This window comes from Prosopis cineraria, unplaced genomic scaffold (genome assembly GCF_029017545.1).
Source record: "Prosopis cineraria cultivar Desert tree isolate PC_DT_omini unplaced genomic scaffold, ASM2901754v1 PC1, whole genome shotgun sequence".
Classification (NCBI taxonomy): domain Eukaryota; kingdom Viridiplantae; phylum Streptophyta; class Magnoliopsida; order Fabales; family Fabaceae; genus Prosopis; species Prosopis cineraria.
Window position 1 is genome coordinate 55,584,080 of NW_026555332.1, and position 68,625 is coordinate 55,652,704.

At 34.8% G+C, this 68,625-nt stretch overlaps 9 protein-coding genes across 17 annotated transcripts; 6 read left to right on the forward strand and 3 right to left on the reverse strand.

Moving 5' to 3' along the window:
- Positions 1-4,207: 4,207 nt before the first annotated feature.
- Positions 4,208-7,282, forward strand: LOC129287943 (mitochondrial zinc maintenance protein 1, mitochondrial). 2 transcript variants are annotated; one of them, XM_054924235.1, is made up of 3 exons: positions 4,208-4,580; positions 4,743-4,828; positions 6,800-7,282. In XM_054924235.1, exons 1-3 carry the CDS (start codon positions 4,337-4,339, stop codon positions 6,800-6,802), a joined length of 333 nt encoding a protein of 110 aa, XP_054780210.1. In that variant the 5' UTR covers positions 4,208-4,336; the 3' UTR covers positions 6,803-7,282. The 2 variants fall into 2 exon arrangements, with proteins under 2 accessions (XP_054780210.1, XP_054780216.1); XM_054924241.1 differs by lacking the exon at positions 4,743-4,828 and having other exon boundaries at positions 4,220-4,580.
- Positions 7,283-20,223: 12,941 nt separating this feature from the next.
- Positions 20,224-23,555, forward strand: LOC129306334 (UDP-glucuronic acid decarboxylase 2). The gene is made up of 7 exons (XM_054946875.1): positions 20,224-20,897; positions 21,023-21,170; positions 21,805-21,884; positions 21,970-22,053; positions 22,171-22,245; positions 22,859-22,951; positions 23,037-23,555. Exons 1-7 carry the CDS (start codon positions 20,292-20,294, stop codon positions 23,247-23,249), a joined length of 1,299 nt encoding a protein of 432 aa, XP_054802850.1. The 5' UTR covers positions 20,224-20,291; the 3' UTR covers positions 23,250-23,555.
- A 960-nt stretch (positions 23,556-24,515) lies between these two features.
- Positions 24,516-27,339, reverse strand: LOC129306324 (outer envelope pore protein 16-4, chloroplastic). 2 transcript variants are annotated; one of them, XM_054946863.1, is made up of 6 exons: positions 27,179-27,339; positions 27,020-27,071; positions 26,896-26,932; positions 26,770-26,803; positions 26,611-26,678; positions 24,516-24,950 (listed from the first exon to the last, which is right to left on the reverse strand). In XM_054946863.1, the coding sequence occupies exons 1-6, from the start codon at positions 27,248-27,250 to the stop codon at positions 24,866-24,868; spliced, it is 348 nt and encodes a 115-aa protein (XP_054802838.1). In that variant the 5' UTR covers positions 27,251-27,339; the 3' UTR covers positions 24,516-24,865. The 2 variants fall into 2 exon arrangements, with proteins under 2 accessions (XP_054802838.1, XP_054802829.1); XM_054946854.1 differs by having other exon boundaries at positions 24,516-24,981; positions 26,901-26,932; positions 27,179-27,338.
- Positions 27,340-28,061: 722 nt separating this feature from the next.
- LOC129322892 (60S ribosomal protein L22-2) lies at positions 28,062-29,637 on the forward strand. Its single transcript, XM_054969352.1, has 2 exons — positions 28,062-28,343; positions 29,257-29,637. The coding sequence occupies exons 1-2, from the start codon at positions 28,114-28,116 to the stop codon at positions 29,399-29,401; spliced, it is 375 nt and encodes a 124-aa protein (XP_054825327.1). The 5' UTR covers positions 28,062-28,113; the 3' UTR covers positions 29,402-29,637.
- A 1,785-nt stretch (positions 29,638-31,422) lies between these two features.
- On the forward strand, positions 31,423-33,803 carry LOC129315467 (pentatricopeptide repeat-containing protein At3g62890). The gene is given in 3 exon segments (XM_054959154.1): positions 31,423-32,394; positions 32,397-33,119; positions 33,122-33,803. Coding segments are annotated over 3 exon segments (1,704 nt in total). The 5' UTR covers positions 31,423-31,493; the 3' UTR covers positions 33,202-33,803.
- Positions 33,804-42,435: 8,632 nt separating this feature from the next.
- LOC129315474 (magnesium/proton exchanger) lies at positions 42,436-48,927 on the forward strand. 2 transcript variants are annotated; one of them, XM_054959167.1, is made up of 9 exons: positions 42,436-42,725; positions 43,383-43,809; positions 44,715-44,890; positions 45,304-45,422; positions 45,518-45,609; positions 45,744-45,871; positions 46,387-46,600; positions 46,730-46,859; positions 48,515-48,927. In XM_054959167.1, exons 2-9 carry the CDS (start codon positions 43,449-43,451, stop codon positions 48,810-48,812), a joined length of 1,518 nt encoding a protein of 505 aa, XP_054815142.1. In that variant the 5' UTR covers positions 42,436-42,725; positions 43,383-43,448; the 3' UTR covers positions 48,813-48,927. The 2 variants fall into 2 exon arrangements, with proteins under 2 accessions (XP_054815142.1, XP_054815153.1); XM_054959178.1 differs by lacking the exon at positions 42,436-42,725 and having other exon boundaries at positions 43,200-43,809.
- Positions 48,928-50,350: 1,423 nt separating this feature from the next.
- On the reverse strand, positions 50,351-53,328 carry LOC129295842 (blue-light photoreceptor PHR2). Of its 2 annotated transcripts, none has more exons than XM_054934437.1 (4): positions 52,137-53,328; positions 51,415-51,610; positions 51,205-51,309; positions 50,351-50,722 (listed from the first exon to the last, which is right to left on the reverse strand). In XM_054934437.1, the coding sequence occupies exons 1-3, from the start codon at positions 53,124-53,126 to the stop codon at positions 51,236-51,238; spliced, it is 1,260 nt and encodes a 419-aa protein (XP_054790412.1). In that variant the 5' UTR covers positions 53,127-53,328; the 3' UTR covers positions 50,351-50,722; positions 51,205-51,235. The 2 variants fall into 2 exon arrangements, with proteins under 2 accessions (XP_054790412.1, XP_054790403.1); XM_054934428.1 differs by having other exon boundaries at positions 51,415-51,644; positions 52,137-53,322.
- Positions 53,329-55,329: 2,001 nt separating this feature from the next.
- Positions 55,330-58,046, forward strand: LOC129288339 (O-methyltransferase 1, chloroplastic). Of its 2 annotated transcripts, XM_054924861.1 has the most exons (7): positions 55,330-55,728; positions 56,098-56,249; positions 56,319-56,439; positions 56,990-57,114; positions 57,212-57,340; positions 57,433-57,603; positions 57,707-58,046. In XM_054924861.1, the coding sequence occupies exons 1-7, from the start codon at positions 55,542-55,544 to the stop codon at positions 57,776-57,778; spliced, it is 957 nt and encodes a 318-aa protein (XP_054780836.1). In that variant the 5' UTR covers positions 55,330-55,541; the 3' UTR covers positions 57,779-58,046. The 2 variants fall into 2 exon arrangements, with proteins under 2 accessions (XP_054780836.1, XP_054780842.1); XM_054924867.1 differs by lacking the exon at positions 56,098-56,249 and having other exon boundaries at positions 55,331-55,728; positions 57,707-58,044.
- A 1,282-nt stretch (positions 58,047-59,328) lies between these two features.
- On the reverse strand, positions 59,329-67,431 carry LOC129318761 (gamma-tubulin complex component 4 homolog). 4 transcript variants are annotated; one of them, XM_054963700.1, is made up of 16 exons: positions 67,207-67,429; positions 66,756-67,047; positions 66,537-66,673; positions 66,099-66,197; positions 65,709-65,829; positions 65,252-65,518; positions 64,995-65,075; positions 64,818-64,901; positions 64,330-64,416; positions 64,188-64,243; positions 63,897-64,094; positions 63,239-63,464; positions 62,171-62,259; positions 60,904-61,057; positions 59,955-60,077; positions 59,329-59,862 (listed from the first exon to the last, which is right to left on the reverse strand). In XM_054963700.1, exons 1-16 carry the CDS (start codon positions 67,353-67,355, stop codon positions 59,794-59,796), a joined length of 2,232 nt encoding a protein of 743 aa, XP_054819675.1. In that variant the 5' UTR covers positions 67,356-67,429; the 3' UTR covers positions 59,329-59,793. The 4 variants fall into 4 exon arrangements, 3 of the variants coding, with proteins under 3 accessions (XP_054819675.1, XP_054819694.1, XP_054819685.1); XR_008595303.1 differs by lacking the exon at positions 59,329-59,862 and adding an exon at positions 60,692-60,821 and having other exon boundaries at positions 67,207-67,431; XM_054963719.1 differs by lacking the exon at positions 67,207-67,429 and having other exon boundaries at positions 66,099-66,175; positions 66,537-66,633; positions 66,756-66,877.
- Positions 67,432-68,625: the final 1,194 nt, after the last annotated feature.

A 68,625-nucleotide genomic window follows, 5' to 3' on the forward strand; every position in this document is an offset into this window, starting at 1 on the left:
ATGAGAGATTTTTTTGCCATTGCCATTTTTATTGGGTTCTTAGTCATACCACACCAAAATGCCTCTATGCTATCAATGATGCTTTAGCTAGCTTCAACTATGTTCATGGTAGGTTGGAAGAGCTTTATGGTGGTTAAATTTGGGGAAGTTTTAAACATAACCCCACTATAAATACTTGGTATAACTGGATTTGAAGAAACAGAACCCAAGGAACCATTAGAATTGCATACCTTAGGGGTCCTTCAGAATATAGAATATTTGAAACAAGATCAGAGCAATTGTACTCCGTGAAGAAGACAGGCCTGCATTTGTCTTCAACTTTTTTAACCCTAACTCCTCAAGTATTAACTTAGATGATGGCCCACTTAACTCAAACCATAATAAGAATAACCCTCCAGCTTTTTTTATTGCTCAACCACCTCCTCATAATTTTAATGTAAATCACCTTGTCAATAACTTCCTCGTTCACACTAACCAAGTACTTCCCTCCACACTCTTCCCAAATCTACTGGATATCCCTCCTTTTTTCTCACCTACTTTATATTTTTCACCCATATAGAAAAATCCCTCTCCATCGCCTGGTTTTCAACCACTTAAAATTTATGAACCTGGTACCCCACGCTCAAGCTCCCTATCTCTTCCCTCTTCGAGCCATAACAAGAAATGCCTTCTTAATATTTTTCCTTATCCCCCCAAATCAAGACATCTTCAATCATCTGCCTACGTATGAGTTATCAAGCTTTTTTTCTAATACTACCTCAACACTTCCCCCTCAAAGAGACAGTGCTTGGGAAACTCAATGGATAGTTTGGACTTTAAAGTTGATCAATTCCTGAAGTCCTATTTTCATGCTCTTGGCAAGTAACCTGATGGAGGAGATAACTGTACTCAAATCACTCTCGTAGATGCGAATACTATTTTGCATAAATATAAATGGTCTGTTGCTCCCTATAAGCCTTCTCTCCTGAGTCAACTTATCCATAAATGGATTTCTTTTTGTGAAAGTCATGACTAGCCTCTTGATGGTTTCTGCCTGTTCATTAAGATTTACAACCAGTGTATATATCCTTCATCCTTATTGTCTCTTGAACTAGTAATCCAAAACAGCAGTAGCCTCTACTTCTCAACTTTTGAAAAAGGCACCTTTACTTCTACCTTCTCTACTAGGGTTGCACAAAAGACTGACCCTATAGGATTTCGGCCTAACCCAAAGTCTGGTCCTTTTCATAAAAAGAGTTGAGTTTGACAATTCATAATTCAGTATGGTCCCAATATAACTCGAAGTCGAACAAGACCAGAATGATGTAGTAGGACTAAGAGACTAGTCCTAGTCTTGTTAAGTATCTTACTTTGTTTTTTCCCTTTTCATTTATGAGAGGTAGTAATTTATTTCAACACAGTAAACTCAATTAACATAATAAAATTACTAGTATTTATATAAAATTTATCACAATAACAACAATTATAAATCCATAATAATCTTCAACAACAATAAAAAATATTTCAGTTATCACACAAATGATTCAAAATAAACAACGTTCAGCAACATTAAACAACCTTTAGCATGTCTAAACTCTATTATACCAAGTTAACAATAAATTTAGCCAATAAAAGGATAAGAGTGTGGTTGGTTAATGCTAGAATTTTGCTCAATATTCGTGAATTTACAAGCATAAAACATGAAAAATTACTAATTATCATTATAAATTAATTTATTGTAATAATAATTAATAAATTAATTATAATTATATTAAATAAATTTACAAGATTAGATTAGACCAAATAGTCCAAATGCTCAATCTCTTATCTAATCCATCCTGAAGAAAGAGTCTAGTCTTTTTGCTTTTTTTGCTCTTTAAAGATAAGTTTTTATCTAAACCAAGTTTGTCTTGGGTTAGACCGAACCATGCTAAAGGACTTTTGCACAACCCTAGTCTTTACCCCAACAATTAACCCTCATTGGTGCATTTTTTTCCTTTGCTGAAAGCCCCTTTGCAAGCCTCCACTTATCCATTAACTCTTCGATGCCTCATTCCTCATTTATAGCATGTATCTAATAAGGGAAAACTTCTTCTCATTCAGGTCAACATTCCCCTCCAACATCATATTCTCCTTCACCGTCACCCCCCTGATCTCAATATTGCCAATAACAACTTTGGTTTGTTGAATCATACTTGGCCTATTTTAGTAGACCCCCCATTTTTAGCCAAATTCAACTACCCTCTCTTATTGCTCAAAATCTCTACCACTCCCATTTTAAGCTCTTCAGCCTTTAAGATTGATTTAGTTAAGAAAACTTTTGCCCTTAAGAAGCCAAGATCTTCTTTAGAGAAGTCTCATCCTGACTCTACTAATAAAAGAAAGACTTGCCTATTGATCAACTCAAATCTCTTACAGCTAGAAAAAGGCAACTTTTGACTATTTGGATTGTGAATTTTGGTACACAAAAGCTTAAAGCTCTACATTTACCTCCTCCGAGTTCAAAAAATAGGAGCTTAAAGGCTAGGGAAGTGGCCTCCGAAAAGCTTCCCAAGAAGCCATGATCATCCTAAGTTGGAATTGTTATGGCCTGGTTCACCTTATGTAGTTGCTCATAAAGTCTCATTGCCTTGATTTTATTTTCCTTTCAAATACCAAATCAACTTTATAGCTGCCTCTTCTATAGTTTCCTCATTAGGATATTTGTTTTCTTTTAGTTTATATGCTTGTAACAAGAGAGGAGGATTACTAGTTGCTTGGAACAAAAACTGTAATGTTTCTATTACAAATTCCTCTCCCCTTTCATCTATTGTCATATTTTGAACCAATAACACTATAATTGAATCTATCTATCTTTTATCTACGAACCACCCTCTCTTCTTCATAGACACATCCTATGGTCATGGATTACTTTAATTTTGCCAATCTTATTTCTACCTCGGCTGCTTATTGGTGACTTTAATTAAATTATTTATAGCCCGAATAAGTTTAGTTCTAACCCTTGCACTAGTAGTCTGGAGGAATTTCACAATTGTTTTAACTCTAATCAACTTGTCTTAATTCCTTAATCTAGTCTTAAATTCACTTAGACAAACAACAAAAAAGTTTCCTTTAATGTTAGAGAAAAACTTGACATGGCATTTCGCAACCTCATATGGGTAGAGTCTTTTCCTTTTTCTACTGTTCTAAACCTACCCCTTACAGCTTCTGATCACTCGTCCATTATCTTCTCAACTTCTACTCCTCCTGTGAGGAAAGCCATCCTCAAGAGATTTGAACCTCTTTGGTGCGGCTACAAAGACTACTCATCCATTACAAAAAGCAGTCGGTCATCTTCATGCTCAAGATCTTATATTTCAACCATACATCCAAAATTTCTTGCACTCTAACCTCCCTTGCCTCTTGAAGTCGTTCTGTTATTGATCATCTTCCCTCAAATAAAAATTTTAGAACAAGAAATTCACAAATGTTCTGAGGCTCTCTCCCTGTCAAATGACTATAATCTAATTAATGAATTCTTAGAGAAGAAACATCCACTTGATTTCCTATATGATTGCTAACATAGTTACTGGAGACAGAGGTTAAGACTAAAATGGAACCTAGCAGGTGAGAGAAATACTAAATTTTTCCAATCCATGGTATCTAGAAGGAAGGCAAGAGATTTTGTCCAGTGCATCTAAAGATTCGATCATTCCTGGACAAACAATCAAGAGGAAATTCAATCTCTCGCTTGGCACCATTTCAATGACATTTTTTCCTCATCAAAACACTTCCTAAGCTATTTACAAATACTTCACCAGCTTCATCCAATTGTCTTACCCCGTCTCACTTAGGATGATCAAAATCTTCTCTCTTTACCCATCTTTGATGAAGAAATTAAAATTGCCACTTTCAACCTCCTTAAAGACAATGCCCCAGGTCCAAGTGGTTTCCATGCTTGTCCTTTCCAAAAACTTGTGACACGATTAGTTAAAATATTGTTAAAATGGTGAAAAACCTTTGGAATTCTAAACACATGTTAGGAGCCCTCAATAAAATTCACATTAACCTCATCCTAAAAAATAAATGCTCCACCTCCTTCAAAGACTTGAGGCCAATTAGCATATGCAATACTGCTTATAAAATTATTTCCAAGACTCTCTGCCACATGTTCGAACTGAAATTGAAGGAAAAACAGGAAACTAAAATAAAATCAAGGCCTTCATAGAACCTGTGAGTTATGATGGACACTTCAGAAGGGGAAAGGGGGCCAAACGACGTCGCATAACCTTTTCCGCCCATTTGACATCATCCTGCTTCCCGTACAAGGTTCCTTTGCGGAGAAGCAGCACTAAGCTGGAGCACGGGGAAATCCGAAATGGCGAGAGGGGAAGTGTTGAGTGCGTATCGAGCTCTTCTGAGAGCTACTCGGAAAACGTTCGCTGGTGACGCACTGATGCTGAAGGAATCGGCTGGGGAGGTGCGTAAAAAATTCGAGGAGAACAGGAACGTGACCTCTGACTCCGAGATCCAGAGGCTACTTCAAGACGCTAGTGAGGCCTCCCATTTTATTACCCACATGATTGTCCAGGCAAAGCTTAATCCTGGCTCCGGCAGTTACGGTAATAGATCCTCTTTCTTTCATCCACTCCATCAAATTCTTTCATTTTTCTATGCTGCTACTTCATGCACTCCATCTGTTTGATAGATTGATTTCCATATAATTTTTTAAGTTATTGATTCGTCTCTATTGCTTTATGTCGGTTTTCTTTCCTTTCGCGGAGCTGTATACGTGGCACCCATTTCAATACATACATACTTCAAAATGAAATCTTTGTCCTCTTCTTCTCGTGACAACTTTTCATGGAAGGTCAAGACGTAATTTCTATCTCACAGCTGTTAGTTGTTGCTACGAACATTGAATGTGCATTTGCCGTAGTCCTCCTCATCTAAGCCCATTCAAAAGTGTTTTGACATAGCTTTTTCATTCTGCTTTTGGCATCAAATATGTTGTTATACAGTACAAAACTTTGAGATTAGAATAATACATATATTTTTATCCGCATGTCGGCATTGGTTCTTTGCTGCTGCTTGAACTTTACATTTCACTGCGTCTTATACAAGTGTTGACGGTCGGAGCAGAATTACTCTCATCTTTTTATTCATAAAAATGTCTTACTGTATGATATTTTAACATGAAAACCTATATTGCTATATCAGAGAGCTCAATGGAGTGCTTTAGACAATACCTTGAGGTTTCCATTCTGTTGGGGAGACTACTTTTGAAATATTGAACATGTTAAGGAACCGTTGTTATATTGTGGAGGAATTAAAATAACATCATGTAATGACTTATTTGAATTTAATTATGTGGACTGAGGTAGAAGTAAGTGAAATCTTTTTTTTATTGAATGAAGAGTTCAAAATCTAAGTAGACTGCTGTTCTGTACTTAACACGTCTGAAGTGAATGGCACTATTCATGGTTTATAAATTTTTTAGATTTTATATGTATAGATGCTACTTAGGTATTTTTTGGTTGGGAGGGAGGGGAGGGAAAATTTTAAAATTTCCCCTCCCCCTCCACCTTACCAAACAAGGGGAGGGAGCCCCCCTCCGTTTGCCTTGTCCCATCCAAACAAGGGATCCCCTCCCCTTGTTTGGTTAGATGGATGGGAGGGGAAATTTTTCCAAAACCTCCCCCCCAAATTGGGAGGGAGCCCCCCTCCCCTCCCCTCCCCTCCCCCTCCTCTCTCTTCCTCCTCCCCTCCCCTCCCCTTGAACCAAACATAGCCTTAGGGCCTCTTTGGTTGGAGGGGAGGGGAGGAAAAATTTTAAAAAACCTCCCCTCCCGTCCACCTTACCAAACAAGGAGAGGGGAGCTTGTGTCATCCAAATAAGGGGAGGGGAGGGGAGGGGAGCTTCCCCCCAATTTGGAGGGGAGGCTTTGGAGGGGAGGGGAGAGGAGGGAAAATTTTAAAAATTTCCCCTCCCCTCCTCCTAACCAAATGAGGGGAGTCCCTCCCCTCCCCTCCCCCCCTCAACCAAACACACCCTAAGGCTTTGTTTGGTTCAAGGGGAGGGGATGGAGGGAGGAGGAGGGGAGGGGAGGGGAGGAGGGCATCCCCCAATTTGGAGAGGAAGGTTTTGGAGGGGAGGGGAGGGGAAATTTCCCCCCCAACCAAACATAGGGCTAGTGCAGCAGCCGCTGGATATCTGATTCACTGGACCATGGGATTTCCAAATTTGACAAACCCTCGTCCCACCTGAAACAAAATGATGTATGGAATAATTCACCGAAAGAAAAATTGCATCCATGAATCAGTCTTGAATCACTGTCTGCCTTCCAATGTCAATTGAGTAGTTAATGCTACCTTTCATGCAAGTGTTAACAAATGCCCTTGAATGTTGTCACCAGTTTCAATTCTTGGCTAATTTATCTGGGATCAACTGTCAATAATCTTTTTCTATACGGGTCTTAAGTTAGTCATGTTTTGAGGTGAAAGGCTTATATAGAGTGCTATATTTTTTTCCTATCATGTCATGTTCCACGAAATTTAAAATTGCCTTGTCTATGTATTCTAAGTCATCTATTTTGGCTGTTCATACCCAAACCCACATGGATGACTAGTGCTATTTCACGCGTTGACTAGTGCAGGTGAATCGCTAAAAAAAAGTGAGAGTAGTTTTTCATTTTTTGTTATAATTTTGAATACAAATAATTTGTCATCTCCTATCTAGTTTCTTCTTTTCTTTCCTGTTTCTAGAGTCAAGTGATTTGTTCAATAAAAGTTGTAGATCATGCATTTCTTTCCCGCCTATTAACAAATTGAGTTGCTGCAGTAGTGAAGCCAGGACAAGAGCATGCAGGGGCAATGCTTGAACTTCCTTCAGAGGAAAGCATTCAGGAGTCCAAGTAGCCATGGATGGGAGGGAAGAGCTTAACTCAGTGCTCTGACATTTTGACCTCTTCCAGACCTTTTTTTTTTGGTTAGAATCACATAATACTGTTGATAGTGCTTTTAAGAGAATGGCTTAAAATTTTCAGCTCAGATATGGTAATAATGCATTCTTTTCAACATCTTTGTTGCACATCTGGCATTTCAAAATTCTTGTAGGTGGAATGGACATGAAATTACGTTGATGGGGAAGATGACGATCTGTCCTGCCCCATAAGATATATTTGTTGTATGATTGCATGGAAAAGAGTCATCATTAGGTAACAAACGATGTTGTAGCCGACCGATATTCCAGAATCGGTTTATTCCAGCTTTAGAAATTGAGAATATATGCTGCAACAGGAGGCTGCTGAGAGTTTGCATAGAAGTACTTGTGTTGCTAGTTGTTACTATAGTTGATACTCGTCCTGTGTTAGTCGGTATGAATGCGGAGCGACAGATTTGCCCTCCACATCTATGCGTTTATAATATTAACCTTGGCCTTAGGGCTCACCCAAGCCTTGAAACATCAGTTCATAGACCTTCACTTCACACTTGAGAAACTGTAGAAAAATAAATTTATTTGGAACGAATTCAACTAATAAATGAATGATTCATGATCCAAATTAGCAGCCCTATCGTAAATACCGTAATTCTAATATTGTCTATTGGCTGACGATAGAGGCTTGTTTTTATCTCTTTGGCGTGCCATAAATAGATTTTTTTCATTGGTTTGTTTCTGCCTCTCATTACGTTTGTCCAAAGCAGGAAGCAGGGAGGGTTTGTTGCCATTATTGGGCAGAACGAAATGCTGTCAATGCAAATGAAGTAATTATCTCATTGTCTACTCCTTACTATTATCATTTATCCGGCATTTACAAGACTCGTCTTCCATTCCATCGTACTTGCTTTTCTTACGTATTTTAGGACATCATGCACATCAATTTTTTATTGCACTGAGCAACCTCTTGCCTAGGCAATAAAATAAACCCTCTTTGAAGAAGTCCCATAAAGTGATCAGATTTACTTTGCAAGGGCCCAGCCCTCGCTCCATTTGTCATGGTGCGAAGCTGTGTTACAATCCTCCGTTTCATCATCCTGTGCCGTCTTGTTGGGTCTTTCTATAGGACGTTACTTCTTGCCTTGTTTTTGGGCCTTTCGTTCCTCACGAGTCAAATGCTTTGTATGCAAAAGGGAACGATTGTTTTTATCCAAAAAGAAAAAAAAAAAACAAAAACAAAGAAGGGAACTATTATGCTAGAGATGCGTGCAGAGTGACTAATCCAGACCTTTGTATTAAGTCACTAGCTCCATATTAATTCCTAGCTGTGCAAGAAGAAGCCACGACGAGTTGGCTCGTGCAGGAGTTTCAGTGATTACGGGTGAGGTTAAGAATGCTCAAGCATATCTGGGTAAACTAAGAAACTGGGTCATCGGAGGTAGAAACAGAATTCAGATTGTATTGAGTCTTCCGCGCAGATACCCTTTATGAGTCTCTTAGATCACTGGGTGTAACCAAGGTCGGATCCATCGTCTTCCCTGGACAGGTGCATTTAGAACATGGAAAATTTGTTTAAAGGAAGAGAAAATGCATTAAAAAGGTCTTTTGGGATATTTCTTTCTCGTTTTCATTCCTATTATCAAACAGGCCACATTAACGTTCACGTCTACTTAATATTTTGGAGACATGGACGTGACAATACTTTGAGGCATGCCTTCACATTGTCCAGGGAGTATAGATAGAGCCCATAATTTGAACGGGTGGGCTCAATTCAAATTAAGTTTATTTGAGAATAATATTAATATTTTTTATTTTTCTTAAGTAAATATCTAAAATAATATACTCAAATATATAATTTTTAAGTATAAAATGAAATAAAACTTATAGGATTAATTAACATTTAATATGTTATATATTTTTTAAAAAAATATAAAGTGTTATTTAGGTATTTGGGCTGCTTGAATGGTTACCGAACATTAAAAATGTATTATTTATTTAAGTCTAGCTTTGAATTTTTCTGGGTTTATTTGGATTGATTTGGCACGAATTACTAACTTTAGGATAGGTGCCTCATATGAATCAATGCATAGTGAATTGAATTGTGACATTGACACATTGTTGCCACCTTCGTTGACGTCAGGCTAGCCAGTCGTAAGTCTGAATCAAGTTATCACAAGTGTTTGCGAAGCTCATTCGCACTATTTAGATAATGTTTACACAATCATGATCAATAATGATTTGGATTATTAAATTTGATGATAATAATTATAGAAATAATACCTTTTAGGTAATTATATATCCAAACGTGATTTTGATGAATACAATTCAAACAAGAATAACTTTTTCATAATCACGTTTAAAAAAAAAATATCCATACAAAAATTATAATTTATCAACATCACCTTTAATTAATATCACTTTTAAAAATCATAATTATCTATAATAGTGTTCACTTAACTCTAACTCAAACGGGTTAAGTTGAAAGTGAATGCATGGTCTAAATGGTTCAATGCATTAACCATCCAAGCTGGGGGACGACCTACAGTCGTTGCTGCTTACATGCTCCGAAGACCGAAAGCCAGAAATTACCAGAGTGGGGCTGAGAGCCTGAGACTACGTAGGCAAGTCAAGCGCTCTTTGATTATTCCTATCATCACGGACCACACTGCGCCGCCTGCTATGCCTAAAATGTTTGCAAGTGAGTCACGCCTAAGTTTGGTGTGTGCAAATTGACTGAGCGCTATTTATTTAGCATCTAATTTTTTATAAATTTTTTATAAACTCTCTTCTTTCACGGACATTCTTTTCGATTCTTCCACCAAACCATGCATATATATGGACTAGATAAAACTGTCATTTCCCCCTGCTTAGTAAGAGATCAACTAAAACTATTTTCGTGTTCGCCATTTGCATTCAAATTTACAATTCTTTTGTTTGTTGGCGTTATTCTTTTATTTAGTAGAGTCGTGCATAAAATTTAAAACATAGTTTAGAGAGACATAAAAAATAATTTCTAATTATCCTTTTGAAACACACGCTGGTGATAATATTTAAATTGGGAGAATAATAATGAAATATCTCTGATGAAATATGCGAATGGCAAATAGATTCCGCAAATTGCATTTGACGATTATTTTCTAGTTCCTTGGGACTTGGATGACAGTTTAAATTTCTGTGAAAGGACATATTCGCCCTTATCATTTTCTAGCTCCCCTCTACTTGTGGAGCACTCGGTCGGAGAGAGGGATGGTGATAGCGACTATTGTGAGCATGTCATCTCCGAGGACCTTGATGAGGGGAGGAATCAATAATGGTGGCAGAAGCATCAGTGCAAGAAGTTCACGGACACAAGCGGAACATCACAGGCCTCAAGTTTTAGAAGGCCCTTTGCTGCTCTCCTGAATACCCCATTCACATCTCCCGCTGATGCCCCCTGGCCTTCTTCTCCATGTTCACCACCAAGTCCACCATTGATACATTTGGCATCGACACACTCTCAGTGCTGTTCCATTCAGCTTCCCTTGGCCTTGAGCTCTGGCAACACCAACAACACTGCCTCCACTACTCTTGTGCTCGTCGGCAATATGTTTAGTGCCATCGCTCTTGCTCTTCTCAGGTCCTTGTGCAATGCATCTTGTAGCCTTTAGCTATTTGAAGGCTTTTCCTTTGGACAACCACCATGTCGTCGCCGACTGCAGTGGGATAGAATGCTAGGGACCATCTTTCTGGGTTCAAGATTTGTTCCTCTTCCATGCTTGTTCCATGCTCTTCCCTTTCTTTTTGGTAGAAGCCTTTGCCTTGGATGACCAGCATATCACCTTCTTTGATGCTTCTTGTTCCATCATTTTCCCTTGCAGGTTTTCACCGTTGTAGGCAGCAATGGGATTGATGGGTTTCTAGATTTGTAGCTTTCATCTCCAGTTTTGATTGGATTTATGATTATTAGAGCTTGTATTTTTTGTTTATATTTTTCAATCTGAATCCTAGAGCTGAAAGGACGATGAAGATGATAGGAAGGGTTTATGAAATTTGTACAGGGGTGACGCATTCAATAGCCTTCGATCTTGAGCCTGATGATGATAGGCGAGTACTCAGCAAATGGAGAGATCTAGAAAATAACAAGGACAAATATGACATTTCACAAAAAATTAAAACGCCATCAAAGTCCCAGAGATTATAGAATAATTATTATTTTTACAGTACCTATCTGGCATTTGCATATTTCGAAGGTATTTCATTATCATTCTTCCTTTTAAGATTTAATTTAACACACATTGACAAGAAACGTTTTTTTACTACATGTATACACATTTTTGTTGCACCCCTTCCTATGTTACAGGTGAATCACATTTTTAAAAAGAGTTGGTAGAATTTTTTAGAAGCCACTTTACGTAAAAAGGCAAATGATTAATTATTTTATTTCAATTTCACTCTTTCATAATTTTCCATGTGTTGTATACAAGAAAGAAAAAGTAATTTTAAAAACAATACATTCAATAAAAGCAAATTGAGAAATATTTTGTCAAACGGTGTCAATAATTTAATTAATTTTTTAAATTTTAGTAAAATAAGTGTAAATGACTCGTACCTAAGAGTCGAGAAAGTAATGTGAAAGTGATATGAATTAAAGGGTAAAGTGGGTAACGGTCAGTCGAGCATGAAATAACACGCTGGCAAAGAAAAAGGCACGAAATAAGGGGAGTGGGCCAGACGTGGGAAATGGGGAAGCGCCACGTGGACGGAGGAAGAATCAGTCAATGTTGCTTAAGAATCAAAGCTGTTTGGTCTTGGCTGATGGTGGTGGCGACGTGCACATCAAGCTCTCCCTCACACTCACTCATTCTCGCTCTCTCATCAGAGTCTAAAGTAGGTGGGTCCCCTTTCTTCCTCTTTCCTCGACGATTGCCCATCTTATCAGGCCTCTCCTTCAACGGCTCAACGTCACACTTTGATTTTTGATATCCAAACCACATCATTTCCTTTCCTTTTCAGTCCCTTGAGTCTGATATCTTTGCCTATGTCCCCTGATCGCAACATCTAAGCATGATCTACCCATATCAAATATATTTAATGGCGTTACGCACCACCATTACTAACTAACAAACAAATTGCCACTCCACCCCTCGTCTATTAATTCTCTTATCAAAAATACTTGGGCTTTAATAATGTTTTTCATTCGTTGTTTTGGGAAATTACATGAAGTGCTTGCTTTTTTCAAGAGGGCGTTAGAGTGTCATGTGTTGCTGTGCAGGAGCAGCGCTCTGATCACGGTGCCGACAACCGACAAGAAAATTACAAACACGCAACAATATATGGCAACAGAATGGGGGGTCACGTACATGTGTCTCAGAGTACCTAAACACGTGTAGCGTTCTGATTGGCTATTCATTTTTCACCGTCCCATTCCACCGTGCTCTGCCTTTCCCATGGCCTCGCACATTCGTATCATACGAGTCTCCGTATGTCACTTTCCTGGTCAGGGCTGTTGCGCCTGAACCACCAAAAGTATAAAGACTTGACTGTTCAAACTTTCACTTCCTTCACTACTCACGCACGGATTCTCATCAAATCCATTCCATTTCCAATCACTCTCTCACAACTTCGTCCCATTTTCTCTTCACATTTCACATTCTCAGCACGTGCCCAATTGGAATGAATTTATGTTATGTTTGGAACCCATGAGGGTTAAGTACAATAAAAATGATTAGTTTCTCTTAATGTGACGGATGTTCAAATTTTCATTGAAAGTGTTACTTGCATTTAGTTTTTAATTGTATTTCAAATAAAATTATTTTTAATAGAATGATGACATGTGTGTGAAATACAAATGTTACCTTTAAATTGATGAGAATTTAAATTTAAATCAAATATTTTATTATTTTGATTCATAAAATTTTATAGATTTAGATAATCTAAATCCAAGCAAAAATTACAATAATTTCTTAGAATTTCATATACATAATATACACTAATTATTTCAAATTCCCGCCATCATATTTCAAATACTAGCTGAATATGTGGACTAGTCATACAAATAGGACAATTCATTCTTGTTGATGTGCATTTCTATACCACTCGAATAAAAAAAAACATGCATTTTAAATTTTTGACTTTAAGTTTTAAATTTTTATTTAAAATTTAAAATTCAAATTCACACACACATATTTAAAGAGATAATTTTTATATCATCAAAAGAGGATTATTCACATTTGAAACAATTAATTAGGATATATTATATGTTGAAATTCAAAAGGAACTGCAATAAAAAAAAATTGCCTGAGTTTTTATAAAAAATTGTCTATATATCTAGATAATGAATTTGGTCTAAATTTAAATTTAAATTCAAATTCTCGCTGACCCAAACGGAACATAAATTAAATCATGTTTGCTTTTTTGAAAACTATAAGGATGGCGTGTGATCAGTGATGATGAGTGGGGTGTAAGGGAAGGTGATGGTGATTTAACTAACATGTTAAAAGGGTAAAGCATGGGAAAGTAATGCTTTTATCGTGACAAATCATTCTTTTTCTTGAATCATGTGCACCCTCACGAGTCATGACCTCCGCTATCTTTTCTTGATTCACCAATTAATTAATATCAATCCCCTCTCATTATATTTATATATGTATTAGTATTATTTTCTTCTTCCTCCCATTGCCACATTATCATAATTATTGTCACCGCGTAAAGGGGCTTTCAAATTAATTAACTAAAAGGACGTGATCTCTTTAAAGGTACTGTCCCGAGCCAGAAAAAGAACAAATCACACACCAAGTTTCACCGAATAATTAAAATTTTTACATTTATAAGAAGATACATATAGCGTCTGAACCACCCCAAACTTTAAATCAAATTGCTCCGTTGGCTTTCCTTTTTCTTGACCAAACGAAAACAATACATATTATATTGGGTGGCCCTAGCTAGCCAGTGAAATGGATTTTCTTTTTTCCTTCACAAGAGATACCCCGAAAAAGGAAGGATCTTGGCTCCGACAAACATTAATTATGTACTGTGGATTCAGAAAGAACGCAGTAACAACCATGTGTCGCGTTTTGACAGAGAACGGAAAGGTTTAGTTTTGTTGGAAGGTTGGTGAGTTGACAAGCCTCGTGATGCAAAGTTTGATTTACGGCCTTCAATTCAGTTTAATTTCAGCGGGCAAAAACCGAAACAGGGAAACTAGAAATGAATCACACCCACTGGGGGTTGCAGTGATCGGTATATAGCATCTTCTTCAATTTATCGGCATCTAATTGCATCGCCTGTGATGCTTTGGATTTGCTTTAGTTAACGCAAACTCTCGACACGGTATATAAGACATTTCGTAACTGTCGTGCTTCATTTATTATTTAAAAAAAACTGATCCATTAAAATTTCAATTATTATTATCAAAATACTTGTACAAAGTATTTAATAACGGTGTAACTATAAAAATATGCAATTTAATCTTTTAAGGAACCAACACTGTTATAAAATGTGACTTTTAACATTCATTAGATAATCGCTGTTGAAAATAAATTTTTAATAACAGTTCTAAATCCACTATTAAAAGTTGTCCATTGTTAAAAATTTTGAAAAAAAATCTGTAACTTTTAACAGTAGGTATGGTAATAATTACTGTTAAAACTTTTAACAGTGATTATGATTACAACCATTGTTAAAAATTATTTTTTAAAAAATTGAATCTGTTTTTATTTATTCCTCCCAATTCTTACAAATCAAAACATGTCATACAATTTATCTCTAGACAACCAATTTCAATACATTTAAACAATCCAAATTTTAATACAAATTTTTATGAAGTCTATACAATTTCTTAAAAAACTACCTAAATCTTGTATATTATTCACAAAATATTATACCTGACATGTAAAGATGTTATCAACCTCTTTTTCAAATAATGGATCCATCACGTCAAACATTTAAATTAAATCTCCATGAAAGCTATTGAATAATATCTACTATAACCTTTAATTAACTATGTACAAATAGAGACAGAATTTAATTTTATACTCATTCATGTAAAATCAAAAAGAAAAAAGAAAAAAGATGCTGCAGCTATGGAAAGGTTAATATTGTTAGAGTAAGGAAGTAAATATCAGCACAGGAGCCTTGTGGAGCATCTGATGCAAGCATGAATCATGACATAGACAGAAGCCAACTTACAGTCAATTTGGATAAAAAACATAGAAAATTTTAGCAAATGAAAGTGAGAGATGCTATTTCAATCTGGAATACTTAACAAGAATGCCAAATGAAACGTGTTTTTTCTGTTTTGGGACTATCTTGGTGAACATCATCACGTCCAAGCTATAAAAAAAAAAAAAAACTAAATCTCACAGAATCTGGAAAGATAAATAAAACATGCACGTTGTTCAAAAATCATATGATTAAATGCCACCGAGTGAGACAAATGAAGTATTTTAAATCTCAATTTTGAGTGTTAGCTCAAAGAGAGGTGGTGGATAGAGTAAAAAATTCAAACAATAACTAAATCTATTAAAGTAGCCATTATAGCCAGCATATGTGAAAGAAAATAAAAAATTTATAAGGGATATATCAGTCAATGAAGAATTTAACATGTACATGTCCAAAGCATTCATCATGTGAAAACCTTCAGAATAAGCAAATTGCAAGAATAATCGGTAACTACCAGACAGACGGTGGCAATGGCTCGGCCTCTTTAATGGACTCAGTGGTGGAACAATTCAACGTCTACTCAGCTTCTTTGATCTACTCCACGAGGCACAGATCTGCAACAATGGTAGAGAATGACGATGGAGGGAGGAAGAATGATTTATTTTAAACCTAATGTTGAAAGTTCTACTGTTACAACTAATATTACCAAAACACCACCGCCTCTACTTTTAATAGTAGGTACCTGTTAATTGATGTAAAAAATCTTTTGTAAAAACCAAAATCTGTACTAATGCAAGGTTTCAACTAGTTTTTTTTTTTTTTTAGAATTATGAAATAATTATCAATAATTTACATTACAATCTGTAGAGGGTATGTATTTACACGAGCAAATGATCAATGAAGAGTACAACGCAACATTTTGAGAAAATGACTGTGCATGCTTCTAAGCGTACATACTCTCTCTAATTTATTTATAAAGCATAAAAAGTAGATTTTTTGGACATTATTTATGAGATATCTCATTGACTTTTACCACAAGTTTTTCTCTTTGTCATTCATTAAACGTTGGTGGAAGAAAAATATTTATATTTAACATAAAAATATTTGAAAACTAGTTAATATTTTTAGATAGAGTTGGCAAATTTTTAAATTTTCACCGATTATAAAAAAACATGTTAAAAATAACTTCCATAATAAATAAGATTGAAAAGAATAATTAACTATTATTACCTTCATACCTACCAAAATGTTCAAAGGCTAGCTATACTTAGAGCTGGCAACATGAATTGTTGGTTTAAACTCTTTTTTTTATAATAGTTTGGGCTTGAAACTTGGATTTTTTAGCATAATTGAGCTTTCAAGTTTGATCATATGAGGCCTTCTAAAAGGAGATTGGACATTTCATTCAAACTTTTTTTTTTTTGCTTTACCCTTAAAAAATATTTTCAATTTTTAAATTAAATTTATGTAGGTTTTTTAAAAATTGTTGAACATCATAATTTATATTTTGAAAAAAGAATATGTAATATCATAATGTGAAATTAAAGTTGGGAAAACATAAATTTTAATTTTTATATTTTGCTCACATTTTATTATAGATTTTTACACATTTTTCAGTACTATATGCCCCTACATTATTGTTTTTCAATGTTTTTGGTCCCAAAATAAACAAAGTGTCAGGACTTTGGAGGAATTTAAAACACCAAAAAATAAAAGTATAGGAACTTAGAATATCTAAAAAAATATATAAAGATCTATAGCAAAATACAAGATTTAAAGTTATGCTTTTCCATTAATTTTTTAAAAATAAGAATAAAAAAATAAAAAAAATGTTTAAAAAATTTAACCTTGAACTCTTTAATAAAGACAGGGCTTCAAAAGTCACCATATTTTAAGAGATTAGGTTTATAAAGAATGGACTCATTTGTTTTTCAGCTGTAACTTTACTGTACTGTGTCTATTATACACCCCCCACTCTCATTTATAAGGGGCTTAATTGTTTTAATATTTTTAAAAAGTTAACTATATTCAACTTAATTACGTATTAGGTTATTTCTTTCCCTAAAATGCCCATGATGGGCATTTAGCAGTGTTTAACATTCTTTCTTCCTTGATGATTCTTTCTTTTTTTTTGTGAGCAGATCGCAATGATTCATTTATTGCCACTATTTTTAACCACTTCTATTTAAAACAACTGATTTAAACTAAGTGGTAAAATTTAAAAACTTCATTAACTACAATATAATTTTGCTTATATTTAATATCAAGAAAATTGTTTTATTGCTTCTGTTTATAAGCGATAACAGAAAAAGTAGACATGGACCTGGACGTTTCTCGCAAAGCAATTTTTGTAATTAATTCTGAGGCGGCTTCCCTTCTCGATGAGCCTGTCTACAGTGGCAGAGAACTCTCCAGTCATAACTTTAAATTAAATAGAAATAATTAATAATGACGGCTAATATTGATTAATTAGATAATACTGCCTTCATTTTAAATTATAGGGTGCTTTTTTTAAAAATTTATATCTTAAAATATAAAATATTTTAAATGAATTAATGTTTTATTAAATGCATCAATTTTAATAATATTCTTTCTCTCTTTATAATTAATTTATATCCTTTTTCTTTTGAATATATTAAATGATGGATATTTTTAAACGTTTATATTTTTATTTTAAAAAGATAAGGTTGTCAAGTATATATAATAAAATTTATTAATATATAAAATTTTATTTAAAAATATTTTATAATTTAAGATGTAAAGAATATAATCTTCTCTGATATCCCTGGAGCATGGAAAATCATGTGATCCCCTTGGTAGTTTGCATCCTTGTTGTGCATATTCTTACTGATGCCATTTGTCATAAACTCAGCTACTTCTACACACACACACACACACACATAAATGAAAAGCTTCAATCAAGTCAAAATTCCTCGTCCAGAAAGCTCGTTAGGGAGACGAGGAAAACACTGCTTCAACAAATTCATCCTAACTGGTAATAATTTTTTTTCAAAGTGTAACGAGCGACCTTTAATCTAGGAAGTATAAAGTACTAAATACACTGATTAATGTTACTACCATATGTATTTTTATTTTTAACTATAAGTAAAACTATAAATTTTAAGAAACATTTTTTATTTTTTTCAAGATGTCTCTCGTAGAGTAAATGTTTATTTTCACAGGATAAATTTGTTTCAATAATTATATAGACACTTTAATTAAATTTTTTAAATTTAAATATAATTATTATATTTAACTAATTTTTTTAAATCGTATGAAGTGATCATTTTTTTTATATATGAAAACAGGAAAGCAGTATATGTTATGCCCCATGTTTTTGAGATGGAAATTTATATGTGTAATTCAAAAGCTCAGAGCTCAACAACTGAACGAATATTGTAAATGCGGTCACCTACCGGAAAATGAAGAAAAATAAGGAACAAGTCAGCTGGGTTGTTGTCCATATAAACATGCGACATCGCACCTAAAATACATGTAATATTGCTTAATGCTTAATTTGGACTGAATAACTAATCATTTACGCTATATATATATATATATATATAAAACCCAACTGACATACATAATTTTCATTCCAAGCACCCTCACCCATAATTAAAAACCGTACTATCTGCCATGAATGGTATATTATTATTTCAACGTGGCTCCACCTTCCACCAATCATTTCCCTTGTTAATTGGATCTCGTGTTGGGAGATATTTTTAAACCAAGATATATAGCTAAACATACCATGTACAATTATTTATACATTTTGATTTTGAATAAGGTCTCGTAACGTTGTCGAAGTCAACATTATATACGCAGAGGCTTCCTTTACAAAGGCTTCATGACTCAAACTTTAATTTGTAATTATTTTGTTGTTTTTGAATGAGTGACTGATCATATTATTTTGTAAGTACATAGTTCGAGGGGAAACGGTGCATATGATGAATGATGAGAGCTGGATCGATTTCTGCTTCTTCTTCTTGTTTTTTTTTTTTTTTATTTCAATGCTGAACAAATAGTGGGGAGATTAAAAGGAAAATAATTTAATTCTTCTCCAACACCTTCAATGCTGTTTCCAGTAATAGTTAAGAGTGACGAGGCAGGAAATACAAATTTGTGCATCTGGTAATAATATTTTTCGTTGGTCGTCAAGCTAGGAAATAATTATTTAAATAAGATTACATATATAAATCCAACTAAAGGATAAGTGACGGAGAAAAATTTACTCTCTACATTTAAAAATATAAAATATTTTTTAAAAAGTTAGATGTTAAAAAATATAAGACATATTTAATCTTTTGAGATATAATTATTGTCTTTTTTTTTAAGTATCCTTATCAATGAATAACTTTATATTTATTATAAGATATTTAATAGGAATAAATATGAAAAGATATGGTTAATTTGAAAGTAATAATTACTTTATTAAAAGGTAAAATTTATTTAAAAATATCTTATATTTTTTAGTGGAAGGAATATTAATTGAGGAAATTTTATACCAAATATAGATATTAATATTTTTTAAAATTTAATTCTTAATATTAATTAAAATAATATATAAATAAATTATATGAAAAATTTAAAAATAGACCTTAATTTTATTTATATCATAAATTTTTTATGATAAATACAAGAGTGAAAAATATTTTCAAATACCTATGCTTGAAAATTTTAAAAATGATGTGGAACAATGGATTTTTGATGGAAGGCAGTTACAATTTTAGAGGAGGCAAATGTAATTTTGTCAAAAAAAGAAGTGTCTACTTTTTATATATTTCAATTGCCCCGCCATTCTCAGTAGTTAGTATGATGGGCACAGGGTAGGGTAGGCATGAGAGGCGCGCTTCGAAGTCAAACTCAAAAGAGAATTAGCATTAAGGTGAGAGAGTCTTGGGTAGACTGTAGAGGACTCTGCGTATTTTATTTTCTTAAAAAAAGAAAAAAAAAAAAGAAAGACAGCGTATTTGGCAGATGGTGAGCTTCCATTGGTTGCAAGTTGTAATGTAACTCTAATTAGTAATCAGTAATAAATATAATTTACAATCCACAGCCCCTTTTACTTTTCAAACACCCAGTGCCCACTTTTGTAAGACTATTCAACGCTGCCTTCATCTCTTTTTGAGTATTTTTCCAAAAGCCTCCGCCACGCCACCTCCCCCCTTTATATATACTTGAACGCACCCTCGGATCTGCCCACATCCTCCCGAAACGCCAACCTCTGTTCGGATCCGTTCCTGCAATTTCTGCCGCCATGGCCTCCGAACTCATTTTCAGAGGCCACGAGTCCCAGCCCGTCCACGATTCCTACTCCCCCAAGCCCCTCAAGCCTTGGCTCTCCCTCACCCGCCCCATCCGCTATCTCCTCCTCGAGCAGCGCCTCCTCTTCGTCCTCCTCGGCATTGCCATCGCCTCCCTCTTCTTCATCTTCTTCCCCTCCTCCCGCATCCCTCCCCGCCCCGACTCTCTCCCCGTCCCTTACTTCCAGTACGACTCCGCCCCTTTGTTCCATGAGCCCAGGATCGACCGCTCTCTCCCCCACAGGATGCCTGTTCATTCCTTCGGCAAGGTCCCCTTGGGGATTAAGAGAAAGGGACTCCGCATCGTTGTCACCGGCGGCGCGGGTTTTGTCGGTTCCCACCTCGTGGATCGTCTGATTGCCAGGGGCGACAGCGTCATCGTCGTCGATAATTTCTTCACCGGAAGGAAGGAGAACGTGATGCACCACTTCGGGAACCCCAGATTCGAGCTCATTCGGCACGACGTCGTCGAGCCCCTCTTGCTGGAGGTGGATCAGATCTATCATCTTGCATGCCCTGCATCCCCCGTTCATTACAAGTTCAACCCGGTCAAGACTATCATATCCTTTTTCTGCGACCCGGTCCAATTGTTCAATTTCTCTGTCAAAAATACGTTCTCTGTGTTATGTTTTCATTCGTATTCATTGCTCCGTGCTTTGGAGTCCTTAATTGTTTGGTTGTTCACAAGACCAATGTGGTGGGAACCTTGAACATGCTGGGGCTGGCTAAAAGAGTCGGCGCAAGGTTTTTGCTCACCAGTACCAGCGAGGTTTACGGCGATCCTCTTCAACACCCTCAGAAGGAGACTTACTGGGGCAACGTCAATCCTATTGGTGGGTACTCTCTCTCTCTCTCTCTCTCTCTCTCGCGGTTTCCAGTGAACCAGCCGGACTTTCATCGCATTCTGTTCATTCGGTCAGTTAGCACCTGAATTTGCGTGGAACGGGTCCTCTTTTTGCTCCGTGTAGAACGGCGCACCTTAGCGTGCCTTGACATTGACTGACTAACATGCTCAGAAATAAGCGTAGGTTTAGATTTTAATTTGGCTGGCTTTACAGCTTTGAATGTATTTGTGCGTGGGAGGCTGGGTGGGGACTGGGGTAGTGTTTTATTCTTCTAGCTACAACTCTCTTTTAATTAGGAAAAAGGAAATAAAACTCTTGCTTAGACACGTGGGGTTCGGTGAGAGGACCACGTTTACAGATCCGGTCGGAATTTCACGGTCAACGAGGAACCCGTGATTTGCGGGTCCACTAGATGTAGGGTTGAGATCTTCTTTAAAACTTGAGGGACACATGGCAGGCGTGAAGGAAATCCCCGCCATAACATATTTTTAACGGCTGTACGTTAAAAGTTTTAAAACGGTAAAACGGTGAAGGGCATTTTGGTCCGTAAACTGCAAGGCTGGATGCCTCAATAGACAAAGCGTTTAATGGAAGTCTGTTCTGTTGTGCGAATGTGCGACAGGTGTCCGAAGTTGCTACGACGAGGGAAAGCGTACGGCCGAGACGTTGACAATGGATTACCACAGAGGAGCAGGCGTTGAGGTCCTTCTCCATTACAACCTTGCTGGTGCTGAGTTTATTTAGAAACTATAAATTTGTTTTGTCTTTTATACATTTCTCGTTACAGGTTAGAATTGCTAGAATCTTTAACACCTATGGTCCCCGAATGTGCCTGGACGATGGTCGCGTTGTCAGCAACTTCGTTGCTCAGGTGGCTTTATTTATTTATTTTTTTTGCGAGCAAAGTGTAACTAATACTGTAGGTGTATTGTAGAAATGAGCTGTTAAATTGATTTTTTAATATCAATAACTGTTGGGGTTGTGACAGGCGTTAAGAAAGGAGCCTTTGACTGTATATGGGGATGGAAAGCAGACAAGGAGTTTTCAGTATGTTTCTGATTTGGTAAGCCGGTTTTTGTGGTGCTTTGTTTTGGTAGTAATTAACATGTTCGTTATAATTTTGAATATCAAGTTGGTTTTGAATGCAAAGAGAGATGGGCTTGCTTTTGAGCCTTCTTTCCCCCTGTTCGAAAGCTAAATCTGTTTCACTTTTCCCATGTGCGTACTGTGTGTATGACATAAACAATTCCTGGCGTTCTGACTGCCATGGCCCCTGGCATTAGTAAATCTGTTATCTGCAAGCTGCATCTCTCTGCTAGATGCGTAAAATGACTCGATTGCCCATACTTGCGTCGGTTGTGCATAGTGTGGTACAGAAGATGCAGCTGCACGTGATTGTGAACGAAATGGATGTGCCGGGGTGGGCCAGTTCTTTCGGTAACTTAAATTGCAAGAAGATACAAAATTTTAACCGACACTCTGGGAAGAATGGAAGCTCTGGATGGTGTAATTTAAATTAAAATAAATGGGAGTGTGGTGCCAGGTGTGCGAGAAGGATAATGTAAATGCAGAGGCAATGAAGTTTTGAAAATAACACGTGTAGTCATAATTTTAATCTTCAAGGTTGTTGGGTGAGAATGAGATGAGTGAGATGCTTTTTTGATGTTGTGGCACAGGTCGAGGGTCTGATGCGCCTTATGGAGGGAGAGCATGTGGGGCCTTTCAACCTCGGAAATCCTGGTGAATTCACCATGCTCGAACTTGCCAAGGTAAGCTCAGACAATTCTTGAAATCAGACCAATGTAATTACTGCTAAGAACTGGCCATGACTAGACTTGGCTGGTGGCGATGCAGGTGGTGCAAGAAACGATAGACCCCGATGCGAAGATAGAGTACAGACCCAACACAGAGGATGATCCACACAAGAGGAAGCCTGATATTTCAAGGGCCAAGGAACTATTAGGGTGGGAGCCCAAGGTGGACCTGCGCAAGGGACTGCCTTTAATGGTTTCTGACTTCCGACAACGTATTTTTGGTGACCACAAGGAAGGTGCAACCTCCACCTAATTCTTGACTAGAAACACCAATGTGCCATACAGAAGCAGACAACAGGGGAGGATCAAGGATGGTTGTCGTCTGCCAGGCAGAGTTAGGGGTCTTTCCCCATATCCTCAACCTCAAGATCCACCTCTACGTGGATTTTCTTGTTCACCCTTTTCAAGATTGGTAGTCAACCAGAGCGTTACATTTCTTAAATTTCTCCCCGTCTATTTTTTTTTCTCATTTATTTTTTTTCTTGTTGGGATGTTTATGTATAAGAGGCTAGTTATACTATACTTATTATGATGATGATGGTGATGGTGATTATACTTATTCACATTTTTACTTATCCAGCGATTTCGATTCCACCTGCCTCGAAATAATCATTGCATGCTTGATCTTTGCCGGGTTCTGCACCCGAGTTAGATGATATTGGCACAATGTTCCTTTGCCGGCTTCTTCGCCCGGGTTCGTGCATTGTTTGCAGAATTATGGGAAACGTATTAGTTTGGTCTAAAATCTAATGCTTTTCATGATTAGAGAATGAAATTTTCACCAATATGCAATGAACCAGGCCATAGCTCACAGACCCCACTCCGCTGTTAGCTTTTTTGGTTTATCAAGTAACAAAAGGACACAAAGGTTCACCAGTTAAGCGTTGTTAACAAAAGCTACCAAGTTGTTGGCAATCTTCCCAACTTTCGACGGAGATGAAGCTGTTGAGAATTGATTAAAGAGGCTATGGTCCACTGCAGCGACGCTATGATCCATGCAACGACAATTTTGGTGCCATTGTGTCTGAATTCCAGATACATGCCCTGCTCACTCACTGCCATCCCTTCAATTTCAAACAAATGCCACAATACCTGACCAAAATTAAGCCAATTCCACCGCTACTAGTCTCAACCAGTTTCATTTGTACCTTTTTTCAAAAACAAAATTTGAAGCCTGTGCATTTGAGCTTTCTGATTATAATTAAATTTAGCAGACAGCCATCTGATGAATAAATGCTGACAGCTGGATGGAACTGAGGAATAAGAAAATGCTCTTGGCATAGAAAGTTCAGTCCTGTTATCGAAAGCTGTTTCAAGAAACGTCGAGTTATAGAAAAATGAAGCAATCACGGACCAAAACCTTTTTCCTGAGTTCCGAGTGTTGATTTCAACCCGCGAGTATAACTATCCCAGCATCAATTTTTCATTGTTAGAATGCAGACCTTATATAAGATCAAAACAATAAGTCTAATGGGAGAATCATCTGCTTCTCGTAACTGATACAACCTGTCTGTTCACATGATTGAATGGGATTTCCACAATACCATTTTTATGAGATAGAAGATAGCAGTTCTACAAATGCCACATTAATAGTAACAGATCGACTGCTTTTAAGTAAAATAAGCATCAACTTGTATCGCTTGAACCGTATAAAGCATACACTGCCTTAAAGTAGAAAAACGGTTATGAACAATTACAGGGTGGACCAAAACATGCCCGCTCTAATGCGTTTTTCTTTAGGTGTGACAAAGATAAACTGCTAAAGAACAAATGCAGTTGTTGGCGTACGCTAGGAAGGCCGAAGTCTCAAATATGTTATTCTTCAGTCCATGCTCCGAACAAATGTTATCTCAAGAAGTTCTAGAATAGTCAGCGGCAGCACTGAAAGCTGAAACCAAACAAGCCATCCCAATTACCTGCGTCCAGTTTCTTGTCCCAGCAGCAACGGCTGCACCTGCTACAGCACCCGCAATCAAACCATTGACCTGATGGAAAATTTTCAAATAGAAGAAAAGGGGAAATCAAAATTCATTCTTTAACAACTCGTTTAGCTATCTCCAATATCAACTGTTAAATTCCTTCAGATCCAACCACAATTTATGAATATATATACAGGGAGAAATGTTTTTCCCAACAAAAATGCCTAGGTATCTAGAACTTAAAAACTGTCAAGAATCATACTGCCAGATGTAAATCTGCTCCATTTCCAAAGAAAATGCACCACAACAATTTCAGTTAGTTTCAAAAATGCACTACAACAGGGCATATGGATCTGCCACAATTGCGGTGACAGAAATTTTGCAGTGGAACAAAATTTTAACAGAAAAGACTTGTCTATGGCTATATGTCGAAGGAGTTAGTAAAAACTTCTGGCACTGAGCCTCCTAGAGATAACTGAATGACAAAAGTGAGTTGAGGTCAATCCACGTCCCGATATTGTCCTTATACATGGATTGTCTGGACGCACAAATGAAGAATCTCACTGATCTTCCATTATATATTTAAATCAACCACTGAGGCCCTTGGTACTTCAATTTGGCGTAGTGCTATAGTGACTATGACCCATACTGCTCCGTGCTCCTCGGCTATCAGGCTCCCCACTTGATTACGATGAATTTGTTACCCTGTGATGAGTCTAATGCATTTGATTAGAGAGAAGGGGGGGGGGGGGAGAGAAAGAGAGATTCTTAATATGTCCTCATCACTCCTAGTTACAAGCTTGTGTGAGAGGGTTCAGTCACAGTGGCTGAGAAGAGTGAAGCTATTAAGGAAATAGAAACAAGGAGAAGATAGAGGATCCAACAGCCTTTGAGAAATCAACCCTGTTCTTCATTTTGGTGGAGTCATTTTCAGTGTACAATTATAGAAGGGTTGGTATTCGTACGTACATACGTACGTACGTATGAAATTGACACCATGCATTTCACAAAGGAACATAAAGAATTCATTTTAAATAATGTCTTCTCAACTCCCTCTTTTGTTTAGTTATAGCATGAAGGTAGACTGACCAATCTACGTGAACCACAAAAATAGAAAATATACCAGAAGGCAAACACAAAACAAGCAAGATTTTCTTACATGGAGCCACAATAATTTAGCTAAAATTACAGATCACAGGCAGCAGCTAGCTCATTGAAAGAAATCAAACCATAGAATTAGATTTTATGGTGGGAGAAATATAAAATTCATTTTGTGATGATCCAACACAATCTATTACTTAATGCTAAATTTTATTCATTAAACAAAAACTAATTAATTATCTTGGTATCTTTGTCAGACATGACTACCAATCATTGGCACTGTCAGTCAATCTCATATTCACACAATATAAAGCATACGCTATATAAACTCAAAGAACACAGCCAGCGGATGAAATTTATGAAGAGAAAAAACCATAAATTAATTGGAAAATTTGTTTCTACCATCATCTATGAAGCACAAAGTTTAAATTTTACAATGGATCTACAGTTGTTCAAGATTGATAATGCAGTTGCAGTACACTTGAACCATCGCTTTAGCTGATCAAAATGTAAAGAAATTCAAACCCATTCGTGTCGATTGTTTTTCTTAACGATTTTAAAAATAAGCCGAAGAATAAATAAGACAGAACTAACCCAATCATCCCGATTCCTGTATCTCTGAATCCCACATCTAGTAATGCTAAAAATTCCAGCCACAAGTCCTTAACATTAAAATTAAAATAAAGGGTGTTAAAAGCTTTAAGTAACGCTAGAGCAACTCAATCAAACGATCAATTTTATCAATTTAATTACCACATTGAAACCCGTATCTACCGACGGAGTTAGCCTGTACTTATCGTCATCAGCTGGTAGTATTGGAAAATCCAAATAACAATATTCATAAGCTAACTTTTTCTTTTTCTTTTAAATAAAGACTACCTTACCACAAAGGAAGCTTGGCGAAGGCCAGTAAAACCTGCAAACATGCAAGCTTACTTCATTCCAGCTAGTTCAGAATCGAAGTAATACTTGGATATTATATTAATTCGACGAATACCCAAACCTTGTTTACGAGCGTCGTATGGACCACTGCATAGGCCCCAGATAGCACCAGCCTGAAGCAGAATATAGCATTTACAAAATCATTTAATCTTCTCGCCTTGATCAAGAACCGTGAGTACGGGAATCAAGAAGCAGATGCAACTAGGATAGACGTTGTTACCGTTCCGACGCGGATGATTGACTCAACGGCGAGGGAAGAGCACGGAACGACGCAGTATACGTCGTCTTCCATTTTGTATTCCCCGATTCTATCGCTCGGACATCTCTCTACTCTCCTCGCCGGTAATCAGGGCGGCGCTGACCCAACTTGAAATGAATGATATATATCATTCTGGGATCTCACTTTTTGTTATATGGGCCAACCCAGTAAAAATTATCCAACAGTCCTATTGGGCCTTAAAACTGAGGCGTGAATAAGAGAAATGCCACTTTCATGAGGGGCCGAAGAGGTAAAAGAGAGGGAGGAACGGGGGGTGAGACGACACTAAATGTTGTCGTTTTTGGAGACGGATCCCCAGGAATTCAAGGCTAGAACTAGAATCTGTTCGAAGGAGATCCCTTTTTTTCTTTTCTTTTTTTTTTTTCATCTATGCCTTAGAAAGGGAAATCCTTTTTCTGTGGGCCCTCAACGTATTGTTATATGGGCCAACCTAGTAAAAATTATCCAGTAACAATATTGAGCCTTTCTTTCATTGGCAAAAAATTTTTTGAGCCTTAAAACCGAGACATGAATCAGACTATAAGAAAACAAACAGTATTCATTACTAATAAGCATTTGTTCAAGTGGTTAGAACTTAGATAGTTTAACCGAGATTTTATGTTCGAGTTTCAAAATATACGGTAATGTAATAAGTATAAAATAATGAATCTAGCATATCCAAATGTTTCAGCATATCAGATGCCAAAAAAAAAAAAAACAGTATTCATTAAAAAAGAAAGGGGGGGGGGCGAAAAAAGGAGAGCGACGACGCTATCTGTTGTCGTTTTTGGATACGGAAACCCTAGAATCTACGAAACCTCATTAAAACCATATATGCGACAGAAACCCGCCTCTTCCTCACTTCACCATCCCAAGATTCAGGGCACGACGTGAAAATGAGCCGTGGAGCATCTGCAGGGGCTAAGGGCAAAAAGAAGGGAGCGACCTTCATGATCGACTGTTCAAAACCGGTGGAAGATAAGATCATGGACATCGCTTCTTTGGAGAAATTCCTTCAGGAGAGGATTAAAGTTGGTGGCAAGGCCGGAGCCCTTGGCGATTCCGTCACTGTTACTCGGGAGAAGAGCAAGATCACTGTCACTTCTGACAGCAATTTCTCCAAGAGGTAACCCTTTCGTCTTAGATGATGTTTCTAGTTTCAGCCGCTACTTTTAGGTTTTTCGTGTTACAATGCTTTCATTGGCCATGGATTTCAACCCCTTTGACTGCCCTTCGTTTGCTAAATATTCATATTAAATTGCAATTCTTTATTACTCTATTTCATCGCTCTGGTAAATCATTCGAAGAGATCAGGAGTGGTACCACGGTCTTGGCTCTGAGATGAAAGTGATGTATTCATGTGGCGCGTTCCTTTCCATGTCTTTAGCTGACCGATTGTTTCCTTGAAAAGTATTTTGATGCTATTTTTATGCATAAGGCGCAAAAGATGTAGATGCGACAATGATAAATGAATATGTATCATTTACTGATATTCTTCTAATTACGACTGACGACTAACTTTGATTGTTTTATTTTCGTATTCTTTCGAGCATACACAATGTCGTCTCCCGTGTTTCGAAGCAATTAAATATATTTATGTCTGCTGGTTTGTTATGTTCTCTACTGTGAGGATAAGGGGAGTATCTACACTTGTAATTCAATTGATGAGTGTGGGAGGGGAGCAGAGAGAAGATAGACGCACCCAGTAAAACTTTTTTTTTTTTTTTGGGGTTTAAGTGGAATGGTTGGTCCAGTGATCAGTAGTCCAGTAGAACAATGACAGTAACGTCTGCTGAATTAGAAGGGGCTCCCTGCTTGTTTAAACAACTTACTTGAACTGTTTTAGTGATTTGAGGTCATTTTTTTGTGTTACGCTTCCTATCAATATTAATAATGCATTAGTTTCATGATAGACCAATGATCTGAGTTCTGGATGTGCCATATTAATTTGCTTTTCAAGTCTTCTCTTATCTAGTGATTGTATTTCATATCCTTATGATATGCTTGTATTTTTTTTTTTCTTTGTTTCACCTTTTCAGATATCTGAAATACTTAACTAAGAAGTATTTGAAGAAACACAATGTGAGGGATTGGCTTCGGGTTATTGCTGCTAACAAGGATCGCAATGTTTATGAGCTAAGATACTTTAACATTGCTGAGAATGAGGGTGAGGATGAAGACTAGAGATGTGTTTAGCTGTCTTGAGGAATTATGCGTTGTGTTAGGCTTAGTTATCAAAGAGTCTTGTTTTATCAGTTTTGTTTATTGACTTGCCAACTGTTCTTCAATATTCTTGCGTTTCTTTTGGGTCCAACTTTATGTCCTTATGTTGTTTTATAGACGTTATTGGAGAGGTAATGTCAAGAAGTTTTAGATGCTGCTCATGCAGCATATATATTGAGGATTTTGATTTGGGTTAACTGCATGTGTGTTTCCAATGCTTCACAGTTCGCGTACTGATGGAAAGTAGTCCTTTTTAAAATCGACCCGAGTGATGAAACTAAACTCATGAGTCGTCAAAAATCAAAATAATGAGATCTAAGCCGGTTTGTAAGGTGTGAGGGCAGATTGTGTTCAATGTGTTTTCCAAGGGTATCCGCTTGATTCTAACCAAATTTATGGCCTGATTGTTAAACTATGTTTTTTTTAATGGAAAAATCATTTATCTATTGGAAAAAAATCCATTTTGTAAAATTTTAAGCTGCTTGTTTTAACTTTAGAAAAATAATCAAAATCAAAAAAAGTATTTTTAATTATTTTGAAAAGTTATTTTGAGTAATTTTTAAAAATAATTTGTATTGGTAGGTGTAAAGGCTAAGTTATGCAAAATTCTTATAAATTTTAAATCATGTATAAATAATCTCTTTAACTTTTAAAATTTAATAATAAGCAATCTTGGAGTTTTAAATTTATACAAATAATTTTTATTCATTAATTATATGTTCTATTAAACTTTATTTTTATGTGTATTTAAGTACTTAAACTTTGATTGATTGTATAGGTAACATTTTTAAACTTTAAATTATGTGTGAAAAGTTAATGTATAAAATTAATTATATAAAGTTATTTAAATGAATAAAAGAGTTGGGAGGTTTATTGTAAAGTTTTAAAAATTAATAAAGTTATATGTATGTGATTCAAAGTTGAGTGGAGCGATGTATTATTTAACTAGATGTAAATGAGAGATAATGTTATAAAAATACATGCATATATAATGATATCACAAAATTTTTAAATAATTAAATAATAAATTATTTTTTATAAATATTTGTAAAATATTATAAACTAAAAAATACTAAATAAAATAAATGTTTTTTAATAAAATTTTCAAACCATGTGAATAAATATCTATTATATTTTTAAATGAGAAAATATAACTTTTGGTTCCTGCACTTTGTTCATATTTTATTATAAGTCTTTGCACTTTTTTTTATTGTTAATATTTTGGATTTCTACACTTTTATTTTTCAGTATTTTAAGTTCCTAAATGACTAAAATGCTCATGTGGGGATTTTAAATGAACATAAAGCATGAAAAATGAAAGAGTAAGAATTCAAAATATAAAAAAATATATAGAGATCTATAGCAAAACACGAACAAAGTACGGGGATCAAAAGCTATGTTTTTCCTTTTTAAATTGTTGGATGTTAGATTTTATAATATTTTTATGGATGTCTATTCATAAAAAATGATTTGTTCTATTAAAAAATATAAAATATTTTTTGAGTGGATGAATGTTAAAAAATATAAGGTATGTAATCATTGTATTTTTTTTTAAAAGTATTTCTATTAAATAATTACTTTATATTTATTTTAAAATAAAATACCTTACTATATAGGAGTAATTATAAAAAGATAGTATTAATTTGAAGTGAAGCAAAGTACCTTACATTTTTTAACAGATAAAGTATCATTTAGTTATTTTATAATTTTACAATAACTTTATATATTTTCAAATTTTTCATAATATGCTCTCATTTATATTATTTTTAAAGTATGATTTCAGAATCTATTTTTTAATTATTATTATTTTAAAAATTTAAACAAATGTCATGAAATATAACAAAATATATTTTTTATAAATAAATAAATAATTTTTTAAAGGGAAAAAAAATTTAAACAAATACGTTCTCATTAAGTAAGTCCGCATGACTAAATATTAAAGAAAAATATGATTACAAGAAAATCTCTGCTGCCAACGGATATGGACAAATCCTTGGTAAAGCCTGGCCTTGTTGGCTGAGCGGCTGGAACAGGTTCCCGCCATCCATGACCCATGCTGGCATCCACGAAACTGGTTTCATCTACGCACCCAAGTCTTCATCTTTTACATCCCACCCTTGAATCTTGGGTCTGGAATACCCTGATTCGATCCAGAGTTCAACATTCAGCCTTTTCACCTCATTCTTCACTCTTCGTCTACCTTCGCATGCGCTTCCATGGTGTCCTGCCCAATCCTCACACCTATCCTTTCCTTCTCCAATCCTTTAAATCCCCACCTCACCTTCGTCTCGGACAACAAGTTCATGCTCAGATTTTTGTATTTGGTCCTTCAAATGACCTGTTCGTGCAAACCTCCCTTATCAATATGTACTCGTCTTGTGGCTATCTGATTTTCGCCCGCCAAGTATTCGATGAAATTCCACAGCCCGACTTGCCATCTTGGAATTCCATTATCCATGCAAATGCCAAGGCGGGTATGATTGATGTTGCAAGGAAACTGTTTGATGAGATGCCTCAGAGGAATGTCATATCGTGGAGCTGTATGATTAATGGGTATGTAAGTTGTGCCGAATATAAATCGGCACTCTCTTTATTTCGTGAATTGCAGATGTTCGGAGGTCAGAAACTTCAACCGAATGAGTTCACCATTTCAGCTGTACTCTCTGCTTGTGGACGGCTAGGTGCGCTTGAGCAGGGTAAATGGCTTCATGCTTATATTGACAAATGTGGGATAAAAGTTGATGTTGTCTTAGGGACATCACTGATAGACATGTACGCGAAATGTGGAGACATTGAAAAGGCGAAATTAATGTTTGATATTTTGGGCCCTGAAAAGGATGTAATGGCTTGGAGTGCAATGATCTCTGCCTTGGCCATGCATGGACTCGCAGAGGAGTGCCTTGGAATATTTGCAAGGATGATAAATAATGGGCTAAGGCCTAACGCTGTGACATTTTGGGTGTGCTTTGTGCTTGTGTGCATAGAGGTTTGGTAAGTGCAGGAATAGAATATTTTAAGCGGATGACGATAGAATTTGGTATTATTCCTCTGATCCAACACTACGGTTGCATGGTTGACCTATATAGTAGAGCTGGTAGAATTAAGGCAGCTCGGAATGTGGTGAAATCTATGCCTATGAAACCTGATGTGCTAATCTGGGGATCTCTACTCAGTGGTGCTAGGATGTATGGAGACATTGAGACCTGTGAGATCTCATTGAAGAAACTTGTTGAGTTGGACCCTTCAAATAGCGGTGCGTACGTGCTTCTTTCTAATGTGTACGCAAAGCTGGGAAGGTGGGGCGAAGTGAGGCAGTTGAGAGATTTTATGGAGGCGAGGGGTATCAAGAAAGTTCCTGGCTGTAGTCTGGTTGAAATAGATGGTGCTCTTCACGAGTTCACTGCAGGAGATGATTCTCACCCAGACACTCATGATATACATATGATGTTGGATGAAATTATAAGGAGGTTGAAAAAGCATGGTTACACAGGAAACACAAGTGAGGTCTTGCTTGATTTGGATGAGGAAGGGAAGGAGACTGCGTTATACTTTCACAGTGAAAAGTTGGCAGTTGCATACTGCTTTTTGAAGACAAGCTCGGGCACCACAATACGAATTGTGAAGAACTTAAGGATGTGTGGTGATTGTCATATGGCTATAAAGACGATGTCTTTGGAATTCAACGAGAGATTATAGTTAGAGATTGCAACCGGTTTCACCATTTCAAAAATGGGATATGCTCATGCAATGACTACTGGTAAATATAATGGAGAAGTGTTGTTTATTTGTCAAGAGAGGTTTATGATAGAGATTCCATTTCATATGACATATGCCATCACTTTCAAAACTGAAATGAAGACAAATGAGAAGAAATGTTGTCAGTTGTTACCCATATAGAAGGTGATCCAATTTCTAATGAAATACGGAGTTTGAATAAGCATTCAAGTTTGTTAGACTGTCGAAACTAGAATCGGAGACCTGTGGAGAAATATGCAGAAATAATGAATTTGCTGCATGTAAAGTGTATGTTAAAAGGATCCTGTGATCTGCTAATTTTGTTTATTTATTTAAATTTAAAAATAGTCATAGTCTCATTGAAGAAACCTGGACTTGATGTGTTATCGAATAGTCAGCGAAAGTTGGCTGCTGAGATGGGCTATCCTAAGTATATGGGTATTAAGCTTAGAAAAGAGATAGGGAAATTTAGGCTCCCCTCATTTGTTACCTTTTAGAGATGCTATCTGTGGAATCCTTTAATAAAGAAGTTTTTCACATTAGTTTATTATCTTTGTATTACCTAGGTTATATTGTGAGATGATTCATTTTTGTAATTGAAGATCGATTTTAGTGATCCACACTTGATAATTTGCAGAGCTATTTTTTTATTGTGCTATCTCTTATCATTTATCCAGTTAACAAGGTGCTCATTAAATTGTCCTGTTGACTAGACCCTATTGCTAATGTTCAAAACTGACTAAATTGGATTGAGTCATGGAATTCTACCAGAACATAACTAATTACAAATGAGGTTTGTTTGTTTGTTTTTTTTTTAGCAGAAACTGAAATTTCATTAATCAGCTAAGATCAACACAAATCAAATACGCTGAAAAGAAAGCAAAAAGGGGGGTCACACTCTTTCATCATCAGCCAACTCGCGCAGGAAAGGTGGGGGTGCTCAAAGGGACAAAAGGCCCCTTAATTTTATGAAATGCTCTAATTAGGGAATTGGTTATAGAAATAGATTTTTTAAGAACATGAAACAAATAAAGAGACCAGTTTGTTTGAAAGATCAATCTAACCTCCTCTACGATATCCCAAGGGGTACTACGGATCACAACCTCTAATAATCATATTTATAGCCTCAACATAGTCAGGATAAATGACAATGCTGGTAAATCCCCTAGGTCAACAAACATTCAGACCCTGTATGACCGTAATCATCCTTGTAACAGCTAGAGGGATAGAAATCAACTTGCAGGAGAAACCACATATCCAGTTTCTGGCGCTGTCACGTAGTTCTCCTCCACAGCCACTGCTACCATTAGAGAAAATTGAGGCATCTACCTCCACGTAAGAGAAGTCCTCACGGCTGGTCTGTGAACAAGTACTTGGGTTCTTATGGTTCTTGAAAATGGTACTTTTGTTCAACAGGTTCCTATATCTATTGAAGTGCGAAATAGACTTCAGGGGCAGAACCAATTTCCAATTCCGAGGGCAAATGCTGAATTTAAAAAAAAAAACACATGCATTTAATTAAAAATATTGTAAATTACATGATAATATAGGTTAGCTTTTCTTTTTAGATAAAGCAAGCTTAGTCCTTCTTTCTTTCATATCATTAAATTCATCTATAAAAGATTCTGTATCAAACTCATTAACAATTCACTTTTCAATATATACAAACAAAGAATCATAAAGGTATATATCATTCATCTTGTTGCGAATCATGGTTTCAATAGTGTTCATAGCTGAAAAAGATCATTATATTATAACTGTAGAAATTGAAAGAGTGAGAATTAAAGTTACAATTCAAATATATAAAACCATGGGTATAAATCATTGATGGTAATCTGAAAATTAAAAAGTTATTAAACATGACCAAAATGCTCAAATTGTATATTTAATTGTAGCATTTAATGTGTTAAAATAATCCTATAGGTAGAACTTTTCTACCATCTTAATAATATCATCAATTCTAAACAATATGCGCATTTCTCTTGAATTCAAAGCAAAGCTATGAATAAGCAACTTCACTATATCATCATTAAATTTTTTATTTAATTTTTATAATTGAGAGTCTTATTGCATTGAAAATGTCAACTTGATAATGATTTTCTATTATAGACTCATCTTGTTGATGACGAGCTCTCTTCTATCAATATAATAATGAGCATCAAAATTTGGGATAGGCATATATTAAGTTACAAAAAGATTTTATCTTTACAAGTAACTCTTTCCACCCATCATCTCTTAATTTTTGAATAAGCAACTTAGTGGATGAAATGAAATGCATTGCATTCACAATATTTTGTTATTAAAGTTATAGAGCTTGACAAAGCATGTTAGAAATCTCTAAAGTTTGTTTCATAAGATGCATGATGAATATGCATGGTGTCTTTTTTTTTTTGATAAACTGATATAGTATCTTTTTCATCTAAAAAAATTGCAAAAACTAATAAGAAGCTAACAAATAAATAAGATATTCTTTTAATTTAGCGAAATACAGGCCAAAGCATGTAAATACAAGTAGTGAAAAAAAATATAAATAAAAATATTAAAAAAATACCGTCTCAACCTCATATAGTACGGAAACATATATCGTATTCCATATTTGCATGTCAAGTTCTCAATCTCATATGGATGTGTCACGTTTGCTGCGTGTCATTGTTCTGCAAATTTGCCATCCGTTGTAAATTGATTTTGGGAGAGAGAGACATCATCAACATCGAGTTAAGAGAGAGAAACAGAACCGCCGAACTAAACAGGGAAGTGAGATTTGGAACACACCTTTGCTTTGCTTGTATATATTAGGAGGATTTAGGAAGTGAGAACTGGGAGGAAGTCGCAGTCACTCATGCTCATTGCTGGACCTGGACGGGAACGAGACGCGGAAGCTTCGAACTTCCACAGATATTGTGTTGAGCACTCGAGCTTGCTTGCACACACAGTCAGAGAGCAGGGTAGCTGGTAGCTTATCATCACCAGGTAGTTCCGCCCTCGATAGACTTTGAAAGGCATTCTTCTCATCACTAGCTGCTTGCTCGTCCCCAATTTGGCTATATATGCTAGGATATCTAGGTAACTAGGTGTAAAAAATATATATATGCAAGGATATCTAGGTAACTAGGTGTATTGCACATTCATGACAGCAATTCTGCTATCATTTGATAGTCAATCTAAAAAACTTTTGCATGTGCCCCATTTCTCTATTTGATATCTGAATGAGATGATCTAAGTGCCCACAAAAAAATCATAATATAAACTTCTAAATCAAGTCACACTAAGAAGTTGGATACCCAAATACATTTTCACAACTTTTTTCAATTTTCTTAACAAAAGAGGGTCCAAAACCCTAGTGTTAAAAGCTATTTCTAACATCTAAATCATATTTATTGGACTAAAGACCTACAATACAACACACTACATGCACTTATACACTACTATTTCACATTTTTACCCCTCAACCCTTTTAATACCAAAAATAAAAATGGGAGGTTTTAGCATTGCATTTCATAAAAAATCATCCATATGATGTTTACAACAACCTTGCTACACTTGCACTAGTATTTCGACCCTATTAACATTTACATTTATTATAAATAACACCTCAAGGTCCAAAATATATTTTATGCATCATAAACAATTATATAATGTAAGTGTAAAACAAAAATGCATCTTAATAGCCCATATTTAAACTATTACACGAAATAAATGAGAATAGCAAGTTTTACAATAGGAATCCAATATTTTTAAGCCTCTGGGAGCTTTTTCCTTTCTATACCGAAGCTAGAGCCTGTCAAATGTTGAAAGAGAGGGATGAATCTAACTACTTAATAACTAAGGTACACCTACCCTATATAGTTGTATATCAATTTAATAATTACACAAAATGAAGTTGATTTTCTTAAAATATACACACCAACATGGGTAATACAAATTGTTATTTCTCAATTGAATTCATTCTCATAATTTTTATCTCATTCTCATCACAATCACATAATACATTGCCACAAGATACATAAGCATGTGATAAAGACCCAATTTATTATCATAACCTGCTACAAACTTAAACAAGCATGTGACATGTCATATAATCACATATGTATGATCAACTATCTTTATACCCTCATTATTTTCTTCAAATGAAACCATGGGCTATAACATTAAATACGGCTCTTTCTGTGTGAGTGGACTACCAAGTTTACCAATTGTGAGGTGTGACTTGACTAAAGATTATAAGACTTACTCTCGAACCATGATTTCTCTTACTTTCAAATCTTTGAGGTGTTGTATACCTTAAGCGAACTTTAGCCAGCTGATCATACTATGTACAATGCCTACTCATTTTCACAATTTCATTTATTCATTATTAGCACATTAGGCTCACGATAATATACTACCTAAGTGAGCATCAATTTCAATACAATTATCTTTATCCCAAATACAATTAATCACAATTCACATTCATTATACCAATCACCAATTTCTCATTCCAATACAACAATGTAAATTGAAATTCATTTCAAATTTACTTTTGCAACTTTAGTTCGAATCAAACAAATATACTATCTCATATTTCATAGCATGTTATCATATCAACACATTCAATCATTCACGTGCACAAACTCCTTTTCACATTAATGCACAATTAATAAACAATTATCCAAAGTATGATTTCTCAAGTTACCTCAAACCTTTGAGAAGTCAAAGATTTACCTCTTAATTATTTGCTTCCAAGTTTGATTTCCTAAGCTAAAATGGTGTTCGAATGGTTAATCTATAATTAATCAAATCTAAACTCATCAATAGTATTAAAACACATTTCATCTCTCACATTTTCACTCTTAAAATAACTAACACCCTTATTTCTCACCTCTGGGCTCGCTCATTAGATATAATAATTCTCTTTATCTCTCAATATCATTAATGAGTCATTAAACCTCCATTAATGGCATTACAACTCTTTCAATAACCTTCATTAATGTCATTTTTGGATGTTTATAGCATCTACCAACCAACAACCTTTAAAACCATTAATATTAGGTTTAATTACTCTAAATAATTCTTATTAACTCCATTTGAGTCAATAGATTCAGATCTATAATTTATATGGATCAAAATAATCTTCTATTATTAAACCCTAACCAAAAATCTCATAAAAATGGAAGAGAAATGAAGATTAAAGTGTAGGACAATTATCTTAGGTGTTTTCTAGTACTAAAATACTCCCAAACCAAACAATGTGACAAACCCTAGCAGAGCTTTGTTGAGCATTTTCGTTTTCCTCTTCTCACTCTTCTTATTTCTTTATCAGTTTGCGACCAGTATATCAGAAACAAAGGGTCCTTTTGTCCCTTCATCACCTGTGCGCTATGGCAATCATGCTACACACTATGACATGTGGTACAGAGGCAATCCTTCATGTTTTTCTCCTTCTTTTGATGCTCAGGTGGCTTGACTTCATTTCAAACCCACAATTAGGGCTAAAACCACAACTAAATACATTTATTAGACATTTCTAACTACACATCACATCAATTTACTCAATTGTCATAATTAAACTTGATCAATTATTTAGCAATTCAAAGATTAAAATTTAGGATGTTATAGGTTGCAACTCACCTCTTATGTCAAAAATCATCTCGCTTGAAATCGTCTCATAAAGGAGGAATATTTTGGTTATTTTGTTAGATTGTTTTATAAACATTTTATTTAGAATAGTCCTTCAAATGCAATTGGTCCTTATGCAAAATTTCTGTTTCAACTACATCTTTTTCACCGATTCTCCCTTTCATCAATATTGCTAAAATATTAAATATTTTCATATTTAATAATTTAAATATTATTACTTAAAAATATTCATTTAAAATTTTTAAATATTAACAAATCAAACTATTTTTTTATAAATTTATAGATGACTTTTTATTTTTTACATATTGATCTCTGAGCTTCTCTTTAAGACAGTGTTTAGATCATTATGCATTTTTTTGCGTGCCAAAACTTAACTATATTTTTAATATTGGTCAAATTGCTTAAATTTTTAGGTCATTGTCTATAATTTTTAGGTCAACTAATAATTTTCCTCCACAATATTATATTATCAAAATTTAATACTCTTTGTATATTATAATGTTAGATGTACAATAAAAAACATAACAAATCAAGAACAATATGCCAGCAAAAATGTTATTGAAAAGATATTGCTTATTTTATTAATATGGTACAAAAAAAGTTACTTAATAAGAGAATAATAGAGAGATGAGAAGAAAAAAATTTCTTTGTTAATTTAGATGTTCATTCCCTTTAATTTTAATACAAAATTGAAAAATATAAAAATTATTAAAATATTAAATTGGATGGTTTAGTATTTTGAAAGAAAATGGTTAGCTGATTAAAAAAATTACAAAGAAGGGCCTAAAAAATTTAAGAAACTCAATCAATATTAAAAATATAATTGATATATAAAAATATTACTACCAGTCATATGTAAATTTCTAAAAAATTAGTTTAAGTTATTAATATTTAAAAAATAATTTATAAATTTTGAATAAATATATAAAAATAATAATATTTAAATTATTAAATATTAAAATACTTAATATTTTAATAATATTTATTAAACTTTAATTTAACAAGAGTTCGGGGTGATCAGCACTCTAAAATTTAAAGTGCTCAACGCTCTTAAAAAAAAGAGTTCAGGAGAAAAATGGTATCAAATAATATGGTTAGAGTATTACCTGTCACTATCACATCAGTAAAAAAAGGCAAAATTAATGGTTGACCAATAGAAGAGATTTTTTTTATCCTTAAAAAAAAATTAAGGGTAAAGTTGCATCACTTTTCAGTACAGGTGCCCGATGATCCTAAAAAAAATTCAAGAATAAAAATACACCTTAACTTTTAATATTAATAAGCTTGATGTTAGGCAGCTATTTTTTATAGGAATTTTTTTATCAATGTTACAAATAAATTGATTTTAAAAAAATTATTTGGGAGAGGACAACTACTTAAAATGGTGTTTAGATTCCTTTGGGAATTAGTTTTATGATTGATGGCTGTGGGAATATCTTAAGAAACCAAAAAAATTGATTCTAAAAAAGCATTGTTGAGTTGTTAAATAGTATTTGCTTTTCTCAAAATATTTTCAACATGTATTAATAGTATTACTATGTGAATTTATGAATATCCATCCCTCCATTTTTTATTTAAAATGGTATGAATAAGAAGTTAAATCTGATTTGTTAATAATTGATTTTTTCCCCTAAATATATCTTATTTTGGCACTATACGAGCTAAGCAAGATAGAATAAAGCCAGTTGCACAACCAAATCAATTTGACCTCGAGGAATTTGGTTGAATTTGATTGTTGTAGCGAATTCAAAAAAAATCCAAATTTTCATTTTCAATTGCTAGTTGCTATTACTCCGTTTAAAAATATAAAATATTATTATTATTTACTTTTAAACTAATCCTATCTTTTTATATTTATCTTTATTAAATATCTTACAATGAATATAAATTATTATTAATAGGGATACTTTAAAAATAATAATAATTATACCTCACAAAATTAAAAATATTTTATATTTTTAAACATTTAATTTTTTAAAAATATTTTATATTTTTAAATGAAAAGTATGTGTTGCGAGAGAAGGAAGTAACTGGTCGCCAGTATCCCAGAAAGTGGTCGCGTGCTTTCGTTTTGTTGGATGTAGTAAAAACTGATCGATCGCGTTATTTCATTGTTCTTAGCTCTAGTGACAAGTTGACGGAGGATTATTAGATTACATGTTCCTTCGTGATTCATTGGTTATTCGTGAATGTGGATTGTGGAGTGGACACGTGCGTCCTGACGTTAACGTAGGAGGCATGAGTTATGGCAGATTCAGTCCTTTTTCTTTTTTTCTCTTTTTTTTTGGGTAAAATAGGAAAACCTTATTCATAAAGAAGAAATCAAGTACAAACTAATAAATGCCAAAGAAGGAAGATTCAGTCGTTTTTCTTCGGCTCCACAATTAGCTATGTTTGCGTCTTCACAGTCCGGCAATAGCCGGATTGCAATTTGCAAGATCGGGAAACTTCGCTACCTCCTTTCCCTGGTCCCGAGTTCTTCTGTTTTCTCATCTTTGAAGAAATAAGTCAAAATACAAAAGAAGCTCTCTGATTTTTCTTTTTAGACTTCGAGTGACTGATCATACAAGACAGATCTTTCTTATTTCCCAAAAAAAAAAATAAATTGTGGGCTGCTCTTCAGATTCAGATTTTTAAAATTTTCATGATAGAAGGAAGATATTATTGAAATTCATGCTGCTTAATTTTTGATTCTGTTACCTTCCAATTCAAAGGAAAATCACGCGTATGTGGTTGTATAATAAAATAATTGGCAGATATCGGTATGAATGACATATGCACATGCATATATAATTTTTAAACGTGTTGATTGGGGACGATTTGCATAATTGGAGTTGAAAGTATTTTCAGGAAGCGTGTTCCATTTAAAAAAAAAAAAAACCCTGAAAATAATCATTTGAGATCAGCAGGAAAGTGTTCTGTCGGGGGACGTAACATTTTTAATTCATCGGGACTTGCATATCTAACCTCATTTAGCATTAAGCTTGACTCAAGCATTTGATTCAATTTATTAATATTATCATTATTGTCAAATTTGATAATATTATAAGTTTAACTAAATTTTTTAGCCATGCCAAAATTTAATAATTTAACTAGTGAAATTTAATCTCTAAAAGTTTCAAAAATTTAAATTATTGTTCTCACATTTTTTTTAAAAAGCGTTTAATATTATTAAGTTTAATCTAATAAAAAAAAGTTAGTCGTTTACAATAAGAAAGACTTTGAATTTTTATTAAAAAAATATTTATATTTAATGTTTGATAATATTTTAAATATGATTATTTTTAATGAAATGGTACACGTGCGTAAGTATATAATTTTTTTTTTTAGTAACTAAGTTGTTTTAAGCAATGAAATGTGGCAATAAACACCATTAATCAGATCAAAACTAAAATTATTGTTAATGACCTTGTAACTTAATGATATGTAAATTTTTTTTGTAAGTAAGAGATTATAGATTGAATTTCGTTCATAACCTCAGGCATTAGTGTTAGGCCCTCGAATTCGGGGGGGGGGGGGATCATCAATTTTAATTTTTTTTAAAATAACTATATATAATTTTAAAATTTTGATATTATTTTTTAATTTTAACTCGTGTGTGAATGATTTCAGAATAAAGTTCAATCGGTTCGTGTATAAAAATGGATGGGGAGCAGCCGAGTCGGCGTGGCAACTGCAACCACATTCGCTCGTCTCCCTCCTTGCTCCGGAGGGAAAAATAGACAGAAGAGAATACACAGGCTCCCGGAGCCTACGTACAGTGATAGGTTTAAGATACAAACAATGAACTATGATGCGTTGCGATGGCCGTAGGCATCACACTTCTATCTCCATTGCCTTTGCCTTCTTCCTCGGATCTCTGTCTGTACTGGGCCGCCCTTGATCCTTCCTCCTCCTCCCTCAGCTGTGGCCAGACGGACGCATTACATAAATTGTCAGTCTTACCTTCTTTCTTTATATCTAACCTCGTTATTCTTCTAATTAATTCGAGTTCAATTGTCTTTTGTTTTTATCTTGCGGAGTCTGGGTTGGTGAGCTCAGCTCAGTTGTGCTCGTCACGCCGGATTGCGAAGACATAAACAGAAGTTCCATGTCATCTCCTTGTCATAAATACTTGCTGTTTAATTTTACCTTACTGTCCAAACTAGTTGGCTGCTTTGTTTATTTTAACCTGATATGCATTAAGTTTGCTTTTGCTATCTACTCATATGAAAAATTTGTATGCAAACTGGTCATATCTAAAGAAAGCGGGACATCGCTGAAGATTATAAAATTATATTACGACCTGTTGTGGCAGATTTATTGTCTAATTATTCGTAAACATGGTGGCAAAATGGTCATATATTTTATATAGCTGCGTCCACTGATAGAATTCCTTTTGCTTTTCCTTCTTTCATAAAATAAAATAAAGTTTGCAAGTCTTCGATTTCTGACTCTACCTCATTAGAAGTTTGCGTGAGGCGAGCTTCTCCGCGTGACTAACCAAATCAATATAATTTCTTGTTCTTTCAACTTGAATGGATATCGTGTTTAAGCCTAGACTGTTTCGATGACTTTCCCGTGTCTTCTAATTATTGAATTATTTTGTCAGGAGTTCTGAACGCTGCAATCTGGACTGATTGGAGTGGTGCCAGAATTTAATCGAAAGAGAGAGGGAATGCTAGTTGTTTCCAGAATAATGGGGCACGAGAAATGTGAAAGCTACTTAGTTTTTAGTGGTGAAACTGCGCTTGGAGACTCCTTTAGAACGTTTCTATATTTTCTCGGTCTTGCTTATTGTTTCATCGGATTATCAGCTATTACTGCTCGATTCTTTCTCTCTATGGAAAATATTGTTAAGCACAAAAGAGAGGTAGTGGAAGTAGATCCCATTACGCATGCTAAAGTTATTAGACACGACAAAGTATGGAATTACACAATTGCAGACATTAGCTTGCTGGCTTTTGGAACTAGCTTTCCTCAGATATCATTGGCCACCATTGATGCTATACAAAACATTGGAAACCTGTACGCTGGAGGTTTGTGTTTCAAAATATCCTTTCCTATGATAGAGCATTAAAATCAAGTTTGATTTTGTCTCTTAAGTTTCATAGTCAAATATAGATTTGACGTTTAGGCTATATGGTAACATGATTTCTGCACTAGTTGTGGTTCTTGTGGCTTTTTTTCTGGTAATAAGTTCTTGCTGCTATTTGTCATGTATTTACTTCGACATTACTCTTAATATCATATTTGAATAATTAATTAGGTTAGGCCATATATTTAACCACCCTCTCCTTTTTAAATCCCCTCATCCAGGCTTGGATTTGGTAAATAGCTATTACTTGCATATTGGGGATTGGTTTTTCATTGATATACTTGTTTACCACTGGCTACAATGACCTCTCTACAGACTCTGAACAGACATCCGAATCTGTTTGGTTATTTTTCATAAGTATCATCCCAGTGGCTCCAGGAAAAAAATTATTATTTGTGTAGTCATAAAACGGGTCACAACAAATCTGGATAGTTATTTTTTTAATATTTTTTAAATTTCTTAAATGTCAACTATTAAAAAAAAATAAAGATACATAATAAAAATAAAGTAAAATAGAGATGAAAAAAATCCTGGCCGTCTGGATTTAACATTCTAAAATGAAAAAAACAGCACGATGCTGCTGTTTTTACATCAGCAGAAAAATACTGAATTCTCGTAAATAAGTTTTTTAGCAGTCTGAATTCACACTTTGCTATCTCGTCATTTAAAGACAAAGAATACATGCATAAAATCATCTATATTGTATGTGAAGTGAAATTTTGTAGCTTGTACTGGACAGCATGGTGTTCTATGTATCAAGTACAATAAATGGCAGGAAAGTGGAACATAAAATTGAGATTACTAGATATCTCATTACTGTATGTAACTGTGCTGAATATTGTTCAGGTTTGGGTCCTGGAACTCTTGTTGGTTCTGCTGCCTTCGACCTTTTCCCAATACATGCTGTTTGTGTAGTAGTTCCAAAAGCTGGAGAGCTGAAAAAGATTGCTGATTTAGGAGTATGGCTTGTGGAATTATTTTGGTCCTTTTGGGCTTACATTTGGTTATACATAATTTTGGAGGTAATATCTGGACACTCTGCTGTTCAAAAATCATTTTAAGTAATGCACTTTCCTTCTCCTTCTCCTTCTCTGTGATGGATTCACTTCCTGATCTGTGGAATACCCAATTCGAGCCTTCATTCTTCCAAAGAGGTCTAACCTGGTAGAATCTGTCTTTGATGTGAAAAATTTGGAAAGAGAATGTGAGAGAACTTCAAAGACTGTTTCTCATTCTCTTGCCGATAGATGTGCTCTTGTTTTTCATATCTAACATCTATAAGTTCTTGTGCATCTCCTTAGGTTGGTGTTAAACCTTTGTTATACTAACATGCACTTTTGTCAGCAAGTCAGCACCATCTTATTTTTCTGCTTGCTTGTTTAATTCTGGAAGTAAAATTTTTTCTTATGGATATTCATCAAATAGTCCAACATAGGTATGGACTCCAAATGCGGTGACTTTGTGGGAGGCCTTGTTGACAGTAATTCAATATGGATTGCTGTTGATTCATGCTTATGCTCAAGACAAACGTTGGCGCTATATTTCTCTTCCTCTGTATGCCCTTTTCCCTGTTTCCTTTTTATTAGAATTCACTCTGCTGATTAAGATTTTGCAGTCCTTTAGTCTGATGGTTCGTTTAATTTTTGAAGTGCAAGAAGTGAGAGGCCAGAGGATTGGGTGCCGGAAGAGACAGATTCTTTCAAACAGGAAAGCCATGACTATGAGGAGTTCTCTGAGACCGGTACTTAACTGATGGGCCTTGATGTGATGAAGTAATTTTTATTTATCACAATAATTTTTTCTTCGGCGGAGATATTTTCTAGAAACATTCAAAATCATTTGAATCATCCTGTGTTACATTTATCTCTTTTGCAGGTCCTTTGTATGCAAGAGTGCCTGCAACAGACAATGCTATTGAAACCATTGACAATGCTAAGGAAACAATGTTGGATGATGTTCATTTTTTTATACTTTGGAAACAGCAATTTGTGGATGCAGTTATGGTATACTTCATTTTATGCTGCAAATAGCATAGTTTCTGAAAATTAAATGGGTCATTTCATAGATTAATGGATAATATTAACTAGATAATTCTTCCTCTATCCGATGGGTGTGATGGATAATAATAAGTTTTTGGAATTAGACCCTGATAAAATGTGTAGATAAAAGATTGATTATAAGCAAAAAAATTTAGAAAACCCAATGAAATTTGTGGAAAAGATTAAAAGGAAAAAAAAAATTACATAAAGCTCAAGAGGTGTGTCACATTGCTTATGACCTAAGAATAGTGCTGTTTCTTATAAATTTTTTATGTTATAGTCATGATTACTCTGTCACACATTCAAAAAAAATATAACATAACTTTGAAGATTTTGGATCGAGATTGTAATTTACTTATAAACAGTAGTATTTGCTATTTGTTAATATATTTGTTCACTTTATGTTGAATGAGCTATGAATTATGAGAGCATCAACTTTATACCTTCGATTTATGGTGACCGTTCCACTTCTCCAACAGTTGGAAACAAAACATTCCAAAAAGGACAACATCTATCTCCGCGCAGCTACAATCTTCTGGCAATTCCTCCTTTTACCATGGAGACTTCTGTTTGCTTTTGTCCCTCCATGTCATATTGTTCATGGCTGGATTTCTTTCATCTCCTCTCTACTGTTTATCAGTGGGATAGCTTACATCGTGACCAAGCTTACAGATATGATAAGTTGTGTTACAGGTTTCTACGTCACTCATCATTATTTTCTAGCCCATTCTTCTACAGTAAATTTTTATTCAAAATCGTCTACATGGTTTTCAATTCATCATCTATTTGTTGTGTCCCTCTCTGAGTTCTCGCTTTTTGCAGGAATAAATCCTTATGTTGTAGCTTTCACAGCACTAGCTTGCGGAACCTCGTGGCCTGATTTAGTAGCAAGCAAGATAGCTGCTGAACGCCAAACAACTGCGGACTCTGCTATTGCAAACATTACTTGCAGGTCTTCCTCTCAACATGCATCTCATTTAGGACATGGTCACCAAATTGCATCATTTTGTTGAAGAAAGTGCTCTGTCATATTCCTATAATACACATCTAGAACCTGAAAAACTGGATTTAAAAAAGTAATTATTTTAAGAGATTTTTGGTTCAACCTACTGGTATTACCGTATTGGCGTGATTACCTGTGTCAAGCTTAGAAATTCATCAAAGTATACTAGCAAACTATCTAGAACTCATGCTACATTGTCATGAAACTGAAAATTGAGATGTTATCATACAAAATAGATTCATCTTTTTTTTTTTTTTTTGGGGGGGGGGGCAATCAAATAGATTCATCTTTTATTTTCTGATTTTCAGGTATCATTACATAGATTATGGATTTATTTTAAGGGTATATTGGGAGTCATCACCTCAAATTGAACCTATGACCTTTATCCAAAAGTGGGGAGACCTGAGATCGTCAGTTATTCTAGCATTTCTTATATCCCCAGAAATCTCAAACATGTTTACATGAGATACAATATTATCTTACTAATCAGCAGAAAAGCAGAAAAATACCTGTGACTCAACATAACTATTAAATAACTAAAAGAATAAAATAATTTCAGGGATTTCAATGCCAAGTCTTATCATCATATGAAATACACTTGCGTTCTTTACTTTCTCTTTCACATCTGATTCTCTGAATCAAATTAACAAATTACCATTATTCAGTTGATGCAAATAGTTTAATATTTTTTTCTTTTATTGGAAATTAAGAAAAGACAAATTTGAACTGTATAAATCAAATGAATGGTTAGAATTTATTCAAAAGAACCTCTATTTGTTGCCTAAAATAAAGAAAATCTGATGAAGACTTGGTGGGATGGGATGCCAAGTTTCACATTGAGTAGTATGGAATGCTTAATAGAAAATTTAAGTGGGTTGGTTTTTCTACCTCAACAATTAGTTTTTAGGATAGACTTTCTCATCATACTTGGGTACCCCATCAATTGATATCAAAACCTTGTTGGCGATCTGAATATGGCTGCCCATAGAGGGTTCTAACTGGCAGGGGGCTGAGTTAAGTACTATGGAGTGCAATTGTTAGGATATCGGCTTTCCATGGAGAGCCAATTGATATAAACTTGTAGTATATGATAGTATAGGATACTAAGTCCCACATTTAGCAATATGGGACTCTTAATAGGGTATTTAAGTGAGTTCGTTCTTCTATCTCAATAGTTAGCTTTCGGGATAGAGTTTTTTATCCCACTTGGGTGCCTATCAATTGGTATCAGAGCCTTGTCGTTGGCAATCTGAAGAGGGCTACCTATGAGAAGTTTTGACTGACAGGATGCCAAGTTAAGTGCTATTAGGTGCAACCGTCAGGAGGCCGGCTTTCCATGCAATTGATGGAGACTTGGTTGTTTGGCATACAAGTCCCACATTGAATATTATGAGACTCTCAATACGATATTTAAATGGGTTGGTTATCACATTTCAACAGCTAGTTTTTGGATGGAGTTTCACATCCTACTTGATACCTATCAAAATTTTTAGATCAAAATCCTGGTATTTAACTGGTTTCCCAAATCAATCATCACTCTTGTTATGAAGAAGCATTCAAAATTTATGGGAAACTAATTTTATGTTTTGTTTGTTGGTGAGCAGTAATTCAGTGAATATATATGTGGGCATTGGGGTTCCATGGCTGATTGACACGGCGTATAACTTTGTAGCGTATAGACAACCTCTGCGGATCAAAGATGCATCTGGCCTAAGCTTTTCATTGCTTGTTTTCTTCTGCACGTCTTTCGGGTGTATCATTGTTTTGGTTATTAGGCGACTAGTGTTTGGTGCAGAGCTAGGAGGGCCAAGGCTCTGGGCCTGGATTACCTGCGTCTACTTCATGTTCCTCTGGATTATTTTTGTTGTGCTATCTTCACTCAAGGTTTCTGGGGTCATATAGAATTATATTTCAGATTTTTCAATTATAGAGGTATACACCCATCTTATGCCAATGCCATTTGCATCAGTGCATGATTTATACTCTACATTTGTGCTATGTCACATCTTCAGTCGTATACCCTTTCACTTTCCCACATTCTTTTCCATGTATCGTATAACTAGTTATAGTGATTCGAAATGGGGCATGAATCAAATGTATTGAAGCTGCTCCTCTTTTCAAACTTCTAGTGCTCAGTTTTGATATTTTCAGTATTTCTTTTTTATGTTGTCAGCAATTTTTTTTATTTATTAAAATTTTAAAGAAGAGTATTGAAAAGGTCCAAATAAAAGTACTAACAAAATTTAAAGATGAGAATTAAAAAAATTCATTTCAACCAAGAATTTTAGTATTTTTCAAAAATAACCTAAAATTTGTGATTCTTAACCATGTATAATTTTTCTTACAAGATTCTCAAATGTTACTCTCCTGAAAATAGTGCTCAGGTTTTTCTTAAAGGCAATCACTTAATATTATAGAATCTTTTTCTCTTATGGTACTTTTTTTAATTTCTTGTTAGACAAATCGGATCCTTGCATTCGTGTTCTTTCGGTCTTTTCAAATATTTTAAGATTCTAAATTTACTATTAGAAAATATTAAAAGAAAAGCTAATATCAAAATAATAATAATAATAATAAGAATAATAATAATAATAAAATTCTCTCTAAGACATCCAACAGATCCAACATGAGAGTAATTAAGGGCTGCAACCTCTTTCCTCTCGAATAATTGACAGTTTAGTATATTCAAGATCACGCTGAAAATGTCAATAAAATATCAGTTAGGTGTGATCTGATAACGGATACATGTAAATCGACAAACAATTTTAGTCCATTGACATGTTTGGCTTCTAATATCTTCTATTAAACCTTAACCAGATTCTTACTCAATAAATGTATGAAAAAGTGTGAATTAGGTGGTAATCATTAAAAACGTCACTATGTCTCATTTTGCATCTAACGCGGAACTTTGAGGGCGCATCTTGATGTATAAAAGCAAGTTGTAATCTTTCCCAGTCATGTTTTCTCAAATAAGCGTGATTATAAAATGTTTCTCTTGTTATTTATAACTTGTTTCGCGTCGATCTATAATCTATTGCGATTTTCTTCAATCTCAAAGGACCCTAAAAATACGCGGAGAAATAGAAAAGAATGCGCAAGGTAGCATACACATTTTAAGTATTATTTTGGAAAAGAAAAAAATTCTGGCATATTCTGAAGCGCTTAGTTTTTTTTTTTTTTGGAAAAAAAATATAATGTAATCCGATTTAAAATCTATTTGAATTTATGTCTAATGTCAAGATTCAACCAAGTCACCTTGAGAATCAGACGCGGTTCCCGCAACACCTAATTTGTGCCGACAAAACAAGCGTCTTCGGAGTGCTTGCAATTAACCTGAGCTTTGCGCCCCAATTCTTTCCGGTCTTTCTTGTCGAGTTTATCCTTCGACTATATTTACCAGAAGGGTGTAATGTAACACATGGGGAAGCGACAGAGCTCGATTCAAGATGGAATACATTTCACATTACAACAAGGAAAGGGAAATCTTCTCAAGAACATACTGATAAAACTATACTAGTGAAGGAAGAGAGGCGAAAATTGGAGCTAAGATAAGAGGTGCTATGAACAGAATGATCAAGTACAATATCAAAAAAAGAAAAGGTTGGATACTCAGGCAACTTATTCGCCAACAATTAGAATAGGGTTCGCAGCAGCAGAACCAAATTTCTTTGTTTCATACAACCACTCTGCCAAGTCCCCAGCTACATCTACGCCAGAAGCGACCCACAGCTTAAGCAAGTGCACCCGTACATGCTGTCGCTGGAGCGCCTTCACGCTGCTTCTTTGTTGAGCTGTATTTCTTGGTAATAAACCTGGACACACAACCCACAAACACATTTCACAAAATCATTCTGACATATCAGCCATTCATTCTCAGAAGGAGTTTCCACAAACAATCACAAGAGAAAAGCTTTCGAAGCAGTTTTATCAGAATATGTTTGTTTTGAATGAATTGAATAGAAATTAGGGACGTAATCATAATATGAAGCTGTCTTAAAAATGCTTCTTGCCAATAGATTCTTGAGTAAACTAATGTAACCATCAGAAGCATTTCATGCGTTTTATTTTCATGACTTCAAAAACGTGAACAAAAAAGCTATAATCAGATCAGGAACCATGAGGCCCCAACATTTCTAGGAAAAAAGACGTGATAGCCTCAACTGCAATTTGTGACCATGTAAAAAGAGAAGTAAATGATACAAAATCTTTACCAGAAAGGCACATTGACTAAAAGAAAATGCCACACCACATCAAAGTTCAAGGGAGAGGGAAAAAAGTTAACAATACAATTTACCTAAAGAAGTCCCTCCATAACAACTCAAACATCAACCAATTTGTTCCATTATTGGATATGCCGCCGCCGCCGCCATTGTTTTGGCTTGATGAGGCGGGAATTGTTCTATCAGTCATGTAATTCAACAGTGAGCTTAATAGAACAAAGCCTATTAGCATGAGAAGTGACAATGTAAAAATAATCTGAAAGGAGTATTATCTAAGGGCGCACCTGCTGGAAGTCTTCTGTAGTTCACCAAACATTGTGCGAGGGGAGAGGCATCCCATTGCCAACCATGGAGAAATTTTGCAGGAGAAGTTGGCACCGTATATACTACCTTGTTTGCCATCTGCAAGCCCCTTCTGTGGTTGAGCTTCACACTCAGCTGCAAATTTTCTGAGCTTCTGCAATGCTTCAGTCTCCCCTCCTACCATAGAAGTATTAGCAGCTGACTTCCCATTCTACAGGGATGACAATATAATTATTTTTCAGGACCAATATAGGCTGCAATGACTTCATCATAGACAAGCCATGCTCCTTCTCCATGATAGACAATGAGAAAAGATAGGAGGCAGCACAAAAGTAAAGATTTAAAAGACAGCTTGATGTTAGAGAACACAGGATGGCAGAAATGATTGGGTAACTATCTGGTACAGCCCACCGAGCTAAAAATGTTTTACAAGCAGAATTGTAATAACCCAACTTCCATTCTAAAAAAGAACACTCGCTTCTACTCATTTCTCAGCCAACGTCCAGGTAACTGGAAACGACCATTAGGACACCACTGGTCCATATTAATCATAATGTTTGTCATTTCCAATTTATGAGCAATAAAGCACAGACGTGCAACACATAATAATGTCTACAGCTAGACACAACAGAGCAAGTCATTAGAGTGATAACACCAAAGAAGTAAATTGCTAATTAAATGATGGTACATAATTGAACAAAACCTGTGCCATTGTCGCTGATGGATTTAGGCCAAGGTCCCTTAAGGAGGGAATATCCCCAGGTTCCACGTCTCCTCGAGATGGCAGTCCCTTCAGCTGATCCAATGCCTCAATTGTCTTCCTTATCTCCAACTTTTGAACTTTCTCCCTAAATCCTCCATAGTTCGTGGGCATATCTTCCAATTTGAAAGGCAAGTCATCAACATGGAACAAAGTACTACCCCAGAAGTATTTAACCTCCACATTTTCTTCCTTCATTGCCGCCTCAATTCTCTCCTCCGCCTTAACCTCGTCGTGGGAAACCTCCCTGTGCGCGTACACAGCATCAGCGCCAATCGCCTTGGCCATCTCAACCAATACTGTCTCAGGCTTCCCAATTCTGACCACAAGATCAGACCCCCTCGCCTGAAGGTTCTTGCGAAGGTTCGAGACCGATTCGATTAAGAATGTGGCACGGTATGGCCCGGTCTTATCGAACCCAGAAGATGATTTCCCGTAATCTCTGGGATCAAAACAATAAACCGGCAAGACCGACATGGATTCGTTGTTGGCGGAGTTAAGGCATTCGTTATCGTGGACGCGTAAATCATTGCGGAACCATACAATGGAAGCTCGACGAATTGCAGCCCCATTGGAAGGATCAAAGGGGCGGTGAGGACCCAAAGTAAGAGGATTCTGAAGGGGATTGGCCGAGATGGTGGACTTAAAGGAGATTTTAGAAGGCGAAGGAGAAGAAGTAGTGGAAAGAGAAAGGTGTGTGAGTGAGGAAGCCTGCGTAGGGACCTTAACCTTGCTGGGGTGCGACGAGAATACGGCAGAAGTGTTGGGTTGCGCGAAAAAGTGAGAGGGGAGAATAGCAGACAGAGAAAGAGAGAGTGAGGCAGTAGCAAATGGAGGCACGTGGGTTTCTTTGGACGGCACTACGGCAAGTGGGTTCTGTTCTTCCTCGACTATAAGGTCTTGGTTCTCCGCCATTTGGTGATTGGAATCCATTTGCGCTCAAAGGTTTTGGAAGATGAAGATGGCGTCAAAGATAAGCCTAGCTTAGCGGTCTCCCTCACAATCCCCTCTATCTGTTAACTATGCAATTTCTGGGCTTTTAAAAACCGTCTGGGCGTATCTATTGAGGATGACGTCCATTCACCTAACCTATCTACTAACTTTCAACCTTCACAGCGCTCGGTCTCATGTAATCCGACAGAAATGGGGTAATTTGATCACACTCAGTCACTCTGTTCTCCAAATTGGTATTTAACGCTTTGTTCTTCCGTGTGCCTGGAACATCATTGCATTTGGCCAGCATAATTCTGGTATTGGCAATCTTAAATGTTTTCATTCTTTTTAAGGTTAAATTGTATAAATTTTTTTTAATTTTTAAGGTAATTGCATCTGATCCCATCGTCTTGAAATATTTAAAATTAAAATTAATTTTATTATATTATTAATAAAATTTATCACGTCAGATTAATGTAATATATATATATAGATAGTACATGATATGAAAAAAATATTTTTTATTATTTTCGAACACAATCTAAAGAGAGGCAAAATTGTAATTTTTTAATTTCAACTCACATGATGAACATTTATTTATTTTGGTTGAATGACATTATTTTCGTTATTCATTGTTAACAGAATTTAATAAAAAGGCTATATTTTTATTGTTTTTTATAAATTAAAATAACCTTTTATATTTAAACAAAGAAAAGAAAAATATCTGCAAAGTTTTCATTGATAAAAATTATAAAAAAATTTATCTATTTTTTTTTTATTTTAAGGGGAGGTGTAGCATTTTCAAAGGCACGAGATCGAACTCGAAACCTAGTACCACAAAAGCACATCTCAAAAAATAATGAAAAAAAATTAACATCATGTAATTCAAAACATTAAAATCAGGTGTCATTTTTTTTTTTTTGCATTTTTGATCTTACTAGAAGCTTCTTTAATTGAAGAAAAAAATTAATCTTTTAATCTTTCAACTTTTAATTTACTTATAACTTAATTTTTTAACTATGATATGTTGCCATTCAGTTCTTCAATTATAACTCACTTCAACTCAATCCCTCAATTTTTGATTTACTTATAATTTGATCCTTATTTTTAAATTTTTTTAAAAATATTCCTTTTCAATTAAGAGGAATAAAAGAAATGCTCATATATTATTTTAAAATATTTTTCTCTTACTCTTTGATGTGAGATTTAAGCTAACATAAAAAAAATTAACAAAAGTTGAGGGACTAAATTATAAATGAGTCAAAAGTTAAGGGACTGAGTCATAGACAAGTCATAATTAAGGGACTAAGTCGCAGTAAGTTATAATTGAGAAATTGAGTTATAAGTGAATTAAAAATTAAAAGATTAAAAGATTAATTTTTTTAATTGAAATATGATAAATGTGTAATTTTTTAAGGAATGAGATAGTGGGTATATTATTTTAAAAATGCTCACAAAGTATAGCCCAATTCAATATGTAGTTTTTCTTTCCCTCAATTGTGTTAAAAATAATAAAAAATATTTTTCTCATGTCATGTTCTATGTGTATTGTATTATTACGAGGTGATAAATTGTATTTATAATATGACAAAATTAATCAACAGTGGTGGTTTTGAAAAATAAAATTAAAAATTAAAAGAATTAATTTTAAATATTTAAAAATGAGGAGCTAATGTGAAATTGCCTTAAAATTAAAGGGATTTTATACAATTTAGCTTCATCTTCCGCTCCTCTAAATGCCGATCCATGCAGATGTTGTTTGGGCTATCCATTGGCTGATTGTAGGGTAGGTTTTTTTTACTTTGCCGACGCACGGAAATAAAATGACATTTATTTTGGTATAATATTACCAAAAAAATTAAAATATGTCTCAGAACAATTTTTTTTTTAAATAGTGAATGGTTAACGCACTATTTTAAGGTGTGCTAATACATGCATAGGACTCTCTTTGTTTCCTTTTTGGGGCCAGACTCTGTAACTAGTTACTAATTGGTAGTCACTTCATCAAATACGCACACTACGTGTACATGTATATAAATTCCATGCTAAAAAAATTAAGAAAAATCTTTCCTGTACACGAGACGTGATGTGTAATTATAGTTTATCTAAACAATTTTTAACCCCCGCATATATTTTTAGAAAAAAAGAATGAATATTAAATGCTCTGTTAGATATTTTTAGACGTAGTATGATTATGACGATTTTGATAAGGAGAAACTGCAACTCACGGTGGAGGGGAGGGATAAGTTGGTTTGACTCTCCTGGATAATGGATACTATGAGCCAAAACCACATATGACCGAAAGATGGCAAGCCTCCTGTTGGATTTGCACAGGCGAGACAACGATTTCTCCAAGTGGAAATCAAGAAGACGATATCAGATACAGCTTTAATTCGAAGGCGTCATTGGTGAAAGATGAAACTCACACACTTAGAATGCTTTATGGATTTTGCAAAAGCAGCCCCTGTTTATTACATGCACCCCAGACTGACCTACTCCTTTACCAGAAAATTCTGCGTTTCTGCGATGAACGACAATGACCCATTACTCCTTTCTGCCACCGATTCTGCTTCTCTTCGTTATCAGGAATCTCATCGACCACGTAAATCTATCTCTCCCCGCCTCCGTGATTTATCCAGTTAACTTTTATCTTATTCTTTTAGACATTTCATCGAGCATTTTAAGGACGGTGTTGAATCCATATGGGCGACTCTGCTTACCTCAACTTGTCTTGTTAAGCCGGCTAAAGCGCATTGTCTGATTCGACTAATTCCATTACATATAGAAAGCGTTTAGCTAATCTGGGAAAAAAAATACATGAATACTAATCGACAAGTACCAATTTGTTTCTTTACTCTTTGGACGGTTATAGTCTCATGATATTGGAAGAAAGTTTTACTTTTATATTCCATCCTTTTTCATGTCAAGTAGTAAAGAGAACACTTATAGTATTGCTTCGACGCAAGTGCAGACCCTCTGTTTGTGGATCCATATGCCGATTGTCTTGTCCCTCCAAATACTTCGAAGGATACGGATCAAGGCTTTCACTCCTATTGTCTTGTAACTAAATTCATTGATGATAAGCTACATTGGACAGTTAGCCATATTGATGGACTTAAGCAGGTAGTCATAAAAAATTTTCCTCTGTAACCTTCGTTTTAAGGTTTGACAGGTTCTTGCTTTAATTTGCAGGTAGTTTTGTTGACTGATGGTATGGATACACGGCCATACAGACTTAGTTGGCCTCCTTCAACCACGATATTCGATATATCCCCAGAAAGGGTATTCCAAACAGCAGCTGAGAAGCTTCAAGGTGAAATAAACTGACCAAATCAAATGATCTGCGGTCTTTGAAGCAAATATTTACGCTAAAACTAGATATACCTTTGGCTAATATTGATCTTGAGGACAGTGGTGAGAATTGGTATGTGTTGTTTACAGGAATGCACTCTAGAGGTGCCAATTATTTACCTTCGAGTATTATGACTGTGAAGTTCATAAAGGCAAGGCTTGCTTTTAGGCTAGGAAAGTTACTTATAGTTGCTTTTCTTAGAAAGTTCAGGATCTTATAATGTTGTATATATTGTTATGTGGCTTCTTAGTAACCTGTTTCTTTACAAGGATTAGAGTGTCTTCTGGTAATGCACAGCACGTAGACACATCATTATTTATTTTTTAACGTAATGCTCTCGCGATTGCGATGGTGTGCTTGCTTATTTTTTCATTCTGATTTACAAGATTGCTTTTCTCTTGTTTTTTCTTCTTGTTCTTTTTTCATGGGTGTTTTTTAGGGGGGCCCGGTGGGTGGTTGGGTAGAGAGGTAGATGAGATCATCTAATTGCATCCTTTTCTTTAAAATTCAGGCATCGGGGCTAAGGTTCCTAGAAGTTGCTTATTCCTGCATGTGCCCATGGAATCATCAGATCTAAAGCAAAGTTTGCATTTGAAGGGCTTTAGTGGCAGCAGGCCAAGCGTATGGATCATGCAGGTGACTAAATCCATCAATGAAATCAGAATTATTTTCCAGAGAAAAATAAATATGTGAATATGATAGTCGTGGAAGTTACATGGTTTTCTTCTTGCAGGGGTTTCCTATGATGACATTGGCAAATTTTGAAGACGTTTTGTCAATGGTAAGCAGTTTGGCCATGAAGGGAGGCGTTTTTGTGGGAGAGTTGCCCGGCTGGTTGGCTGAGACTGGAATAGGAACCGAGGTCAATCTGCAATCAGTTGTCAAGTGTTACCAAGTTTAATTCTACATAACTTTCTTGAAAAAATAGAAAATAAAAATCTTTTCTGGCTCCAGGCACAGTTCAGTACGTGTCAATGGATGGAAAAACTTTTCATGGGCAATGGCTTTCGGGTGGAATTGATTAGCGACGAAGCAATTGCAGAAAGTGCAGGCAAGGAATTTGCTCCAAGACACTCTACTAATCTGCTGTTTGTAGCAGAACAGCTACGGTTTTCTGATGATCAGGTGAGGCATTGAAAGTATCATTTAGTTTGATACGTCAGTGGAGAGGGGTACGTATACTTAGAGTCTGAGATAGTTATTTGACCTCAAGATTGTTATTTGGTAGATGGAAACATGGAGAAGAGAATTTCAAAGGGTGGAAGAGGAAGGAGATGAAGAAGGTTTTGAAGAGTTGTAGCACTGTGTATCTTCACCATAGACAGATAAGTCAGGTCACCTGGATTCGTCCACCCAAAAAATATATTTATTCCTTTTATGCCACAGATCTGCGTGTTTTTATGATAAAATAATACTATATACTAGCATATCTTCTCGCGAGATGATAGTACCTTGAAAAGTTTTTTTATTGTTATACTTATATTTTTAACATTTAAATGTTCTGTATGACTATATTCACATCCAAAATTTTGTTACATGATAATAATCTTACTTCTGCTGTTACTCTCTGGACAATTGATTAAACTTCTCATCGCAATAGAGCTTCATCAAATGCAAATGCTAATGCATACAATTTACATATTATTTAAACTCTCTAAAAAAAGATTTAGACTTTGTAAATTGATGTGAGTATGAGCATGCGTTGCCGCAAAAAATCATGTCTTCAAGAACTGGATCAAAGTGAATGTTATTAGGTAAAAGTTCAAATTTATGGTTTAAAAAAAAAAAGGTTCAAATTTATGAACATTGAACAATGAAATATGATAGGTTTTTCTGTTTGCCCAGCCAACAATATTTTTCTTTGCTTTGAAACTAACTAATTCACCATTATATTCTTTCAGTCCTATTTTTAAATCATCTTTAATATATTTTATTGTAACTAATAAAAACTTTAAAAATCATTAAATTTATTTAAAATTTTTATAAATTTTCAATTTTGTTCATATTAAATATACATATTTAACTAATATACTTTCTCTCACCATATTTAATGGAGGTAAAAAAAAATTGTGATGACAAATTAATGACTTGATTTATAAATAAAATATAAAAAAATATTCTCCCCTGATCTTATAAATAGCACTGGAGAGAGTAAAATTTTTTTTGGGGTGGGGGGATTGCCTAGTTTCCCATTTCCATGTTCTTAGTGTGCTTGATCATTGACTGTTGGAGGTTTTTTTTTTTTTTCCTGAAGACTTTTGGAAAATTAAAACTCTTTAGAAAATCCATTTGACTAATTTATTCTGGTAAAAAGAACTAGTTTAAGTTAGTTTACAAAAGTTATTTTTAATTTTTATACAACTTTCATTCAGAGTTATTTTTCAAATAATTTTCAGTTTACTAAATTAATTTTAAAAAAAATGCATCCAGATATAAATCTTGCTACAATAAATAAAATTTACTAAACTGACTTTCTATAAATGGAACTTTAATAAACTAACTTTTAATCCAACATTCACTTTTAGCTCACAGGATGTGATGTCAACAAAGTTTGGTTCAATTGAAAAAATGACTCCACACGGTAAAAGATGCAAATTCAGATTTCATTGCCAATGCTGAAAGCTTTAGCGGTGGATGATGATTTATAAATATTTTTACTGTTGTAAACGCTCTGAAACCAACCATAGGCCATAGCCTTGAGCCTCTAAAACTCATCTAAACTTTTACTTGTCCACAACAGAACAAAAAGGAATGCAAATCAAACGTGGAAGCGAAAATTCACGATGAACCTACACATCAATACTTTACACTATAAACCAATAAATAAAAAAACCTCTGCGAGTACGTGCATACCCAGGATTAAGGGGGCTTTGCCAGCTCATCGACGGCCTATGTAAATTAAATGTCGTCAATTCGTCACATATTACAGATTACAGAACAATCAAGTACCACAAAGCGATCACTGCTCACATCAACCAACACAACGAATAGGAGAGCCAGCGCCAATATAGTAAATCATCCCCCACCAACCATTTAAAACACACACAAAGTAAGAAAATTATGTGCCCCAGGGGCATATCAAAGCACCATCAATCCGACCAGCCTTCGCTATTAAAATAAATTAGCTGGGTATCCGACCGAGAACCCCTTTGTTGAAATTACAGGCAACATGTGCAGCTGACCTTCAAACGACCATAGCAGCATAGTGAATCCGCAGATAGATAGAGAAAAGTGCTTATAAAGGCCAGAAAACTCAACCTCCAGGGGCAGGACTATTAGCTGGAACTAGAGCCACTATGAACTTGGTGGAATGACCTACTCCTGATTTAGAGCAGGAAGTGCTGGGCGTGGTCTTACTACATTTAGCACCCCTCTTGCAGTTGCCTGTGAAGTGAGAAAACAACGGCCGCGGTAAGGAATGAGCTGAACAAGATAGATAGACTACTGATAAATTAAGGTTCGCTAATCTCATGTACCTCAAAAAATGAATTCAGATTTAACCGCAAGAGAAAACGTCTTAGAAATGGAGCCCGCTGACTCCCAGCTAGCCTGCTGCTGCGCAGTATTGTGTATAACGAATTTGATTTCTTGTTGAATTCCTGATAGAAGTTTGAGAGAACATTAATGAAGATAACGCTATGCAGTCCAAAAATCATAGCTCAAGGTAATTATCGGAGGATAATATTCTGGAGATAGGATGTATAACTAACGGTCTGGGAAAAGGGGGCAAAAAAATTGAAACACTTGCTCTAATTCTGAAAATAAGCATTTGGAATATAATGACAAAATGGTCATTCATTTTTTTCCAATATTAAGAGAGAATTTCAGTCATTAGTAGGGAGGGAAGAGTTCACTCATTTAATGCACAAAACTACAAACAAATGCATCACACATCACTCATTATCATTACTTACCGATTACTCCCTTCAATCTGATTTGTAGGACACATTCTAAAAATAATTTTTAGTCTAAAATGTAAAACACTTTATAATAATTAAACCACCTTTTCCAATTTTACTCATTCTTAATTAGTATGAAGATATTTAATACAGTTGTATCGTCATTTAAAGCCAAAGGTAAAAATAAAAATATATCTCATTTTTTTATCACATTAATAAAAAAATTAATTTTTCTTAAGACATGTGAAACAGTTGAAAGTATCCTACAACAAGTACCAAGGGAGTATTTCTTAAAGAATCCAAGAGTTATTTACCGATAGTGTTCAGTAGTCAACAACCAGTTCCTTGTGGAAATTCTATCTGTATTATGACCAATTTGAATGAAGCATGTCTAGAGTTCTCAAAGCATCAGCATACTTTCATTATTAGCTACCAATATTTTCTCTGCTTTCCATCATCAATGCATTTTTCATTTAATAAAATAAGTTCAGAGGAAAATTACATGCTGAATTTCTGGTATTATTACCTCAGCTATATGTTCCAGTTCCGATGTATTTGAATAGCCATCTAGGTTTTCAATTTTCCAGCAGAATTGCAGGCAAAGTTTCATGATGCTATCCAGTATCCTTGACACCGAACCAATGTCTAGGAAAGACTGTGAAATTAAGGCTGCCAGATACCTGGAGAAGACATTAAATATATAGGATGGTGCTGTTCAAACAAGTGGTGACAGATAGATTGATTTTTTTTTTTTTTGGGGTGGGGGATGAAACCGGGGGTCCACCCAAATTTAGACAAACTCAGGAGCTGGGAACCGGTCCTAGTGAAAATGAAGTATGTATTAACTATTTCTTTACTCTCATCACTAAACTCCTTTTTCATTGAAAACAGATTTGTATTTGAAGATAATATCAGCCAACTGAAAAGCTAAGAAATCATTGCCCGAATGTTAGTACCTATTTCTGATGCACATAAACAATTTGACTGCTTTTTTTTTTTTGGGTTATTAAAATTTGACATCTTCATTACTACGAAGCATGGACACACACAGCAACGCAACACAGACATGAACAAATTGACAAGTCATATTTCAAACATGCGCGCGCACTCTTCCCATTAAGTAATCTGATTTGAGAGAGAGAACATTACAAGTAATATCATAGGCCATAAGTACCTTCTACCATTTTTTTCAAGAAAAGAGTAACGAATAAAAAAATATTGAATTACATTATTCATGTACAACAAATACATTTTATAGTCTCGTAAGGCTAGGATTGCTAATCTCTCACTCTATCTTTTCCCCCCATTTCCTAGGGCTAGTCATCCAATTAGTGTCCAGCACATGTCCAAGCTAAAGGAAAAAAATTAAGAAATTCCAACAACTCCATATGCATGGCTGACCGTACAGTCAACTACTGGTGTCAGTGTCTACCACGTCTGCAAATGGGGGCATCCATGATTAGGGCTTTGCTGCATTTGCTTGTTTTAACCTCTTTCTCACTGTTTTCTCTCAATCCTTTTCTCCAATTAATATCTTCTATTGCCATGAAAAGCGAGGGGGGGTATATCCAGCATAAAAGTAAAAACTCTAAACATGGACAGCCAGGCACTAACATGACAAGGTCCACAGTCCTGGTAGATTTGGTTACTACCAACTAGTATCTGATTCCAATAAGTATGATCATGTAGATCAAGATTTTATACATGTCAAAGAGTTTACCAAACACCAAAAGCAATATTTCATGTCATTCTAAAATGAAACCAATTATAAGGAGGATGCTAGAGAGTAATACTCTTGATGGAAGCCCTCAAGTTCCGTAAAGTCATGAGATTCTTGAATATGACTTTGTAATATATTCCACTGAGACTCTATCACATCCACCTGCAAGGAAAAGAACAAAATTTTGAATTTGAAAAAAATTCTCTTTTTGGTTATATAGAAGAAAATATATAAATATATGAGGATTACATATTATCAAAACATGCAGAGGAATTCTTAGCAAGAGGAGAAAAAGATTGGTAACAAAGAAGATTATAATATCAACTGAGAATGAAAAGCATCCAGAAACTTGCATTAGATTCCAACTAAGGGAATGCATAAGGGATCACTATACATTTTTCAGGCCCCATGCAGTTCCAAACTTACCACAAAGGGATTTACGAATAATCAGAGAGCTAAACATTGTCGGCAGTTTATCAATTTTCTCATCAACTCTCATAAATTTATTTCCCTTCCTGGTAAGTTCACTAGATTGATGAAGAAAACTACAGAAATTGATATTTTATCAGAAACCAAAACTACATGCTGCTTCAATGAGACAAGGTACTAATTATTTGGATCAAATAGCAATTTGACTTCTAAACTATGAGTCCAGAAATGTATAAGACTCTAAGCTCATTTTTCATGCAATTTTGACCATTAGTTAACCAGATAATGATAGAAAAAGAGTTCAAAAATTACAGAAAAGGACCAAAAAAATTTTTAGTCATTGTTTATAATTTTTAGGTCCCAATCTGTAATTTTCTTGATCATCTTCTAGTCAACTAACAGTCAAAATTACTTTTACTAATGATAGGGGTTACATTGTACCGTCTTTAAAAGTTGAGGGAAAACATTACACAAAAAAACAAGTTTAGGGTCACAAACAACCCTAGATCAATAGTTTAGGGGCCAAACCCTAATTATTTCATCAAAAGCATATTTTACCCTGCTTGAAGATATCCAAGTCATAAACTTAATATATGCAGTCAAATTTTCAGACGTCTTTTTAGTAAATGAAAGGACCAAACTAGCTTATTGTATAATATTTATATCAATAATTTAATAAATTTCACAGAAATAAAGACACATAAATGACAACCTGGATATAAAATTGGAGATTCCTGATCAAGAATGCCATATGCTCTCTAACATGCCACATTGGTTGAAGCCGTCGACGTGTCTGCTGTGTTATTGAGCCCTTATCTCGCCCATTACGGTGCTTGGCAAAATCACTGTGACCATGGTGCATTACAGATGCCCATGATTTCTCCAATTCCAATTGTGTCCGTTTGAGCCGCAATAAGTATTGGAAGACTCTACGGTACCTGTCAAAATATCAAACATTTACAGATGACATTGTTTGATGAAAAATTATCATTTTAATTAAGCATTCCAAATTTCAAACAAATTGATTATAAATAGGTTCAAGGTCTAAGCATAAATTAATTTCTTGTTAATATTAAAATTTATGAACATGGTCTACATAGTGTGAAATTAAGATCCAAAAAAGGATTTTGCGAAATGCTTATCTTATACAATTTCGATGGAAATTTTACCCTCTAAAGTTCAGATGTGTCTCAAACTCAATACATCAAGTCTAAAACAATAAATTAAACCCTCCCAAGATGTTTAACAATGCAATTTTCATCTTACTCTACAAATGGGGGCTAACAAATATTGATGCTATATACAACGAAACAACTAAGAAAATAAAAGAATCTGCCTCAAGCAGCAGGATACAAGATGTAGAATCTTACATAGAGAGGATTTCTTGAGTGAAGAACAAATGCAATGGCCAATCAACAGAATACTCAAGAGCAATACCATCCCATCCATCCAGTAACAATTCTGAAGAAGCATTTGAAAGTGAAGAACCAGAACCAACATCTGCATAAGTTGTTGCCTTTGACAAATCTGATTGGGAAGATTTGACCGCAATTCCAAAAGATGGCATCCTATAAGAGAGGAAAGACAGTTCAGCGAACTTAATCCATAATTTGTCAAAATAAAATCACATGAACGAAAAACAAATGAGTTTGAATTCCAACCGCAAGGATACTTTAGAGAAGTATTTGTCTTCTTCACCAATAGTTTTTAATGCAGCCTGCAATGCCAAGAAATTTCAATTAACCCTGCTCATACATTTAGATCATGAACAACACTAAGTCAAAAGTCATTAGCTAAACAAACCAACTGAAAAGGGACCATGAGATCTGCTTCAGCAGTTGATTGCCGTGGTGGCAATCGCATCAATTGGCGACTTTCCTCAAGGAAACACTACAGAAAAAGTATCACAAGTCAAGAAAAGAAGTCAGAAAAACTTAACTAAAATTTGAAACTTTCCTCACTTAAACCATAGCTGTATCCATCATAGCTATGGGCTAAAACAAGCTCATATGGGGGAAAAGCAGGAGGAAGAACATTATCAAAACCACTTTCTCAAGGATAAATAGTTGAAATTCCAAAACATATCCTTTTCCCCTCTACTTTCTTTCTGTAGTAGGTATTGACAATTTGTAGCCTCCTTTTTCTCTCTCCAGACAAAACTTAAACTTCAAAATAAAGTTCATATTTGTAATGATAAAGTGTGGATTGACTTTCACCAAGAAAAAAAGTGCATATTGACTCATAAATGAGTGCACGACCAGACACTAGATAGATAATAGTTCATAACTTACCTGAAAGAAATCTCCTTTTGCCAAAAGAAAATAGTCTTTAAGGGCATTCAAGTGGCCATTCAAGTCAGCTCGTACAACAACAAGCTGCAAACGTGAAGAAAATAGGTATTAATGGTGGCTCCAAGAATAATTGCACCAATTAATAACCATGAAACCAAAGAATTTTATGTTATGCACCTGCCAAAGATGACTGGCTGCCATAGCATGAATAGAGTCAACAGCACATTCAAATGATCTTTTATGAAATTCAGACGATTCCTATAAAATAACCATTAGTTTTCCTTTAGACAGTTAATTGGTATGAGTGGGTTGAGCAAATCTTAATTAGACAGCACATTGATCATTAACAAATGAAATAGAAGATTAGTGTCAATTCAACCACCAAAAAGAAAAAGATAATGCCATCACTATACAGTGCAGTAGCATGAAAAAACCTTTAGGTCTAGAAGCATAGCTTCAATCTTATCTGCCTCAGACTGTGGAAGCAAATCTTCTCCCAGTCCTTGACTATTTACAGCCTCCTTCAGGAATGGAAAACGCTCTGCTAATCCTTGTACTTTCTGAAAGCTTTTAGGAAGTTGGTGATACACAGCAGCACCAGACTGAAAGGCAGGAGTTGGGTTCCTTAGAACCCTAACAGCTTTCCCAGCGAAAAGAATTGATTCTGCGACACGCATTGGTATATGTTCTGGAAGCATATCCTGCCAACCAAAAAAAAAAAAAAACCTGTCCAGTCAAAAGGACAACTGCATTTCCCATTTGTTGGAAAATTAACTTCAGTAATATCATTGTTAATTTCAGTCATATCCATTTCTAAGCATAAAAAAATAAAATTGTCAAAGAAACTGAACTTCACTTGTCAAGAGATGTCAACAAATATTGAGCAAGTACCAAAGAAATATGAAACCCCAAGTGCCAATCTGTTAGAGTTGTATCATCAGTTGACAAGTGGGCCAACTTTCCTGCAATGTCAGGATGATATGAGCCATGTTCTCTATCTCTATCTTCTTGCCTGAAAAATAAATTGATTTAGGTCAACAGATAACTTATAAAGCAATAAAAAAATGGACAGTAGAGCCTGATAAATCACAAAGTTTAGATGTTACACAATCATAAAAAGTAAAAACTGTAAAGAAAAAAAGCAATACAACTAATTATTTAAATTCAACTAGATTTCATATACTCTTACCATGAGTCCCTCTGAGATACTAAACATGTGTACATAAAAATACTGAGCCATGCATATTAACAACTTACACACATAGCGTGATATTGGATTACCTCCTAATGAAAAACTCTCCATGCTGATCTTGAAGGATCCCATAAACCATCCATGATGCTAGCTGCTTGTACATAACCTGATGCCCATGCCAAAGAAGCCTAAGCTTTGGGGAAGGGGAATTAAAAAAAAATGAGTAATGGTTGGCAACGCGTTCAGTTGAAAGTTGATGCCAACTAGAAAGTAAAAGCAAACATTTAGAAAAAAAATGAAAAACAACTCATTTAAAGAAGATATCATCTAATGACATACGACCCAACTTGGCATACTTTAGAAGTTGTTCTTCACTCCTATAATTTTCCTACTGTATAAATAGGAGGAGTTAGGGTTCATCAGCTAAAAGTGCAATTTTTATTTACTAATTAAATACTGAATTCGTATAGATCAAATAGTTGGAAAAGACACACATACTTGTAACACTGAGAAAAATAATTGCATACCTTTTAATGCAAGCCTGTAATTCAGGCACTCCACAATGACACCTCTTGTGTAAAAGATTAAGAAGTTGACCGCCACAGATATTATCACGCTCAATTTCTAGAATGAGCTCATATAAAGGTGGCAAAAGAACAAAAAACTGGAAATCATTTCAAAACCAATTAACCAAAGATCATATCAAAATTATTGAAAATTGTTGCGCAGAAGAGATTCAAAATTACCTTATTAAGGCCTTGAGTAACGGTTGCCAAAATAGGCATGGTTTCAGACAACAGGTTCTGCTCAAGATGCAGAACAGCAGACTTAAAAATTGACAATATCTCAAGAAGGCCATTAGCCAGGGCCCTACGATAAACACTGGGCTTCTCCGCTTCCCCCTCCGACGTCTCAGGGATGACACCCAAAGAATACGCATTCGCAGACCTTATCCAACTTAAATTCCTAGACTTGGTTACAAAACGGTCCAGCTCTCTATAATAAAATCCTAATGTGATGATCCTCTCAATAAGTTCTCTGCAATCAAAACATTAATTCGAATGGTAAAAAGCGACGATATAACTGTTGCGTTCTCCCAATTGCCCAGGAAGGAAATTCATCAAAACCCTATAATGTAGATGAATTCTAGAGTTTAAAAAGTTGGAAAAGGAAAGAAATTGAGGAGATGATGCGAACCTATTACTGGGTTCGACAAAAGAGATGTCAGGAGCGAGCTTGAAAGTGCATTCATCGGAAATTGAAGTGTTAGATGAAAGCTGCTCTCTCTGATCGATAATCAAGTCGCCAGTGTAGCCTAATAGTGAAAGAAGAAGCTCGTGAAACATTCTTCCTCTTGGACCATGCGCGCGCTTGAGATGCAAATATGGGGCGCGCTTGAGATGCAAATATGGGGCACTGAATGGCTGACTGATCTTGTTGAACGAACATATATACTCCTCCACTCTATTTATAAATTATTTCTATCAACTTCATCAATATTAATATAAATATAATAAAAATATAAAAAATAAAAATAAATAAAATTTTAAACATGTTCCTATATAATAAATTTAAAAAATAATGTCTTATTATTTTTTTCTCTCATAAAAGATAATTTTAAAAATATATTTTAAATATTATCTAAAAAATGTATCATAACTTATAAATGAGATCAAATAAACCTTTTAAAATGAAACTTATAAAGAGAGTATTATACAAAATAAATACGCATTCAAGAACAATTATTATTATATGCATCTTAGTACCAGGAATAAAACTTCTAATCAACATCAACAATCAACAGTACTAACTTACTATGCATGTACTGGTCCAAAAAAAAAAAAACAGTCACTATACATGTAAGGTAGCTAGGTATGATGAGTTCTCTACAAATTAAAAAATGGAAAATGAAAAATATTTTTTTATTTTTTTTTCTCATTTAAGGACTTCATTAAAGAATTAATAAGTTACTTTTTATCACCTCACCCAAGGCCAACCGATATTAATTCGAGACGTTGCTTGTTCCTTAATGACATATTTACGCTTGTCATGCACCAAAACTATGAGTAAATTTTATTTTAAAATACGATTTGTATTAAATTTAAATGTACTTCTTTCATGCAGGTAGGGTTTTTTTTTTTTTTAATGGGGTTGCAACTTGCAATAAATTTTAATATTTCTTTACCATCAAGCACGAGTTCTAGAAATATACTAATTTGCCCCAAAAAAATGATTTAGGAGAAAAATTTTACATTGAGACACAAGTGCTTATAATTGTCAAAATCTTTGAGTTGATTCTTCAAATTTATTATTTTTATATTTTTAATTTATAAAATTGTAACTGACTCATGAATTATAACTCAGTGTAAATTTAGTTAAATTCACTAGTTAATTATTTTAGTTTTTTATTTTTACATTTTTAACTTATAAAATTGTATCAACTCATTCACAAATTCATATTAGATGTAAATTTAGTTAAATTTGATAAACTCGTTGGTTTTTATCAAGTTGAGAGAGTTAGATATATATTATGTAAAATTTAGCTTATGTAATTGGCAAGGCCCCATTTAAAGAAGAATAAAAATTTAAAAATGAAAACTAACATTAATAAAAAAA

Bases quoted from the DNA above. Each gene is read 5' to 3' on its own strand.
- LOC129295842 (XM_054934428.1), bottom strand. From the start codon at position 53,126: ATGGATTCCAATCACCAAATGGCGGAGAACCAAGACCTTATAGTCGAG. The intron at 51,645-52,136 runs GTTTTGTTCAAT...TCATCCCTGTAG, and splicing joins CATCAGCGACAATGGCACAG to AATGGGAAGTCAGCTGCTAA. The intron at 51,310-51,414 runs GTGCGCCCTTAG...CATGACTGATAG, and splicing joins CTACAGAAGACTTCCAGCAG to AACAATTCCCGCCTCATCAA.
- LOC129288339 (XM_054924861.1), top strand. From the start codon at position 55,542: ATGAAACTCACACACTTAGAATGCTTTATGGATTTTGCAAAAGCAGCC. The intron at 56,250-56,318 runs GTAGTCATAAAA...TTTAATTTGCAG, and splicing joins ATATTGATGGACTTAAGCAG to GTAGTTTTGTTGACTGATGG. The intron at 57,115-57,211 runs GTGACTAAATCC...TTCTTCTTGCAG, and splicing joins CAAGCGTATGGATCATGCAG to GGGTTTCCTATGATGACATT.
- LOC129287943 (XM_054924235.1), top strand. From the start codon at position 4,337: ATGGCGAGAGGGGAAGTGTTGAGTGCGTATCGAGCTCTTCTGAGAGCT. The intron at 4,581-4,742 runs GTAATAGATCCT...CCTTTCGCGGAG, and splicing joins TCCTGGCTCCGGCAGTTACG to CTGTATACGTGGCACCCATT.
- LOC129315474 (XM_054959167.1), top strand. From the start codon at position 43,449: ATGCTAGTTGTTTCCAGAATAATGGGGCACGAGAAATGTGAAAGCTAC. The intron at 44,891-45,303 runs GTAATATCTGGA...AGTCCAACATAG, and splicing joins GGTTATACATAATTTTGGAG to GTATGGACTCCAAATGCGGT. The intron at 45,423-45,517 runs GTATGCCCTTTT...TAATTTTTGAAG, and splicing joins CGCTATATTTCTCTTCCTCT to TGCAAGAAGTGAGAGGCCAG.
- LOC129318761 (XM_054963700.1), bottom strand. From the start codon at position 67,355: ATGTTTCACGAGCTTCTTCTTTCACTATTAGGCTACACTGGCGACTTG. The intron at 65,076-65,251 runs GTTTTTTCATGC...GTTATTTTATAG, and splicing joins CTATGCTTCTAGACCTAAAG to GAATCGTCTGAATTTCATAA. The intron at 64,095-64,187 runs GTTGGAATTCAA...CCTCTCTTATAG, and splicing joins TTCTCTAAAGTATCCTTGCG to GATGCCATCTTTTGGAATTG.
- LOC129306324 (XM_054946854.1), bottom strand. From the start codon at position 27,250: ATGGAAGACGACGTATACTGCGTCGTTCCGTGCTCTTCCCTCGCCGTT. The intron at 26,679-26,769 runs GTAATTAAATTG...TTTAATGTTAAG, and splicing joins TAGATACGGGTTTCAATGTG to GACTTGTGGCTGGAATTTTT. The intron at 24,982-26,610 runs GTTAGTTCTGTC...ATTTTCCATCAG, and splicing joins ACAGGAATCGGGATGATTGG to GTCAATGGTTTGATTGCGGG.
- LOC129322892 (XM_054969352.1), top strand. From the start codon at position 28,114: ATGAGCCGTGGAGCATCTGCAGGGGCTAAGGGCAAAAAGAAGGGAGCG. The intron at 28,344-29,256 runs GTAACCCTTTCG...TCACCTTTTCAG, and splicing joins GACAGCAATTTCTCCAAGAG to ATATCTGAAATACTTAACTA.
- LOC129306334 (XM_054946875.1), top strand. From the start codon at position 20,292: ATGGCCTCCGAACTCATTTTCAGAGGCCACGAGTCCCAGCCCGTCCAC. The intron at 21,885-21,969 runs GTCCTTCTCCAT...TTCTCGTTACAG, and splicing joins ACAGAGGAGCAGGCGTTGAG to GTTAGAATTGCTAGAATCTT. The intron at 22,054-22,170 runs GTGGCTTTATTT...GGGTTGTGACAG, and splicing joins TCAGCAACTTCGTTGCTCAG to GCGTTAAGAAAGGAGCCTTT.